Consider the following 72,089-nt stretch of genomic DNA (forward strand, 5'->3'; position numbering starts at 1 on the left):
ATCCTTCTGCTCTATTTTACTTTTTGCATTTCTGCTCATGTTCAATATTTCTCTTCTATGCTGTGGCTGTCTATGACTTTGGTTTTTCGTTTGCATGTTCTCTGTGCACGCTAGTTTCTCCCTGGTCTGCTGCTGTGTGTTTGCTTGCTCTGTGAAGCTTCTCATGCTCCGTATGTGCATGTCCAACATTTTTGCCATTCTTTTTAATGCTTTTTTTTTAATTAGATTAAAGGAGGGAAACGAAAATTTAATTTTAAAATATATATATATATATATATTTAAATGGAGAATAAAAAGATTTAAGGAGAGAAATTTAAAATATTTGAGTCTCAAAAAATTGATTCCTAATAACTTTGAATGGTTGGGATAATTTGGGAGAGATTTTATTTAAGCAAGATTTTTTAGTTTTTTTAAATTATTTTTTTGAAAATATAATCCTAAAAAAAGGATTAAATTTTATTTTGTATTTTTATATTTTTTGATTATTTATTATTAAATTTAAAAAATATCCGAACAAAATGCGGTGTTCACAATTATGATTAATCATATTGATTTCCTTAAATTTTTTTTTTTCGCAAGCATATATACTTAATCTTACTGAAATTCAATTCCCACTTTACATAATATCTAAAACAAACATACATCATATATAAATATACAAAATAATAATTTATTTCACAAAGACATGACCATATAAATAAGAAAGTTAATAATTTATTTCACAAAGACATGACCATATAAATAAGAAAGTAAATAGACAAACTTATTTGATTATCTCAACCTTTTATCACTAAAAAGGTTACCTATGAAAACTAATACCCTTCACTAACTTTTCCAATTGCTCAAAGAGTAATTGAACAATAATAATCTACAAGATTAAGCACTACAAGCCAATTACACAATTATAACAGTCAAGACAAATGGGCAAAAAAAAAAATAGTAGTCATTTTGTTTATATAATATCCACCTCATTATAATTTTATTAACTCAATAGAATTAACAAAGTGATGTACACATCAACATATCTAACTCTATCTAAGGACTAACATTATAGACAGATGAAACTCAAAGAATTTGGAGCAATGGAAAAAAAAGTACAGGGACTCTTATCAAAATATACTAACAATTATATTGTTCCTATCATTAACAATTTAATATTTAGCTCAAACAAAAGAAAGGTTAAGTGCTTTGCGTGTATATATATAGATATATTTGTAACATTCCAAAACCTAGTTATTGAATTAATAAAGAAATTTAGAGAAACATGAAAAAAAATCGATAAAAACTAAAATAAAAATATATAAAGGTCAACGTACAAATAATTTACAATCAATTTATGATATGTACGGCTTAATGTAAAATGAAGAAAAGTTGAGAATGTGAAATCAAATTCATATTTTCTAAAATAAGATCCAATATATCACAAACATTTTATTGCAACTATTTAAACATTCATCATTTTAACTTGCATAACACATGATTTTAAAATATCACAAAAATAATTTTGTCCATCCATATCACCTATCAACTACTCATAATAAATTGGGTAAAAGCAAATTGACCCTAACTTGTAAATCCAAGAGCATTTAGAATTTTAAATTTATTTTTTGTGCATTATTTCCCTTCTACTTTTTAAAATAATACAATATGACCCTTACTATTAATAAAAATTAACTTTGACTGTTAAATATTAAAAAAAGACTTTAAGAATTATAAAAAATGATTGAAAAATTACAATAACAGACCAAAAATAATAGACTAACTCAAAAAATTAAGGACAAAGAAAAAACTTATTGGTCATTTTTAATAATTTTTGAAGCTATTTTTATTAATGATCGAAATTAACTTTTATTAATAATAAAGAAAAGAGCTAGATTGCACTATTTTTAAAAGTTAAAAAATAATATTACACCAAAAATAAATTTAAGATCTCAAATGCTTGTAAACCTATAGTTTAAAAACCATTTTAATATTTTACCCTAGTCAATTTTCATATGAAATTAAACAAATTTCCATTCTCTTAATTCCAATGTGATACAAATGTATTTTTCCCCTCAAGTGTCACACACAAGAAGTGTAATCGCTATATATATATATATATATATATGTATATATATATATATATATATGTATGTATAATATCATGATAAATGTTTAAAATTCATACAACTAATATTTTCCATATTTTCAAATTCGAAAATAAATTGGCACACCGTATTGATATCATAATATGTCTAATAATTGCTTTCTGATCTATTTGATTCCATACCGCTCAAGATTTTCTTCAATATCTCTCTTCTTTTTTTTTTCTTTTTTTTTTTTTTTGACATCAAAGCCGCTTTGGCATTTCAATAAAATTAATACCCATTTGCTCGAATGTCTTTTACCATTTTGTAGCCATTGCTTATGATTTTAAAAACCATGAAAAAATAAATCCGAGAACTAGTATTCAAGACTATTATTTTTAAGTGACATGATTTTTATAAACAATTAGTCTTCAAGACTAAAGTAAATATTTTTTAATACCACCATTTTTTTTGTACCATGAACCTTCCAAGACTATAGTATTTGCAGCTACAATTTGTTTTTTCCAAAATATTCATTGGAATGACAAAGTGGTCGTTAAATAAAAACCGTTACAAAGAGTGACGTAGCTCACTAACATCTAATCACAAGATCAAGAGTATTATGACTACCAACGATTCAATAACAGGAATTTAAAATGTCAATAAATATCAAATTGATTATCGCTAACATATAAGAATAAAACTTGTACTTTTAAATGGTAAAATATAAAATATAACAATGGCACAAAGTAAAAACAAAATAAAGTAAATTCTTATTGCTCAACATGAATCTCCACCAATTAGCCCTGAATAGGTAAAATTGATACCTTCTTTGAAATTGCAGGGTCATCATTCCATCTAAATAAATTTGCAAAATTTTATTACTCTATTTGGAGAAACCATTTATATGCCATGAACAAAAATCAACAAGCATCAATAAAAAAAATTTCTGAATTTATGCCATAAACTAATTTGATAGAGTGTTGTGCTAATAACATGTTATAAAAGCAAAAGAAAATATGAATATAATAGAAGCAAGAAAGGTATGTAGAGATAGAAAATGGGAGAGAATTCACATTCATGCAGATTTTGATGTACATCCAAATCCCTTAGTGCTAAACCTTTATTTATAGGCTACCAATGCTACACCAAAAAGTAACAATTTCATAAATAGAAGAATGATTCTATGTTACGGTACAACATGAAATCATTGGAAGTTATAAGAATAAATATTAAAAAAAGCATCCATTTAAGAGCTATAATATATAATAACTTTAATCATGAGATAGAATTCTAAGAAGTTATGGAATCATGGATATCTACTCATCATATTATTTATAACAATCTAGTCATGGTTGCCTTCTAACACTTAAAATAAGGAGAATCCAAGTCCCAAAATAGGAAATTAATAATAGTTAAATCTCCAATAAAATTTTGTAGAAAATAAGTTTCAAATATCAATTTGAATAATTGCCAATTCAAGAATTTCAATAATAAATAAAATATTTAAATTACAAACGTAACTCTAATTTTGTAATTGAGATTCTTATTTGCAGTTTTTGAATTAATATTTACAACTCACATTTCAAAATATTTTGTCAAACATAATTATCATTAATTTTTTCGGAACTTTACTATCATTTTTCCTTTAAAATAATGTCCTTTTGGCTTTTATTTCTAATCTATGCAAGTTTAACTTTGAATAAATTATACTATTTATGAATCATTTAACAAAGCAAATTATTCATAAGTTACATATAACTTTGTATAAATTAAACATAGGTTACCCTCGATTGGCCAATTTATAGAAAGAATGCTCACTCTTGCAAGAAGTAGACCTCATATGACTGTTCAATATATATATATATATTGCAATATCTCCATGTCTGACTGTTCTATATATATATATATATATTTGCAATATCTCCATGTACTAAATATAACATCAGATGCTAAATCAATTGGTGAGAGAGGACCACACAATTAAAGCGCACTTTCACCAAATTCTATGTCAACCAATAAAATCCATGCAACCAAAATGATAACTATACTGTATTATTTTTCAAATATTGTAAGGCAACATTGACTCAATCAACACAAGAAAAGAAAATTAAATTGAAAAAGGAAAAAAATATGAACTTCAATTTTTAATATTTATATTAAATCATAAATAAATAGGAATGAATAAATTAACAGGTATTCATTGGCCCCCAAAAAATGTAAAAGGAAATGGTGAAATTAATGTTATAGAAAATATCATTTCTCAAACCAAATTGTTCATACGGAAAAGCCATTTTTAAGCCAAAATTCAAAATCCAACTAAATATAGCACGCAGCTCCATTCGGAAAGGAATAAACAAAAGAAATTACCAAATAAAAATATCCTCTTTAATGGTTTGTGCATCATAAGACTAATGGTATGGATACTTTGATCTGTAACTCACAATTTAAATTTTGATGTTTTTCTTTTCTTAGTTGGTAAACACCTCTATGTTATATGCCCTGAATGCAATCTTACTCTGATACCCAACTAAAAAAGCAACAAAATGTTTAAAAATTTTAGCGATATACCAGATATAAGATAACTTATCATTTAATTAATAATAATATGATAGCTTCATGATCTCTAGAAAGATTACTTTTTTTCCCCCTCTTGCGTAACATGTAAAATCATTTTGGACTTGATAAAGTTTGAGAGTCATTTATAACCATCATATTAAAGAAAGTTCCATGGCGTAGATTAACATGATTACAACGATTGCACACCTCCTACATAGATACTCGATAACCAAAGTTTAAGTCTGTGATCCCAAAAAATCTTAAGAGAAAGAACTTCATCTTTAACCAAACCATGAAAATCCTACCAAGTTCGATAACATTCATATGCAAGAGAGTAGAAACATCATGCAAAGTTTGACTAAAACAAGTCAACATAACTTTGTCACATGACATGCCATTATATAGAATGTTAGATATGAGAAATAGAATGTTTGCAATAATATTACAAACATAACGTAATGAACACTATGTACCTCTTGTTTTTCTTTTTGTGATACTTTTCTTAACTATTATATTTGCTTTTTAGAATTTTGCATGACAGAGATATCTAGAGATATCTAACATCTTAAAAGGTATGCTATTCATATTAGTAAAAAATGTTTGCCTACTTATTAGTACAAACATAGATTTTGGTTATTTATTATCGCTATGGTTTCAAATTGATCATTCTCAATTAATTTTAGTGAGTAAAATAATACAATTACTAATCATTTCAGTTTTTATTTCTAATCTATGTAGTAGGATTGGAAGACATGCTACTAAACTCGCATAATCGAATAGTTAGTCTATGGTTAATGGATTGATGTCTTACTTTAGTCCCCAAATCATTTATAATTTGTAAGTAATATAAAATCTCTAATAAATTAGACGGTTGATAACCATTTAACAAACCAGAGTTATAACAATAGATCCTATTTTTCGCATTAGCATACACAGGCTGCTCACAAGTCATAAAAGTATAGAAATAAAAAAAATATTACATGTCAATGAAATGAAGTAATTTTGTTCAAAATAAAATTTAAAAGTCACAGCTCATACTTTAATTGAATAGAAATGATTAAGGGGAAAAAAAAATGAATCATCGCATCTATAGTAAAATAGTGCTAGAAAATGTAATTTTATATATTAAAAATAACTATGCTCGATCTGTCAACTTAAAGAATGAACATTGATTCCTTCCTAACTCTTGATAGATCAATAATTCTCCATTCGAAACTATAAGATAATTTGATATAAGATTACACATACCAATAAAAGTTTAATAATGACACTCTACAAATTTTTTTTTTTAAACAAAAATAGAAACATTCAAAAATGCCTTCATTTAATATACCATTAAATCTACACTCCAAAATGCCTCCATTTACACTACAATAATTTCAATTCTCTCTTCACTTAAATGATAATACTGGAAAAGCATCATTGATAAAATCTTATTTTTAACAAATTGTCTTTTATTTTGGACATAATACCTTTAAATTTGTCTTATAATTTAAGGAGATTTATTTTTCCCTTAATATTTCCGTGTGCCAAAATAGCATTGGGACGATAACACAATTAAGGGCACGTTTAGCAAATTCCGTGTCAACCAATAAAAGCCCATGCAATTACAAAATAAATAAATAAGCCCAGGCAACTAAAATGATATACAAGCAAGCCAATCAACTGCATTATCTTTTAAATATTGAACGGCGACATTAACTAAATCAAAATAAGAAAAGAAAATTAAATTAAAATTTATGCAACATGAAAATGGCCAAAAAGCGTGTTGAAATTTTTATTATTTATATTAAATCAATCGCAAATGAGTAACTTAAAATGTGTTGATTGTCCAAAACTCCTAAAAAAAAATAGTAAAAGGAAAAAGCGAAATTAATAATATAGAAAACATCATTTCTCAAACCAAATCATTCATAAGAAATTAAGTGGGACCCACGGCTTCATTTATAAAGGAATAAATTATACAAATAAAAATTTCCCTTTTAAGGGTTTGTGCATTAGAAGACTAATGGGTACTTTGGTCAATAACTGACAATTCAAAAGCCCATCGATTATTAATCAAGTTAAGAATTAAACTGATTATTCTATAAACACTATTGTCTATTTAATAAATCCGTGAATATGCATTCTTGGAACCACAAGATCAACTCAAAAGATAAAATTTAAAAGTAATACCAAAAAACAATGAGGAACGGATAAGAGAAACATACCGGCAGGCACAATCCAACGCAGCAAATATGGTTTCCTATTGGAGCTATCCCTGCAACCACAGGAATTAAAAGAGGGAACCAAAATAAATAAACGTTCACATAAAATTCTAACGCTCCTGGAAGAGAGAAATAGCACTTGCTCCTTTTCACACGAGACTTATTTCAACTATTTTCTCTTCCACAGCTACTTAATAATTAATATTAATAATGCTCATGTCAATCGGCTTCCACACCCCCCGGGGGGGGGGGGGGGTTTTAAAATCTTACTATCGTTAGAGAAAGAGGGATAAATAGACAAAGACAACATTTCAACCGAATAATAATGACTTCATAGCATATTCAAGTATACGCGATCATTAAGTAAAAATATGCACCACAAACCAATAAGTTAAAACATGATACAGTAAACTGCCACAAAGCATAGTTACTAAAGGGTAATCAATTCCACCAAGGACCTTCATGGTAGATCTCATCATCATATAGCGATATGGAAAATAACCTCATTTTCCGTATCCAGAATCTTCGATGAGCTTTCCCACTATTATCAATTCATAAGATACTCATATTTTAAGGCATAGTTTTTTCCACATAAAAAATAAATTGCTGGCTTAAATAGTAATAATCTCACTAATAGTAAAACCAGCCATAGATTGATCAGTCAGCTCACCGTAAGTTCAATCATACATTGAATGTATCAATGTTCAAAAGCGGTTGATATCCATGCCTGATAAATTACAGTACATTTTTTAAAGAATGTCATTACTATAAGAGGCCTATGGAAATATGAAAATGTTACTCAGTTCCCCTTAATACATCAGAAATAAGGATGTAACGAGTGCGGGGACATTTAGTACTTGTGCAGTAATTTTCAGTAACACGCACTGAGATTTTCCAAAAAATGTTTCTCTTATTAATAAATCATTTGTTTATTTAAACCAATCGAAGTCTATCCTCATCTATCATATGTTAAAAAGAAACAATTATTTACAGCTTCTAAAGGGGAGAAACTCATCTGCCAAAAAACTCTACAAGAATCCCATAGGTTAGTTATTTCATCTTCCAACGAATAGGCAACCCAAAATGATTCTGGATGAACAGTCTCACGTCATTCAGCCCTTCTTTAGTCATGCTGACCAATATCCTGAAACAAAACGAATGCTGAAATCAACACCCAGAAAATACGCATTTAATGACTTGTCTCTATTCAATTTCTGTCGTCATCAACAATATATGCCTAGACGCTAGAAAAATCTATTCAAACTTTTTTATTGAATTTTAAGAAAATGGATATGAATAACTTTGTTATTGTCCCTCAACCCAAAATCATTCATCAATTCTATGGATCTTTTCCTCAAGTATATTATTCCTCCATTCCAATATTCAATGAAATTTTGTATACTACTTCCGGTCATATATACAAGTCACCTTTTAGAAAGAATTTATAATCGTTTTTATAAGTCACTCTGCATAAGAAAGTGAATCAATAATTACTTTCTTTTAATTTTATCCTTTCACAATTTCCAATGAGTAGAGAGTAAAAAGTTATAAGAGGGAGTGTTTTTAAAGATGATATATTTAATAAAGATAAATTAGACAATTTCTTTTTCAGACAACAGTAATTTGACTACTACTCATTGGCTTTAGTAAGGTAGTTAAAAGTGACTCACAAATAGGACTGAAAGAAACTTTTTTTTTTTTAACTTGTAGTTGACATAATTATTGCAATATTTAAAAAATTACTTAACACGCCCAAAACATACATTTAATGATTTGTCTTTATTCAATTTCAATCATCATTATAAACAAAATTCTTAGCATAAAAAGCTCTTGCAGTATTAAAAAGATTGGACCGGCTCATTGACCATGATACAGGGCCATTTAGACCATTTAGAGCATAAGACCAGTAAATGGAAAAAACAACTAAATTGACAAAAACTAATAAAATTGGTCAAAAAAAGAATTCTAGGCTCTCTACGCAGGCCAACAAGCAAGAAATACTGCCTTTCCCTTTATATGTATATGCTCAACTCTCTCATTATTCACCAACGTGGAACTTCGATGTATGCATCACTTCCCTTCAAGCAGCATTCAAGGGGAACATGTTCCGTAAAATTTTATATACTCATTAGAGGCCATTATAGAAAGTTGAATCAAGCTTCATTTAATTATTGTTCTTTTGAATTTCGAATTATTTTTGAGAGATTTTTTCAGATATTTAGTTATTTAGATTTTATTTAGATGATTTCCTAGATATAGATATTAGATTATTTAGATATAGACATTAGGAGATTTCATTCAGATATTTTAGGATTTCATTTAGATGATTATCCAGATGTTCAGTTATCTAGATGTTATTCAGATATTTTGGATTGTCTTTAACATTATAAATATGGTTAGCTGTTGCATGAATAAGATAGACTTTTGAACCCTTTGGAAATTTCCCTAAGTTTGGCAATTAAGAAAAGTGGAGTGAGATTCATGTTCAATATTATCTTCACAGAATTACTCTTCCTATTTTCTTCAACTAGTTCTGAGTGCCCAACAATTTGGCATCAAAGCCTGGTTACAATGGTGATCACACATACTAGACATGAAACCACAAATCCCCTTGCCACCTCATTCAACAACCCTCCACCAAACACTAAACCCCCAAAAACCAAAACCCACTCACATCAGATCCTTTAGCCTTCATTGCTCCAAAACATAAAATGTTTGACGTGTTTAAGGAAAAAATAGAGGCACTTGAGGCCTCTGCAACTCACAAGGGCAAAAAACAAAGGAGGACATTGGGAAGAAGACAGTGAAGAAGAAACAAAGGTCCACTACAGAAGGGGCATACTGAATCCTCCATATTCAATGGAGGTGACCCCCGTGGGTGCATTTTTAAGGCTGAAAAACACTTTCGATATTATGAAACACCGGAAGAATTGAAGGTTGATGTTGCTTCCATGTCTTTAGAAGAAGATGCTTTGGACTTGTTTTCATGGATAAATTCAGAGTGTAGCTTGCTTTATTGGGACGAGTTAGTCCAAGCACTACAAGAGAATTATGGCCTGACCAAATACCAGAATCCGGATAGACTTATGTGGCATCCAACAGACTAGCATGGTAAAAGAATATTGCCACGAATTAGACAAAAGATCTGCACGGGTGAAGAATTGGCTTGAACACTGCCTGTTGGGAGAATTCTTGAATGGCTTGCACAAAGAAATAAGAGCAGATGTGCACGTTCACAAACCCAAAAGCATGTACCTTGCAACTTACCATGCATTCACCTGCAGCAGCGTTCTCCTCAAGCGCAGACTCCCCAAAACATGTACCCTGCGAACACATACAAACCACCAAATTCAGCGACGCTTTCTTTGTTCCCATACCAATGAGTTGGACATCGACCAGACCCACCCCCATGGATGTCGAGCATCAAAGGAGGAGAGACAAAGGACTTTGTGACCAATGTGGCGAGACATTCAGACCTGGACATTGTTGTAAGGGCTACTTTTCACTATTAGAAATTATAGAGGAAGGCAAGGAGGTTGTTCCTCCCACCATGGACGACGTAGCAAAGAAAGAAGAATATGAGAATGCCGAAATATCTCTTGAAGAGTCTATTTCCCTCATTCCAACTTGATTTTTCAAGGGAGGGGTGATGATAAGAGGCCATTACAGAAAGTTGAATTAAGTTTCATTTAATTATTGTTATTTTCAATTTTGAATTATTTTTGAGAGATTTTATTCGGCTATTTAGTTATTTATATTTTATGTAGATGATTTCCTAGATATAGATATTAGATTATCTAGATATAGACATTAGGAAATTTCATTCAGATATGTAGGATTTCATTTAGATGATTATCCAGATATTTAGTTATCTAGATTTTATTCAGTTACTTTGGATTGTCTTTAACATTATAAATATGCTTAGCAATTCAAAAGCTAGCATATCATGAACAAAATAAACTTTTGAACCCTTTGAAATTTCCCTAAGTTTGGCTATTAAGAGAAGTGTAGAGTGAGATTCTTGCTCTATATTATCTTAATAGAATTACTCTTCTTATTTTCTTCTATCAGTTCTAAGCGCCTGACATACTCACAACACTTAAAAAATATAAAATTAACTAGCCTAATAATGAAATATGAACTGGTGTCCGTAAAGCCAGCATTTCTTTTTCCCAATCTTATCTATTATCCAATCTGCAGTTCACTGGCGGGTTTAACCAAAGGACAACCAGCAATCAGATAGGAAATGAGGCATCTTATAGACTCCTAGAACAAAACAGAAATCAACTTCAACTTCAACATAAATATATTGTGCTCAAACCTTTATCATAATTTTCCCTATTGGTGAGAATTTTGAAAAATTATGAGTAATTTAAACTTCATTTGAGCTTTTGTCAAAATTCCATAAACTAAATATTTACACACTTCAGTTCAGTTTTAAATGTACTGGCTAAGATAATCTCCACTAACCTAATTCACAAAATACATGTTGGATTATTTTAGATGGAAAATTCGGACTATGGATTATTGATTATAGAACACAATGGTGTCGTCGATCACATCTAGTGGGATAGGCTTGTTATTGTTGTTGGAAGTTTCATTACAGCTGTGTTCTCAGTAATTGTAGATGGAGGACATGAATCTTAGGGTTTCAAGGTGAGAATGAGTTACACAGGGATCGTTATCACTTATTTTGACCATTTTAATGGTTAATGTGATAAGTATGATGTTAAACAAGGTATTTGACATGGGCCAAACTTGAGATTTGACGTTATGAGAAAGAATAATTGAGCAAAGATTGAGAAACAAGACCCATTTTAGACAGCCAATTTCAATGCATGCTAAGATGGGCTACAATAGAGGCTACTCATCTTCTATGGACATCAAAGGAAAAGTACCAAAGTTTTTTTAAAAACAAAACAAAACAAAACAAAAAGACTCACATGATTTTCATTGAACTAGAAAAAACTTGTGATCATTTACATTGAGAGGTGTTGTGGAACCATGCTGCATATATCCAGGACATGCATAAGGGGGCAACAAGTATGAGAACTCACCAGCAAAATAAATGACTTTCTCGTAAGGATAGGCCAATATCAATGATCTTTGAGTTCTTGTTTGAACAAATTTTGGATGCTCTGACTGATCACATACAAAATCCCTAAATGCATGCTCATTTCAAACAATAAACTCAAGACAAGATGTTAATTCTAAACTTAAGATTTGGAAATGGACATTGGAACTAAAGAGTTTTTTCACTGCAAATTTAGTAGGAAGCAAGTTAGAAATGATTTGGATGTAAAAATAAAAGATCAGTCTATACCACAAGAGTCCAAGTTTAGATGTTTGGAATCAATATTACAAGCTGATAATGAAATAGATGGAGATGTCGTGGATTCAAGTTGGGTGGTTGGAGTGTAAAGAAAAAGATTAGGAGTAGTTTCTAATCGAAAATATCCACTAAGTTTAGTGAAAAGTTTTACTGAACTACTATAACACTGTGATACACTATATGGTCGCAAATGTTGGGTGTTGAAAGGATAGCCCAAAAGGGGTAACTAATGGGTGTCTAAGTAGTACAAGGACCCTGCCACAAAAGTTAGCTATGGACATGAGAGAATCAACTCACTTAAATACTCTATTGAGCATCCAAAACTACTCAACTGGGGACTTAATATCTCATACTATCAAGTCTCTATCAATTAGCCTCCCATGGAAAGCTGACATCAAGACAACTACACAACATAGCAATTAACCTTTTGTCAGTCAAAACCCTCGCAGTTAGCCCTCTCCACAATCCGCTCTATTTTTAGCCTAATACCCTAAATCCTTAATTAGCTAATCTTAACTGTTGGATACCCCTTAACTAACCTTTGTTTATTTACTAAGTAATGATACTCCTTCCCCTAAAAGGCCCTTGTCCCCAAGGGTCAAGTACACTGAACACTGCACCAGTTAAGACCCCATAAGCACCTTCATTAGACTCTTTTCTCTCTCTATCCTCCTTGTTTCCCCTTCTTTCTCCCTCTTCCCTGCTTTTCTATACAACAGTAACAAATCAAAATGTTAAGATGGATGCATAACTGCAGAAGAAAAGACAAGATTCATAGTAATTGAATATACGGAAAAGTTGGGGTGGCATATATCAATAAGAAAATAGCTGAAAATTGTTTAGGATGATTTATACAAAGGAAGCTTTGCTAGATGCACTGGTGAGAAGAGTTGAGTAAACGGCCTTTAAGTCCTCTGAAATGATGTAAAAAGAAACCAAGAATGAAGATCTCATGGTAAATGATATATTTAAACAGTTAGCTGCTGATACAGATCAATGGCGTTATTGCATCCATGCTGCTAGGAAGTGTTTGTTTGCCATTTATAGTTTCCTTGTGATAGGCTTTGGCTGGTAGATGATAAGCTTTGCATTACTTTTCCTTCAGGTTTTTAAGCCCGCTTCTGATCTAAGGACTTGTCCAACATTTGATCCTGTAATTCAAAATATATTTTAAGCTATTGGAGTTCGCTTTTATTTCTAGGAAGCCACAATACACTTATTTGAAGTTTTATTTCCAATATTCGCTTTTGGCCTTTTACTAATCTCCCCGACTAAACTGCTAGTGCGATTTGAATTACTTTTTTAAGCAAGAGAACATATTCAATCAAAGAACGTACAGCAGGGATTTGAATTACTTTCATCAGGGGCAAGAATTGACAAAAGGACCACCTTGTAGGAAAAGATATCAAAAGAAAAAGAGATGTACCCATATTGGGTATTGTCTATAAGATGATATGTTCATGGGAGAATATGTCAAGAAGGCTGCTCATGGGAAGACCGGTCAAAGAATTTGGGGAGACGTTTTACATGCTTTATTTGTATCTCTATCGAGTTTGCAGTCAAACTACTAGTTGCTATAAAATTCTGGGGTCAAGGTGTAGTATTCCAAGGGTCCTATTCTAGCCAGGTATCTCAAGTGTCTCAATCTGAAAATATTTTCATTTTTAATTTGGGATTTTATTTGTACTGGCTGAACCAAGTATATCTTCACCTGGAGAATTTACCTCTCCTTGTGTGTCTAAGGCTCGTCACTAATCATACTTTCTCCTTACCCTCAATTTTAAACCTATGAAACATTCTCCTCACCCAAAAAAAAAAAAAAGGAAAAAACCGCATGCACCACAGACAACAGGAAGTGGAAATATACAAGATATGATTGCAAAGTACAAGAACACTCACAACTCATCCAATGCAATCCATGGTGAAACGGATGTTCAAAAAGAATGTCTGGATCTTGGAGAGTACTACACCCAATATCATCCTGTAGAGAAGCAAATTCCATTAAGATTGCAATAACAAAGGACATCAAATATCTTTCAATCAAAGCAGAAGACATTCCTTCTGATCAACTGTAGCCACCAGACATTCAAAATCAAGGTATTTTCACCACAAGTAAAATGAATTCCAAAAAATGTATTCCCAATGTTCATCACTAATTTAATCATCAATGTTAAATATTAAATTCCCATCATTGAACAACAACCCACATGAGCAAACGCGTTGAGGTATGGTTAGGAAAGGAAGGGCCAGGAAGCTGACCTGGTGGTTGGCTACTAATAGTGTTCGAAAATTTATTGCTTTTATTTCAGTAGATTTTATTTTGACCATCCACCTGCTTATTGTGTTCAGGTAGGGGATGAGGAGAGGTTAGGGTCTCATCATTATGTATCAACTGTTTAATCTTGCTGATTCATGTATCTTCCTTTCGTTCAAAATATATATATATATATATATTATTGCTCAAAAATAGGACTTTGCCTAGATCTCTTTTGCCCCTCAAAGTGGTCATACTATATTTTGTGAAATCTTCAGGGTAGGTAATATTCCTTTTCGTCATGCTTTTCCAACTTTGCATCATCTTTCCTCACTGCATGGCTTTCGGATTACATGATTTAGGACTTTGCCCTTTTCCTTTTTGTTTTTTTTTTTTGTTTTTCTTTTTTTTTTGGGGGGGGAGATGTGGGGGAGATGGTATTTCAACTGCTGTTTTCCCTTGTATGGCCTATTTGATTCCCTCGTTTTTCCTTTCCACAGGGAAGCACTTTTACTGGGAATTTTTAATTGGGAAATCTAAAATACCCCTTGAAAGGAAACCTTCTACATGGAAGGAAAGCAGTATTCAATAGAATAAATACTAGTGACAAGCTGCAAATTTGAACACCATGTAGGACGCTTGCCCCAAATATTTAAGACAGATTCTGAAACAACTTTGCAGTCCTACATTGCAGCATGGCTACTTTGTAATAGAATAACAATTTGATTTTGCACAAAAAGTTTGGATAATTTTATATTGATTCAGTATAATTGTTTGGGAAGTATAGACAGCAAAGTTCTGTTCATGCTTGTTTTAAGAGAATCTTTATATCCAACCAGGGGGGAAAAAAGGAAGAATCTCTTTGACAAATATAAATTGGGATCGGGAGCGTTGTCATTTTCTTAAGCATGTTTTCCTCTTTTACTTTATTCTTTCCCATTTTTACTTTTTATTTTCCTTTTAGAGAGTTGTCCAATCCTCCTCTCAACTCTTCAAACAACAACAAAAATAACAAGCCTTTATCCCACAAGGCGGAGCTAGCTACATGAATTGCAAGACGCCATTGTACTCTATCATTTACCAAGGTTTTAAAAATATTTTTAATTAAAAGATCGCGTTCAACAACTCCCAAAAGTGTTCTCTTAAGCCTTCGTCTACCCTTTTTAACAGGGTTCAAAGTTATATGTTCCACCTTTCTCACTGGTGCCTCCCAAAGTCTTCTTTGTACATGCTCAACCCATCTCAAACGATTTTCTACCATTTCTTTGTTAATAGGTGCTACCCTCACTTTTTCACGTGCGTGCTCATTTCGAATTTTATCTTTACGTGTATGTCCGCACATCCATCATAACATTCTCATCTCTACTACTCCAGCTTTATGCTCTTGTTATCCCGTTAGAGCCTAACATTCACTACCATATAATATAGCCGGTCTAATAGCAGTACGATAAAAATTTTCTTTAAGTTTCTTAAGCACCTTACGATCGTAAATAACTCATTTAGCTTTTTTTCAATTAAACCACCCAGCTTGAATCCTATGTGAAATATCCCCACTGATTTTGCCATTATTTTAAATAATAACTCCCAAATATCTAAACTTTTCCACTTGAGGTATAATTTGATATTTCAATTTCACTTCCAAATTACTATCAACTAATCTCTTACCAAATTTACAATATAGATATTCCTTCTTACTCTTACTCAGACGAAAACCTTTCAACTCTAATAATGTCTTCCTCCGTAACTCAAGTTTACAATTAATCTCTTATCTCATCTCTGCTATAAAAACTATATCATCCGCAAAGAGCATACATTTGAGAATTTCTCCTTGAATATGTTCCATCAAAACATTTAGGACCAAATTAAATAAATAAGAACTCAAAGATGATCTCTGATGTAGTCCAATCTTTATAGGAAAATCCTTTGTTTAACCACTAGACGTTCGTATACTAGTTTTTACCCCCTCATACATATCTTGTGTAACTTTAATATAAGCAATCCGGCCTCCCTTTTTCAAGGCTTTCTAAAGCACTTCTTTTGGTATACGGTCATAAACTTTTTCCAAATCAATAAAAACCATATGTAAATTTTTATATTTATAACGATACTTTTTCATTAATTCCCTTAGTAGATAAATCGCCTCTGTAGTCGATTTACCTGATATAAAACCAAACTAATTCTCAAAAATACTTATCTCCAATCTCAATCTATACCCAATTACTTTCTCCCACACAATTTCATTGTGTGGCTCATGAGTGTAATTCTTCTATAGTTAGTATAATTCTAAATATCTCCTTTATTTTGATAAATAGGAATTAATATACTTCTCCAGTTGTCAAACATTTTCTTGGACCATAAAATCACATTAAATAACTTAATTAACCATCTCACCCCTTCTTCACCTAAACATTTTCACACTTCAATCGATATACAATCAACTCTGTTGGCTCTACCATTTGTCATTTTTTTAAGAGCTTCCTTTACCTCCTTATCACGTATTATTCAATAGAATGACAAATTTTTTTCTCCTTCACGAGTTACTAAATCCTCCAAGTTATTAGACGAGCCCTCTCCATCATTGAAAAGATTGAAAAAGTAAGTGTCCCATCTATTTCTTAATTTCGTCAACAACAACAACAACAACAAGCCTTTATCCCACTAGGTGAGATCGGCTACATGGATTACAAAACGCCATTATGCTATATCATTTATCAAGCTTTTAGGAATATTATTAATTAAAAGATCGCGTTCAACAACTTCCAAGAGTGTTCTCTTAGGCCTTCCTCTACCCCTCTTAATCGAACTCAAAGTTATATGTTCCACTCTTCTTACTGGTGCCTCCCTTGGTCTTCTTTGTACATGCCCAAACCATCTCAACCGATTTTCTACCATTTTTTCCTCAATAGGTGCTACCCTCACTTTTTCACGTACGTGCTCATTTCGAATTTTATCTTTACGTGTATGTCCGCACATCCATCGTAACATTCTCATCTCTGCTACTCCAACCTTATGCTCTTGCTATCCCGTTAGAGCCCAGCATTCACATTTTTAAATTTCGTCATCTGTAACTAAAATTCTTCTCTCTTCATCCTTTATACATCTTACCTGTTCTAGATCTCTTGATTTTCTTTCCTTACTCTTAGCAATCTTATAAATGTTTCGTTCTCCTTTCTTTGTCTCAAGACACTTATAAAATTCTTCAAAACCTTTAGAACGAGCTTCACTCACAGCTCTTTTAATTTCCTTCTTAACAATACAGTATCTTTCCCAATTTTTCTCATTGTTACACAAATGTATGGCTTTAAAACAGTTCTTATGTTTAATTTTGCCCTGTGCACTATTATTCCACCACCAAGACTCCATATCTCTCGGACCAAAACCTTTTGATTCTCCCAAAACTACTTTTGCAACCTCCCTTATCTTTTTAGCCATATCTTCCCACAAGATGTTAGCACTTCCTTGAGATTCCCAAATTCTTTTGTCCAAAAGATTCCGCTTGAAAATATAGGCTTCTTTTATTGCCACCACCTAATCCTTGGTGCTACTACTTGTCGACATTTTTGAGTTTTACTCATAATACACACATCAAGGACAAGGACCCTGTATTGTGTCATTACAGCATCCCCAGGAATCACCTTGCAATTTTTACAAAGTCTTCTATCCGTGTTCCTAACCAAAATAAAATCAATCTGTGACCTTGAGGCTCCACTTTTGTAAGTAATGAGATGCTCATCTCTCTTCGTGAAACAAATGTTGGCAATTTTAAAATCATACACCAACAAGAAATCAAGAAGAGTTTATCCTTCATTGTTTACCTCTCCAAAACCAAAACCACCATGCACCCTCAAATACTAACCAGCCTCCCTCTCGACATGCCCATTAAAGTCTCCTCCTATATAAAAATTTTCACTCTATGATATGTGTTGAATCAACCCTCCAAGTCCTCCCAAAATAATTCCTTACGACTAGCTTCTGTCCCTACTTGAGGCGCATAAGCACTAACAATATTAACAATCTCATATCCAACTATCATTTTTAAGGAAATAATTATGTCTCTAATTCTGCTAACTTCTACAACGTTCTTCTTTCACTCCTTATTAATAATGATGCCTACTCCATTGCGTGTGCTTACTTTTCCTGCATGCCAAAATTTGAAACCTTGAATATCCTTAGCTTCTTGAAAATAAACTGAGCAAAACTAAATATCGTTCATTCAGTGGGTGTGTCGATTACATATATATAGAGGAGATGCCACAATACCAACCGAGAAATAAGGGATTTACAATGAGAATAAAATAAAAAACTTCCCTAATATATCTGATCCTATAATCATATAATAACTAAGAGAATAACTATCAGATATTTACATTAAATATAGTATATAGTTCCACACTCCTTCTCAAGTTGGGCCATAGATGTTAATCATGTCCAACTTGTCAATAAAATAATCAAACTTACCTCTACTCAAGCCTTCAGTAAGAACATCAGCTGTTTGCTCCCTTGATGATATGTATCTCATCTGGATGATGCCAGTATCAATCTTCTCTATGATAAGATGTCTATCTATCTCAACATGCTTGGTCCTATCATATTGGACTGAGTTGTGTGAGATGCTGATTGCTGCCATAATGTTTGAGTACAAAGTGATAGGCAAGTTATCATTCTTTTATAGTTCCTCAATCACCCTTTTTAGCCATATACCTTCACAAATTCCTGAAGCAATGGCTTGAAATTCTGCCTCTGCACTATTACAGGCCACTACACTTTGCTTCTTGCTTCTCCAAGTAACCAAGTTTCTTCAAACGAAAGTGCAATATCCAGATGTAGATTTTCTATCCTCTTGATCACCTGCCCAATCTGCATCTGTAAAGATTTCTACACCTCGCTTTTCAGATTTCTTAAACTATAAACCCTTTCCAGGAGTACATCTCAAATATCTAAGAATCCTATAGACCTCATTCAAGTGTTTCTGCTTGGGGTCGTGTGAATGTTGACTCACCATGCTAACTGCAAAGGCAATATCTAACCTAGTATGTGACAAATAAATCAATTTACCCACCATAAGCTGATACTTGCCTATATCAACAAACTTGCCAAGTCCTCTTCATTGCTTATCTTGTCAACTCGGATGGGTGTATCACTGGGTCTACATCCAAGCATGCCAGTCTCGTTTAAGAGATCTAGCACATATTTTCTTTGAGATAGATATTCCCTTCTTGGATCTTGCTACCTCCATAACTAGGAAATACTCCAATTCTTCAAGATCTTTTATCTGAAATTCTTGAACTAGCGCCTTTTTAAGGTTCTCAATCTCCTCAATATCATTGCCTGTAAAGACCATATCATCCACATAAACCAACAAAACAATAATTTTAGTGTGTCTGTGTTTAAAAAACATCGTGTGATCGCTTTGACCTTGTTTGAACCTTGCTTTTTTAGTACCTATGTGAGTCTCTCAAACCATGCTCTTGGAGACTGCTTTAGTCCATACAAGGACTTCTTCAATTTGCAAACTTGATTTGGTTTATTTCCTAGGAACCCTGGTCACAACTTCATATACACTTCCTCTTTCAACTCACCATTTAGGAAGGTGTTTTTTACATCTAATTGATGTAATGGCCAATCAAAGTTGGCTGCTAGTGATAGAATTATTATAGTAGTGTTGAATTTGGCTACAGGTGTGAATGTCTTCGTGTAGTCTATACCATACACTTGGGAGAACCCTTGAGCAACAAGTCTTCCTTTATGTTTGTTTAGACTACCATCAGCATTGTATTTAGGTGTAAAGACCCACTTACATCCAACTGCTTTCTTTACTGGAGGTAATTCTACCACGTCCCAAGTATCGTTGTTTGTCAATGCCTCCATTTCCTCCATTACAGCTTGTCTCCATTTAAGGCCATGGCCTCTTCTATATTCTTTGGTATTGTACCACTATCCAAATGGGCAGTAAATCCAGAAAATTTAGCAGACAATGCTTGATAAGGCACAAACCTCTCGATAGGATGCGTAGTGCAGGCTCTCGGCTTCTTCCTCATGGATATAGGTAGGTCAATATCATCACCACCTGATTCTTCGAGACTTCCTCCATTAACTTCTTTTGCACCTACATTTGGTTCTGACTCTTGATCAATGCTTGAGATATGGGTCTGTTTACCTGTCTTGTTTTTCCGTGTATAGGTCTATGCAAATCTGGTGTCTCCCCCTGTCATGGACGTCTCTTGGGGACTAGGATTTGGTACATCACTTTGAGTAGTGGTATTGGTGTCTTCAATTCCTAGGTCTAAACCAAGATTAGAGAGTTCAAGGGACAAATGATGCGGTATAGCTACAGGGTTACGTGTTTCAGGTGTTTCACTAGTGTTCTCACACACGTCAATCTGCAATTCATTCCAACTCTCCCCCTGGATTGGAGATTGTGAGTAGAAGGATTCTATTTCGTGAAAGGTGACATCACAGGAGGTAAAGATACGTTTGGTAGTAGGATCAAAGCACTTGTACCCCTTTTTAGTTGTAGAATAACCTAGGAAAATGCATCAGACAGCTTTGGGGTCAAGTTTGTTTCTGTGATGAAGATGAACATAGGTAGTACACCAAAATACTCGTAATGGTAAAGTATTTTCCAGGTAGGGTAGATTGTAAGTTTGGTGTAAAACTTCAAAAGGAGTTTTATATGACAAGGTGCGGTTGGCAAGGCGATTAATAAGGAAAGTTGCAATGAGCACAGCATCATCCTAGTGATATTTAGGAAAATGGCTACCAAATAGAAGTGCACAGGCTGTTTCAAGGATGTGCCTGTTTTTCCTTTCAACAATACTATTTTGTTGAGGACTGTATGGACAAGTGCTTTCGTGAACAATTCCATTGGAAAGTAAAAAAGTGGAGAGATGTTTGTTGAAATATTATGTGCCATTGTCAGTATGGATGTTTGAATAGACATGTGAAATTAATTTTTGATCATATGATAGAAATCAATGAACACTTGTAAAACATCAGATTTGTCCTTTAGAAGGAACACCCAAGTAACACAAGAATGGTCGTCAATAAAAGTGATAAACCACTTTGAGTGAGTCCTATTAGGAACCCGAGAGGGGCCCCATAGATCACTATGAATGATTATAAAAGGTTTTGATGCAACATATGGCTGATTAAGAAAAGAGGCACAATGATGTTTTGCTTTTTCACAAGAATCACAATAGAACTGAAAACAGTCACTTTTATTGCAAATTGACGGAAACATTTTTGACATATAATTGAAATTAGGGTGACCAAGACGTTTGTGCCACAACTCCAATTCACTAGTCCTAAGGAGAGACACTTTATTGCATGACCTAACATTACTGACTTCATTTCCATCCAGGTAATAAAGACCATCAACGTCTTTAGCACTGCCAATCGTCACCCCCATCTGTAGATCCTAGAAAAGACAATAAGTAGAAAAGAAATCAACATGACACTTCTCATTCTTTGCCAATTTACTCACTGAGAGTAAGCTACACTTTAAATTAGGAACATGAAGAACATGATGTAAGGTCAGAGTAGACAAAAGTTGTACACTTCCTATACCAGAAATAACTAACTCTGATGCATCTACAATCTTGACTGTAAAGTTCTTTTGACAAGATACATAGATCATAAATAGTTTAATATTATCAGTCATATGATCCGAAGCGCCTAAGTCTACTATCCAACAGTCTCCAGTCCATACTCGTTTAATAGTAGCTAAGGCTTTAGAAAAATTACCTCTTCATACCACAGTAGCAACAGGCTACTTGCTATTAGTTTGTAGGGCTAACAGCATGTCAAGAATCTTACTTAGTTGATCATTTGAGGGCTGTGAATTATCATCTCCCATAGAGCTTTCAGCAACATATCCACGGCTTCTTCCCTTTCTTGGCTTCCAGTCGGGAGGTTTACCATAGAAATCCCAGCATTTGTCCTTTATGTGGCCGACTTTCTTACAGTGTTCACACATGGGACGTCCTTTATTGTTTCTAGTATCATTGGACTTGGCAGCAAGAGTAGATGATTCAAAAGTACCAGTTTGAGAATGGGTTCATCTTTTAACATTACCTTTCTTCGTGAGTACTCCCTCCGGGTCATTGCAAAAGCCATGCAAACTCAGAATTCTGCCACGAACGTCATCTAGGTCTAAATTAAGTCCAACTAGCAACTCATAAAGGCGTTCTTTCTCAAGTCGTTTTCAAAACCAAGCAGCATCCTCAGAACTGGTCCATTCCTCAGCAGTAATCAGATCAAGTTCTTGTCATAAAGCAGTTTTTTCAAGGTAATATTCACTCGGGTCACGATTACCTTGTTTCACGAGCCACAGTTTGGATTTAATCTCAAATACTTGAGAAGCATTCTCACCATCTGAGTAGGCCTCCTTCACAGCATCCTATATCTCAAGAGCAGTTGGGAGAAATAAAAAAACTCTTCTTCACAGCCAGCATCATTGAGTTTACCAACCATGAACACACCATTGAATTTTCAGTCTTCCAAACTCTGAAAGCCTTGACACTCGTTGCCTCTAGACATTGGGTTTTGCCGGAAACGTATTCCCATTTACCACGACCCTCTATTGCGAGTCACACAGTCTGAGCCCACTCTCGTTAGTTGACGCTAGTGAGCTTCTCTAAGATGAGAGAGACGAGCAAGCTCTCTTGGCCAGTCACAAAGTGTGCGACTTGACACGAGCTAGCACTGGATGAACCCTCCAAGCCAGTCGACTTTGCATTTCAGTGAGTTTCAGGCTGAGAGTTTGACTCCATGTCCGTCTCTGATGATTCAGTTGCTCTTTCTTCTTCATGCTTTGATACCATGAAGATAAACTGAGCAAAACTGAATCTCGTTCATTTGGTGGGTGTGTCAATTGCATATATACAGAGGAGATGCCATGATGCCAGCCGAGAAATAAGGGATTTACAGTGAGAATAAAATAAAAAACTTTCCTAATATATCTAATCCTATAATCATATAATAACTAAGAGAATAACTATCAAATATTTACATTAAATATAGTATATTTCCACACTTCTCCACGCCATGTTGTTTCTTATAGGTATAGGATATTGATTTTCCTTTGAATCATAACCCCTATAACCTCTACAAATTTACAATTCAATGCCCCAACATTCCAAGTAACAAATCTAATCTTGCTCTCATAGACTAACTTCTTTAGCCGCTCACGTCCAAAATGACGCAGTAGTCCTTGCTCATTTAACACCACATCCGAGTGCCGATGCAACAACTTTAACTCACTTATCACTGCACTCGAGCCATACAGCGCGTTACTTACGGGCAACGACCTAACATTAACATTATAACATCTATTGTCCATGTTCATGATAGATCCAATAAAGTTTTACATTGGCTGTTGATAACCTAACACAACCCTCTCATAACTCTTCCTTTCTGAAAAATGCTTATCTGCTGTAATTTTATAAAAATTAAAAGTTAAAAATATTAGTGCAGTAAAGGAAGAGGAACAGATTCAAACAACCATTAACCATCCTCAAATATGTTAGGAAGAATAATTATAACCACCAACGAAAAGGCCAAAACTTGCGCAAATTAAAGCAAAAGATGAGTAAGTATTAGAATAAGATACACTAAAACTTAGATTATGCATGGCATGCAGAAAGGCACAACAAAGTAGTAAAAAACATCACCCTCAATTGTGTAACCAACCACAATTGTCCAGGACAGGAGCACATACCTATGGCCAAAGCCTTGCCAATTCCAAAATAAGAAAGGTGAACCTGTGAAAACGACTTACAAATACATTAAACAATCAAAAATGAAGTCATCAAACAATCAAAGGAACATTCAGTGATAATTGCATACCTAAATTGAAGATCAAATCACTCTAATTCAGTGATCCACGACACCTGCATGATAAGCACATAAAAAATTGAGTACATGTACATTTAGCTGGTACATGTTAAAGGATGTTGAAACCTAACAACATAAAATACAATGGTTTAGTCATAGGATTAGAGAGATATGAAGTCTCACAATCTTACTTTTTGGAGCCACAGTTGCATGGAATCTTATTCTCCTCCAAAGGAAATTTGTAGTTGTATGTAATTTCTTCACCAGCAGCTATATGACGTTTTGCATATATGAAAATCTTCTTTTGACCCTCAACAGATATGACCTTGGTATAGCAATTAGGCTGCCAAAAATTCAAAGGGAGACATAAATGGCAATAAAAAGCAGCACGATGCACACAAGCAGACACTCAAATACTTCTTTGAGAAACAAAATGATGATAAAAAGCAGCATGCTACTTGTTTCCACATTTTGCATGAAGACACCACATTCAGTTTAAAAGATAATAATCACAAGTACCTCACAAGAGTGGTTTATAAATCTTGCAATCCCACCTCTTTTCGTAGCATCAACCTGCACACAATCAAGCAGAAGAAGAAGCATCATATGATATCAATAGTTGTTGCTCAATTAAAAGCTACAGAGATTAATGGCAAAAAAAAATAATTGAGAAAAGCTCTGGAGATTCACAAATAAAAGATATTTGCAACTAATCTAACACACAAAAACTGGGAAATCCAGTTCTCAAGAACAAGAGGTGATAGAGATGACCCCTCAAACTACACTAACCAGTGACTGTTGGCACCTATTTTAGCTATCACGCCTGCAATCCCATTTTTATCAATACCAAGTTCACCTAATTATGTAAATTAAGTACTAGCTGTTAAATGTGCCAATCATCTCTCAGGCCCGAAGTTGTATGCCCCAATTTCTAGTCAGAAGCATGTACTTCCCTATCTTCAACTCTGCACTCAAATAAGCATTGATTATTAGACCCGTGTGATTCTAATCAAATAATCTTGAACTTCAAAAACTCAACATGGTCCTTACGGTCTAAGTTTGACTTAACCTTGACCCTTCATTCCAGCATAAAAACAATTAAAATAGATCAATACCAATATGGCAAGACAGAATATCAGATTTACTTAACACAATGAATACCATTATATGTTAAAAATTATCTTAGAGAAATAAGATGAAGAGAACTCGCAAAAATAAATAGGCAAAACTATACAATACTAACCACATAACCATCATCAAGTCTAAACAGATAACTGCTGCCAATTCCCATCTTTTCATACTGACGCTCACGTATATCAGATATCTGGGAGAAGAAAAATTAAATATTAATTAATCGGTCCAACAGAATAGCAATTATAAGAGAAAAAATAAATTGAGGAAATCAGTAGCATTTTCTATATGCATTGAGGAAGGATCTCTTCAATTACAATAAACAGCTCCAGAGTTTTACGTCCATAAAAAACTTGAGTCCTTATTTTTTCAGAAAAGAGACTGGTAGATAAAATAAAAAAGCTTGTACAAAAATGTTGCACTAAATATAAGCTCCTCTCAATATCAGAGAGCCAATTCATTCTAAGTTTATTATTGTAATACAAAAATAAAAAATACTAGCAACATTTATATAGAGCCCTTCCTAAACTGATCATGTAAACACATTATTGTTATGAGATTTCAATCCAAAATCACTTTGGAAAAACAGATTAACATGATAAAGCTTTGATGCGTGCATTTTTAGCATTAATTCTGAAGTACTTGTATTTCAATAATCAAGAATGAGTTAAGACAGTAACAAAAAACTTGTAAGGTGTAACACTTCATATGGAATATTACTTAAACTGATTCTGTTCATACATAATTTTTTGAAATTTTAATCCAAAATCATGTAAAAACAATTCAGTTGATATAGCTTTGATGTGCACTAATAAATACTCATGCATTCAATACTTGATGAACTAGGACTGCAACAAAGGAAAATAAAAACTAGTAACACTATATATATAATATTCTTTTAACTCACTCTGCTCATGCATATTTTTTCCTGAGATTTTAGTACAAAATCACTTTACAAAAACATTAAAATCATAGTACTTTGATGATGACATTTTAGTGGTAATATTAAATATCTGTGTTTCATACCCGAGGACGGATTAGTTCTCCAATATATTCAATCACGAAGTCCTCTGCCTCAATTGACTCCAAGGCAATAATACCCCAGTCATGTATTTTACTTCTTTGAAAACATAAACGCTTTTTCCTTGCCTGAAAATTGACAAGCAACCATCATATTTGAAGCATTCACATACCTAGATAAAAATTTACAAGAAAACATTAACAATTCTTTAATCACCTTCAATTGAGTGGCTTTCAGAAGATCAGCACCTTCTGCAGCTGCAAGAAGGTTACGCATTTTCACTCTATTTGTTCGTGCAGAAAGACCCTTACAATTTGACCAATGAGTTGGGTTACTATCAGATGGTATACAGTTCTTTTGAACAAACAGTGTTCCCCTAACACATGCTCTATCAGTAGAACTGGCATTTACAGACCAGTTATGCCATTCCCACCCATTAATAGAAGTCCTAGCACATCCATGAGATCTAGGACATAAATTCAATGACTTGGATCTGGCAGACTTCGTCTTTGACATGGTGTGTCCACCAACTCCAGCCTTTGAACCATCATAAGCAATTTTCAAAGCCTTTGAAGGACGTGAGGATGGCACATCATTCACTAGATACTTCCTTTTTGGTTTTGATACTTTATTGGTTGCTGCAAAAGAAAGCACATATAAAATAAATATAGCCTGAACTAATTTAAAAAAAAATGACACTAGTCAGATTATTTCAAACAAACAGGAAGGTAATAAGCATACATGAATCCAACAACACAAGGGCATGACTATTCATAGAAAAGATACCATTAAGAGTTTCCTTGGAGCAGTGACGAGCGAACTTTCCATGAATAGCACTATCACGACCATTGCTGTTATCAACTACCTTTTTCTTGCCAACACTATTTTCAACAACAGCTAAAATCTTTTCCCCATTACTTTTCTCACCACCGCTGACATCATCTAGATAGAAGAGGGGAAACCCAAGATGTTATTCATTAAAAATGATTTACCAAAACAAAAGGGTCAACAACTACAAAGCGACAAAGTGGCATACCTTGAACTGCCTGTGAATGCTTCAATAATTTTTTACTAGTTGCATTATTTACGGATGACTTCTTACTCTGCAAGTTTCTTTCAGCACCAACAGCCTGCTTATCCTTCTTCCCTTTTACCAGCTTAGTCTGTGCAGTTTTATCAGGAGATATTCCAACTTTAGCAGACTCATTCAAATCCCCAGAAAAACGTTTCTTCTGCTTATCCACTTGTTTTTTGACAGGCACAGCTATGTGTGAAGAAGAACCTAGCTCTTTCTGTGGCAGCTTCTTGCGATGATATGTATATTTCCCAACCATCTGAGAATCTTCTGATGAAGAAGATTTGGGTATTTTCTTCATTCTTCCCAGAGTTGGATTGTTCAAATATTCCTCAAACAAATTCAGTACTTTCCCTTCCTGGAGAATAAAAAATAAACAGAAAAAAAAGATGTACTGAGATTACAAGACATCGAAATAAAAAAAGAGGCAGAGAGGGGTAGAAAACAAGGTAAGCATCAATACTTAAGTTCCTGAGAATATTAAATGACCCAATGCTCACCATGTGACCATTACGCTGGCTGACTTTCTTAGTAGTGCAGAATGATGCGACAAGTTGATTGGCTACAGCATCAAGAAACAAAGATTTCCACTCTTCAAGAACCTCAGAATGCAACTTCTGTCGGCATAGGGCTGTCGCAACATATTTTGTTATCTCAGGAACACTTTCAACTAATCTTGAAGGTCGATACTTATGATTGTATTGTGGGACTATTGTTTTTGAACTCTTTTCACATCCTGGAGGTGATATGTCACCAATCTCCTTTTCATTTACCACATCATCTACATTTGCATGCAACTCCTGAAATGCATTTGAGAATAAAGTAGACAAATGGTTTCCAGATATAGAATCTTGAAGACAATCTCCTTCATTCGTAGTAACCTTATTGTCAGATAAAATCCCCTCTTCAGATGTTTTGTCACAAGATATCTCTGGAAAAATGCCATCACTGAGAGCATCCTATGACATTGAAAGGGACTCTTCAACAAAACAACAAAATTTAAACAGAAAGCATAAGATTCACACTTCTAATATAAGTTACCTCGCCCAAGTTGTCCTCTTCAGGACAAATAAATAATCTTTTCACTTCCTTGTCAACAAAACTTTTAATGTATTCAGTTAAAGATGCCTCCAATGATGAGTGAAGCTCATTCTCCACACTTTCAAGAATGCATATCAAATCTATATGATCACGGTCAGAGCATGACACTCTTCCATTTTCTGAAATGTTACCATCTTTCAAGAGAACAGAAGACAAAGACAACGATTGACTAAGATAGTCTCTTTCAATTGCCTCCACTCCAGAATGAGGATGCTGAACACCATCATGTTGAGAGGAACCCAGCCTGGGAAGCAACTGTAAATGATTGTTAAGATAACGACAGATACAACTAAAGCCAAAACTTCAAGTATGAACGCTACTTACAGCTTCTCCTGATTTGATCATTCCACCATAATCTTTACATCCATTAATTGATGGTTGAGGCTTATGACAAATAGACCAAAGTTTTCTCTTTCTCCAGTTATGTATGTACTCTGCCATGGAGTCATAAACTACAGCATTCCACATGACTTGCATGCAATAATCACAAAGCACTTTACGAACAACTGAATATGACCACCAAAAGTTTTCAATGCTTCCAACCGATTTAGTGCTTGTTGGAGACATTCTGGAAACTTCACAAGAAGACTGATCGTCAAGCAGTTGGGAAGATGCTGGCTCACTTGTAAGATCAGTACGTTCTCTGATCTCCACAGAAGCCTCAGTCTGTTGAAAAGAAGACACAACTTATTAAACTACTACACTGTTGAAAAACTTCTACATTATCAATTATAAAGCAAAAAGGCATCACCATTCTGCAGCCTAACAAGCTAGTCTCAGAAAGCTGATCAACTAATTCCCGCTTGTGTCTCCGAGATTTCTTTTCACTAACGAATTCTGCAATGGTGCTACTAATAATCTCATCCAACACTACTCTGCGGGCAGTTCTCATGACTCCCGAATGCAGTTGAGAAGAAATGTCCTCAGATATTTCATAGATGAAGCCTCTGGTATCACTATAAGCCATTTCACTTTTGGAATCTGATCTACAGATGTTTTCAAACTTTCCTGTTTTCCATGCATTTATAGCAGGCAAAAGGACAAAGGGGCTACACTTATTTTCATTATGATGAATCTGTAAATTAACATAATTCACAAGCAACAGTTAGGTATAAGGATACTATTATCAAGCAATGGTAAGCTAAGGATATAAAGTGATATTCATCAATATTTTGTTAAAATGAAGTAGCGAATTATTAGAAGGGTTACTTTGGTTTATGCTTCTTTTAGTATTGCAACAAGATGCTAGTAAACAGACAATACAAAAAAAGTGAAAAGAAGAGAGAACAATTGCACTTGCATAGAAACCACCAAATAGAGAATAAATTCTATACTGGTCCTTTTAAAGCTAGATGTCACATAAAGACTGGAGGTTTAATTAAAACTCACAAGGTACCACAAAAACACCTGCCAAAAAGTTAGGCACTCGATAATCTTGAATAAAGCAAATCTATATAAAGATTACAAAAAGAATTTTATGTTCTAAAATATAGGGACCAATATTTTAGATTACTAAAATTATAAAGACTGAATTACATTGAATTAAAATTTAAAGGCTGGGTTGCAACCAAATCAAAACTAAAATGAGTCAAAATTCAAAGATAGAGTTACAATTAAGTCAAAACTATAAGGACTAACTGATTAATTTTCCCAATATATAATTCATACATGTTTCAGAGTCAGGCATTCACCTTAAACCTTGACAACCCAGGAACTACATCTTTTGCCAGCATCTAGATTATGCCCTAAAAAATATGTTGGTTAAAGTGGAGTCCTTAAATTTTTTTAAGAAAAATACTAAAAAGTAATGCTTTAAATTAATGACAAGAAGTTATCGAGTTATTTCTCCACTGGTAAGAAATCCTAATCAGGTTCCTGACAGTCTCTTCGGCCATTGGAGGATAACTAACAGGAAACAATATTCCAGCTCTCAATCAAAAAGTGGATCAAATTAAGAACCCAAACTTTTATGCCTTTAAAAAACAAGCAACAACTTATTTCCAATCTTTGGCCAACATCCAGATATTTAAAAGGTAACAAGATTAAAAAGAAAAAAAGAAATTTCATTGCACCAAAGGGATAGCTATAAATGGTTAATGGCATAGGATAAACTAGATCTCATCAGCAGCAGGACTGCAGAGTAAATATCACTTTCCAGAACCACAATTTATCTTACCACTGATGAATCTTGGAGATGTCCATAATGATGCAAGGAAATTAATTCCAAAATGGAACGTGGTCCATGCTTCTTTCCCTTTTCATCATCATAAAGCCAACAGCATTCTTCATATAACTAGAATAAGATGTGAAAAGCACACCAGTCAACTAGGCAAATAGATATGGCAAGATGACTTACATAATGACACTGGATAGCTTAACATTAAGCAAATAATACACTACCCTCGGACAATACATTATGCAATTGAGTACCTTTGAGTTCAATGTCAAGAATTCCTTACTGGTGTAGTTGACATGTGACTGGGAAACAGACCGTGAATCAAAGTTGACAGCTACAGGAGGAGCATGCTCAGAGGACCCTTGTCTGAATGATGTTATATCCTTACCAGAAGATGTGGAGCAACCTGTAGGCATGGTTATGATTGAGCTACTCATGCTCAGGTATATGAACCCTGTGGAAACATGGTCAGGAAACTGCTTGAAGTAATTCAATGGTACAGGATTCATTAATGTGCCATTAACCACAGGATACACAGGAAGCTCAACTGGCAAGAATCCAGTAGTTAATCCTTCATATAATTGCTCCTGAATATAGGGACCACACATTTGCCCATTTTCATTGACATACATCCATCCACTAACAAAAGCAGGCTGCATATAGCCAGGAGGATGACTCTGAACCTGGAACGAAATATTCCTTGTCGTAAAACATACAGGAATATCAACACTCTTAACATTTGACTGGCAGCTCATATCCAATCCAGAATCTGAATCAGCCCTATCATCAAGATTGGAATAAGAGGGAATATCACCAGTATCCCTACAAAAGAGGACAAAAGTAAAAGTTGCAAGGAACACAAAAAGGACAAGTTAAAACAACTTTGACATTCAAAAATTACGATAGATTTAAATTCAGTCATTGTTTTGTTTATACAACAACTTAGCAACAAAGGTATGCAAAAAAAGGTAAGATATCCTTTCTAAGCAGAGGATAAAAGAAAAATAAAGATGACAAGCAGCTCCCACAAACAAAACATTTCCTCTAAGAACCCTAAAAGGCTATTTGGTTCAAGGAGACAAGAGGGGAAAGAAAAAAATTTAGTAGAAAGGAGCAAAAGGGAGGAGAGGGATTTCAATATTACATTATTTGGTTCAAAATGTTCGGGTTGCCTATATTCAAGTTATACAAGACATGTATGAGGGGGCAACAACTAGTATAAAAATGTCTGGTGGCAAAACAAAAGACTTTCCTATAAAGATTAGACTGCATTAGGGATCATCTTTGAGTGCTTACTTGTTTGATCTAGTCTTAGATGTTTTAACTGAGCAAATTCAAGAGAAAATCCCTAAATGCATGCTTTTCGAGGATGATATAGTTCTTATTACGGAGACAAAAGAAGAGATTAATTGTAAGCATGAGTTATGGAGGAGGACATCAGAGTCAAAAGGTTTTCGCCTAAGTAGGAGTCAAATAGAATATCTACATTGTAATTTTAATAAAAGGTCAATGAGTAGTAATTTAGAAGTGAAATTAGATGATTAGATCACACCTCAAGTGAAAAAATTTAGATATTTGGGAGTGATTATTCAACATAATGGAAAAATTGATGGATATATTACACATAGGATACAAGTCGAGTGGTTTAATTGAAAAAAAGCTAAAGGAGTTATCTACGATTGTAAGAAACCTAATAAACTTAAAAGGAAGTTTTATTGAACTACTATAAGACCAGCAATATAATATGATAGTGAATGTAGGGTTTTAACGAAACATTAAGAGCATAAAGTTGGAGTAGTAGAGATGAGAATGTTGAGATGGATGTACAGATATACACGTAAAAACAAGATTCGAAATGAGCGTGCACAGGAAAAAGTAGACATCCCACCTATTAAAGAAAAAATAGTAGAAAATCATTTAAGGTGGTTTGGACATGTACAAAGAGGATCAAAGGAGCCACCTGTGAGGAAAGTAGAACAAAAAACTTTGAGTCCTGTCAAGAAAGGTAGAAGAAGGCCAAAGAGAACACTTTTAAAAATTATTGATCTAGACCTCTTAATTAATAATATTTCTAAAAGCTTAATAAGTGCTAAAGCACAATTGCGTCATATAATCTATGTAGTCAACCCCACCTAGTGGGATAAGGCTTGTTGTTGTTATTGTTGTTGGCTCGGGAGGGGAGGGGAGGGTTAATAATTAGACATGGACAAGCATGCCCTTATATTATTAAAATTGTTTTTCCTAGTTTATATGAATATTTAATAAAATATATTTATGAATTTCAAATATATATACACCCATGGAAGTAGAATCAGAGCTAAGTTATTATTCAGTTTTTTAAGAAAATCATAGTTGGTAAAAATAAATAAGAGTTAATCCTCATACATAAATGTATAAATAATTATAACTGTAACTAGAACCTGTAACAATTAATTAATTATAATATATATATATATAAATTTAAATTCCATAAACATATAAATAATTATAATATATATAGATTGCTGCCACTCACATGCAAAGGAGGGATAAGAGTGGGGAAAAAAAAGGGATATGGAGATCAGCCTATAAATAAAAGGGAGGAGCAGCAGGAAAAATCAGGAAAGAAAAACATGGGTGATGGTGAAGTAGAGTTAACAGTTCGACCCGCACTGGCATAAAGGATGGCATTGGTGACAGAACAGTGACAGCAGCTGGCACAGGCTCACCACAGGTGAGGCAGCCTCTTGATCAACAGAATGAGGGATTTAGGTTTTACTTGATAGAGGGCATTTTTGGATTATTAAAACGTAGCAAGGGTACATTGGTCACTAGATAACTAAAATATACCCCTTTCCTCCAAATCCCCCCAATGTTGGGGGAGGGTGACTTCCCCTCCACTTTTCCAAGTCAAACAAGGGGAGGGGAGCAAAATCCCTCCCTTCCCATACCCTCCCCACCAACCAAACAAGATGTGAAGTAATCAGCTATCAGAATAATTTGCAATCAACAAATTTACCCACAAAAAATTTGTCTACATTTATAGCTGCACTGCAAGATGTTCTAAAGGGCTTTAAAATATCTAAGGAATTGGTCTTAATAATATTAAAGCTCTAGAAAATGGACCAAGAAAAGTCAAGCTTGTTTGTGCTCAGGCAGAGATAAGTCAATATGCTGACAATCAGAAAAATGTGTCTCTGTTTGAGGCTGAACTGTGGTAAGTTCTAAAAGACTTGAAACTTTCTGAGTTTGGGCCTTAATAATTAGGTTGTCAAAAGTGACCATCTTACTGGGGTTTTAGTGCATGTTTGGTTTCATGCTGGAAATTGCCAAAACCATGTTTTGGCGGAAGCAATCCAAGGACATTTTGATGGGTTTCAACATGAAACCAAACAAACCCTTAGACTCAACAGGTAAGGGGAAAGAAAATGCCCAATACTCCAGATTTTTCAAAGGCAATTCAAGCCATAGAAAATGGACGAAGAAATGTTTAGCACATGCTTCAATAATGATAAAATAAACATTCTGATTGACTTGGTAATTATTACAGCCTTAGTTGTGAACTGGGTACCTCAAGATTTGGCTTTGGCCCGTTGGTTTCTGTGAAGGGGGAAGAAGACAGGAAGAGAAGTTTTCAAGCTTGGAAGATGAAGAAATAAGCAATTTATGTTAAAAACTGTAAAAATTAGGACCTTTCTACTTCCAGATGTGAAGGCAATGGCACATCACTGAAACGTCCTGCAAATGCATGTGGATGTAGGTCTTGATATCCAAATTCCAACACTCTCAGCCTCTTCTTGGAGAAAGAAAAGGGGCCTTCTTCATGCATAAAGGCTGCAGAGAAGACCATGAACCATCCCAATGGATCGCTATCTGACAACTGGGTCAATAAAATACATGTGAACAAATTAAGATACACCAATCACCAATGAATTTAATAGTTCAAATTGGGCACAAAAAAAGGGGAATTTATTTGTACCAAATGCTGTTATCAATTCTTTAATCAGAGAGTTTTTTCCTTATATTTTGTAGCCAATTATCAATTGCTCATAAGTTTCTGATTGGCCTCTTTCATGGAATTGAGGGCAACAACAATTACGCAAACATCGTCGGAAAAAAATCCAGCAAACAGTTATCATATTTTGTTCGACTCTTTATTCCCAACAACAACACCAAGAACAACAAACAGCCTTATCCCATTAGGTGAGCCCGGTTTCATGAACAAAACAATGCTATTGTGCTTTATCAACAATCAAATCTTAAGATATGACTCTTTCTTCCTAAGAATTTTATTCGTAGGTTGTGATTAACTGTAAAATAAAAGAGGTTTTCTTTTTTCCCTTGAGAAAAGTTTCAATAATTAATTGCATGTAATTGGCCATTGGCCTTACGCCAACTGAAACGGACAAATATAAGACACAACACATACAGCGTGATGGCTGGTGCACAACAGGAGATAGGTGGATGTTATGCAATATAATAATAGACAAAAGACAAATGCATTGCCTGCTATTCACTTAAACTTAGCAGAATGAAGAACTCTAGATGACTAAATGTTTTTAAGGAGGAGTGTTGACTGCTGAGATATTCAAGCGTTACAAAGAATACAGTTGAGGCTTCAGATCAAATGAAAGAGATGAAATCGGGAAAATTAACAGGATATGCAGGTTTATGACGACTTAAAATGAGAGACATTAAAATTGATTAAGTTTGCCACATATGGCAGGCAGCAAATCGGCTAAACATTAAAGAAATTTAATGTGTATGATTAATGATTCAAAAATTTACACATTAAGAAGAATCAGGGTGATTATAACTTACTACAAGAATTCTACGAATATTGTATGCAATTGCTCACTAGCCCAAATGATGACATCACTACCGAGACATACCACTTTCCCAATCAACAATTTAAAGATAATATGACGTCAGCACCCAAATATTACTGTTTAACTCTTCAAATTTTTCATTGTAGCTTTATAGACTGTATATTGTGTAACTGACTCAACAAATTTTAAATATTACAACCTGTTACAAGAATAGAGAAGAATGCATTAAATATACATATATGTAAATATATATATATATATATGTGCTTGGCTATAAAATAGATAAAAATATATTATTGTAATCTACCTATCTATCTCAAAAATCCTTAATGTATTCTCCCTCTATTTAAAAATGTAAGGTATTTTTAACCCAATCTCGCCCCTAATAAAGTAATTACTTGTCTTCAAACTACCTCCATCTTTCCATATTTACCCTTATTTAATAAGATGTTTTACTTTAAAATAAATATAAAGTAATTTATTTATTATAGGCACTTTTGAAAAAAGTATAATAATTACACTTTGAAACACTAAATATGCTTTGCATATTTTAACACACAACCCCTCAAAAAATGCCTCACATTTTTTGTCGGAGGGAGCAGTTATGATAACAAAAACTTATTATCTGCATGCTAGGGATATTATTTAAAATTTTATAGTGCCATTGAGAAAGATATCATTAACAATTCATTTGTTATATTAAAAATTTGTCAAGATTTATTACAGGGCATGAATTTGTTATAAAGGTCCTTAGGCTCTCCAACCTCCCGTGCTAGTGATTTGGGGTATATCTCCACCAAAAGTTGTGATCAGTGGTGTTGAAACTTGACCTAGTTTCTTGACAGCCAAAAAAGGGCTATCCTAGAGAGCTAGAGAGCAAGATGACTGTGTAAGCCACCAAGACCTCGAATGCCACCTAGGAGCATTATGGTTGGCAAGTAAGTCATCCAAGGTAAAGGTGCCAGCTCTGTTAGGATCCATTACAAGGCATATATGGTTTGAGTCCCACATCAAAAACGCAGAATTCTGTCGTGGGATTCATGTAAACCTTGAGTTGTCCGACCTGAAAACCTTGTGAGCCAGTCCAGGGTACAGCTTTCCAAAAGTTCTTATTTATATCATTCGGAGTCACATCGACTTGCCTCTTTATAAAACATAGGCGGACCTATATTATGCCCTAACTGAAATCATTGAAATATGCATGGTTGATATAATACCCTTTTAAATTTTGATCCACATATTTTGACGAAGATTATTAGTAAGCCAATTGATTCAGGCAACTCCTCCATGCCACTGAAGAATGACAAATTAAACTCGAGCTTCTAAATTGCTAGACACAACTTGAGCCATGTCATTGATCATGCATCACATACATCATGAGAATTTTCTTAATAAGGGACAATATGAAGAGATTAATAAGTATAATGCGAATAAACAATCAATCCAACATTGCACAACAAAACAATCCAAAGCATACAAGTCCCCAGTAATCAAAATGATGAGGGCAGAAGGATAACAGCCGATCACAAACAATTGAAGCAACTACTACAAATCAAAGTTAAAGAAACAAAAATCAAACTCAATCTTTATTCAAAAGCGTCAATATTCAAACGATTACACGACCAGATTCAAACCCAAATTAAAATGAAAAATTAAAACAAATCAAGAAACCAAAACGGTAAGATGGCGTCCGATACAGGATTGACAACCACGCAGGGAACAGATGACGCGAGGAACAAATTCAAAACTAGATACATAGCCAGATTGAACAAATCAATCTCACCGGTGGGAGTAGACAAAGCCCTAGGGTTCGAACCTTCTTCAATACTGGCCGGAGAACAACCACGTAATGCTGACAGTTGTGGACGGCACCCGACGGCGACCAAGGGTGGAATGCTTGTTCGTCGACGAAGAAAAATGAATCCGCTTGACGAGATTGTCTTTTGTTGGGCTGTAGTCACGGCAAGAATATTATTTCAAATCAATAACGATACATAATTATAAGTATTTTTTAATTTTTAATAAAAAGATCAAATATATTTAAAAAGATGAAAAAATAACAATTCACATCTCTCCGAGCTTAGATCTGGATGAGAGAAATTAAATGTAACAGTAACAAATAAAATAAAAGCAAAATAAAAAATTAAAAAATCTATATCAAATATTAGAGCTTGCAAAAGCTTTTAATTATAAAAAATTATATAAAGAAGGCAAGATTAAAAAAAAAAAAAGAAGTGATATATTGCTTTGATAAAATTAGAAGGTCTTGAATATGTTAAAGTTGATTGTTGCCAAAAGGAAAGATTGCATCTCTTTCTTTTATATTTTTTACAGCCAAATCTTCTATTCTTCGTGGTTAATAAGAGAATGAGATGAAGGTAGTTATCAACTTCATTTCTTGAATGAAGGCAATGAAACAGCACTGAAGTATAATAGTGTGTGTGTAATATAATAATATTATTATTATTAAAATATGAAGTATAAAATAGAATTACACATCATACAAGTCTTCTAAAAATAATATTATATAAAAAATTACAAAAAATATTGGTGTAAGTATAGTATGTCAATTCTTAGCTTTCTCAACAAACAAAAGGAGAATGGGCCTCCCTACTTAATGATGTGGCCTCACAAGCATTATAGGCAACCTTAGATGTGGAGTTATCCTCTCAAAAGTAAAAAGATTTAACAGTTAATAATATTAAAAGACATGATTTTAGAAAAAGTAAAAATATTAAAAACTATTATCCAAGACCAATACTCTCGAATTTACAGTTTGAAAAAAGGTATACTATGACAACCTCTCATTATGATGGAACATCCATATATGAGTAGAACATAGATTGTAACATCCCAATTTAAATTTTAATAGTTAATTTTGGTTAATAAAAATTTTGAAAAATATTTAGAGGTAAGTAAATTAGTAGAAAATAATTATTAAATCTAACTTAGGATATAATTCTAAATTAAAATTTTTTTTAAAAAAATTATTAATTAATTAATTAAAAATATTATTAAATTATTATTATTATAAAAAAAAGAGAAAAGGTGTGAATAAAAAAAGGGAAGAAGAAGAAGAAGAACGAGTTTGCTTTCGGTGCCGCGTGCTGCAATCATTACGTATATATAATAATAAAAAAAAGGGAGAGAGAGGAAAGAAGAAATAATAAAAAAAAATATGGGCCCTACTGAATTTTTATAAAAACTCACCCGTTTCCTTTCGTTTCTTCAATTCTTTTCCTGTGCGCGAGCTGAGGCGGAGAGAACGCCAGTCGTCGGTGCGAAATATCTAAATTTTTAAGGTAAGAGTTTTTAATAGGATATTTAGGGTGTGATTTTAAGCTTTTCAAGGCTAAGTAAATGTTCTAAAAATTTTTCTTAGTCATCCTTCTTATTTGGTTTCTGAGTTTGTAGTGGTAGAAAATTTAAGATCTGAAAGAGGGATGAATTTATGTTGAATAAATATGGTTTTTGAGGTTGTCAGTAGTATAATAAATGTTCTAGAGTATAAATTTGTTGATGATCTTTGAATTTGTGGCTTATGGATCAAATTCTAAACTAGATCTGAAAATATATGTTGATTTATTGAGGTTTAGATGATTATTTGGGATGAGAAATGAATTATTATAGTTATAGGATTATGATTCTAAGCTAGAGACTTAATTTTTAATTTTTGGGTATTTTAGGTACGAATTTATGAAATAAAAAGAAAATTTTGATAATAGAAATTAGTTTAGAAGTTGATTTTTAGATTATTAATATTTATTGATAATTAAAAGAGGAATTAAAAAATTTTACTTAATAGTGTTAACTCTAGATTTGTATTAAGATTGAGATTAGGAATTATGTTATATTTTTAATTCTATTATTAGAATTATTTTATTAGTTTCAAAAATTGAAACTAATATTTATAAATAATATGTTATTTGTAGATTGTATTAATAATATTTGTAGATTGTATTATAAATAATTCTATTTATAAATAATATTTATAATTGTGCAATATTATTATGAATTTGTTTAATTATTGTAAGAGGTGTTGGGAGACTTGCTATTATTGTTGTATTTATGTGCCACGTGGTACGCCCCTATTGGAATTCAATAGGTGGCTTGTAAGGGCTCGGGCTAATCTACCTTTGGCCGGGTAATTTAGCACTGAGTGAGGGCTATGGCTCGAGGTTAATGGAGGGATATAAGGATGGTTGTTTGTGTGTATTGTAATATTTCTTATATTTGTTGGAATTATATTATTTTTAATTCTCACTTAGTAAGCACACACTTAACTGTTTGTATACACTATCATAAATTAGCTTTGGTTACTGGGACTTTTGAGTCTCATTATATGGTTAACAATTTTCAGGAGAAGAGCCACGAGTGACACGTGGAGGAGTCTCAGAGGCTTAGTGATATAGATCCACTGTCTCTTTTGGGTATTTAATTTATGATTTATAATGTGTTATATTTCCAATATTAGGGCTTTTTGTTTATTGTCAATTATATAAATATATAAATGCAATCATGCCTTTCAAACTATTTCTATTTTTGGTACAATTTGGATGACTATAATTTTAATATTTGGTTTACTTTGGATTGGTTAAAATGGCATGATTATAAGGCCAAATAACTGGCTTGTGTTGAAAATTGACTAAATTACTTATATTACTTGTTGGGAGTATAAGGATGGATAAATGTGATTTAATTTACTTGTTGGGAGTGTAAGGATGGACAAATGTGATTTAGCCTAATGGCATGTGGGAGGTAAAAATTTATCTGAAATGTTATAGTGTGTGAGTTGAAGCCAATTATAAAATATTTTATATTGAAATTATTGATATAAAAATGTGTTGGGTAGCTGTAACCCAACTATGGTTGAGTTAAATTATTTTTAAAAAAAATTTGGTGTGTTACATAGATGGCTTTAGCAAATATGAAATAATGAATTTAGCCCAAGAAATAACCATAGTAGTAGTTGCCTACAAAATAAATAATTTATAGGATAATAACATATTTGATATGTTAATCCAAGGATTTACAAGAAGTTTGAAATGATGGTGGAAAAATATTCTCACTGAATCTGAAAGACTTCAAGTAAAAACTTGGCATTCTGTTAAAAAAGAAGATAATGGTACGGAAATGAGATATTTAGATAATATTATATAGTTAATGTATGTTATAATAAAACATTTCGTAGAACCTATAGGAATGCAGAAAAAGATATTTATAAGGATTGATGAATTTGCGATATCCTACACTTGCAGATTTTAGATGGTATAAAGATGATTTTATTTCAAAACTTTTTGAAAGACAAAATGCTAATTCAGACATATGGAAAGAAAAATTTATTTTAGGATTACCTAAGTTATTTGCTGAAAGAGTTAAAAATGAAATTAGACAAATACAAGGTGCAGGAACGATTGTTTATAATGCTGTAACCTATGGAGAAATAATTAATATGATAAATATTGCAGGATTAAAACTGTGTAATGAGATAAAAATGCCAAAGAAAATATACAAAGACACAAAAGAAGGAAAACTGGAATTAGAAAACTTTTGTGAGCAACATGAATCTGAGAAAACCAAGCTCCATCCAGAAAGAATAAAAAGAAAAACTTTATGCAAACACCTTACTGAAAATATAGAAAAAATAAAGCATATTTTTCCAAATATAAAAAAACCTTTAAGAAAGATAAGTCTTTTCAAAAAGAAAAAAATAAAAAAGAAATAGTTTATTATAAATGTGGTAGATTTGGCCATTATGCTTCTAAATGTAAAGTAGAAAAGAAAATTAGAGAATTACATATTAATGAAGAGAATGAACAAAATTTGTTAATAATAATGATAGAAAGTGATTCTAAATTTGAAGAAGAATAGCCTTCAGGAGAAGAAGTAGAAAGAATATTAAATATTAAAGATGTAAAAAGTAATAATGAGTTATTATCTTCAAAAGAATTTGAAGAAGATTGTATAAGAAAAAAAATTTATAATTGTACAGAAAAACTTAGAGTCAACACCTTAGATAGAGAAAATTTAAAGTTTTTTTTGTAGAAATAATAAATAAAATTCAAGATGAATAGATTAAGAAACAATACTTACTTAAAATTAAAGAAATTTAAGATAAAGAAGAAAAACCTCAACCTTCTACAAAACCAAAAAGTATTAAAGATATATTAAAAAGTTTTGAACCCAAACATAGTAAACCAATAGGAATAAAAAAATTACAATGAGAAATAAAACAAATAAAATAAGAAATTAAAGAATTAAGAAATAACGACATCAAAGAGATATAGAAATATTACAAATTAGAGCTTTGATAGAAATTAATAAAATAGACAAAGAAATAGAAATTAAAGATGACAAAGATATTAGTGAGATACCAACAGAAACAGATTAGCATAGATATATTAATGTAGTCTCACAATTAACCTATAGAAAATGATATTGTCAAGTTAATTTAATTATAAACCAAGAGTTTTTCAGAATTATAATAGTTCTGATAGGCTTAGGAGCATATTTGAATTATATATAAAAAGGATCAATTCCAACAAAGTATTATGAAAAGACATAATGAAAAAAAGGACCAACTAATAATTCTAAATTAGATATACAGTATAAATTGACAAAAGCTAATATCTGTAACCAAGGAATATGTTTTAAAAATATATTTATGTTGGTTAAAGCTTTAAGCAAACCTGCAATTTTAAGCACACCTTTTTTAAAATAGATATTACCCTTTAAAGCAGTTATGAAGGGATAATAACAAGTAGCTTGTAAGAAAATAATTTTTGAATGGGTTAAACCCTAGATAATTAAAGAAATAAAAATTTTAAAACAAGAGTCAATATTTAGCGTAAATTATATACATAGGAAAAGAAAACAAATAAATTTTCTTAGCAAGGAAATTCATTATAAAAGAATATAAGAACAAATAGAAAGTTCACAAATTAAAGAAAGAATAAATAATTTAAATGATAAATTCGAAAAAGATATTTGTTCTAAACATCCAAATACTTTTTGAAATAGAAAAAAAGCATATACTTGAACTTCCTTATAAAGAAAGTTTTAGTGAAAAACAAATCCCAACTAAAGCTAGACCAACACAAATGAATCAACAATTGCTAAAATACTGCAAGATAGAAATCCAACAATTACTTGAAATGAAATTAATAAGACCCAGTAAATTTCCTTGGGGTTGTTCAGCTTTTTATGTGCAGAATTCTACAAAAATAGAAAGAGGAGCTCCAAGATTAGTTACGAATTATAAGCCATAAATATAGTTTTAAGATGGATTAGATACCCTATTCCTAATGAAAAAGAAATATAAAGGTTATCTAATGCCTCAATATTTTCTAAGTTTGATATGAAATCTAGATACTATTAGATCTAGATTGTAGAAAAAAAATATAGATATAAAACTACATTCATAGTACCTTTTGGTCATTATGAATGGAATGTATGCCAATTGGACTAAAGAATGCATTGTCAGAATTTCAACAGATAATAAATGATATATTTAACCCTCATAGCAAATTCATCATAGTTTATATTGATGATGTTTTAGTGTTCTCTAATTCTATTGAAGAACATTTTAAACATTCAAATCAATTTTATGAAATTATTAAAGTGAATGGTCTTGCAGTTTCAGCAAAAAAGTGAAACTATTTGAATTTTAAGTAAGATTTTTAGGTATGGAAATATATCAAGGAAATATTAGCCAACTAGTCGATTGATTGAGTTGCAGACAAATTTCCTGATAAGATCACAGACAAAAATTAGCTATATAGATTTTTAGGATGTCTCCATTATGTTATTGATTTCTTTCCAAAGTTAAGAATAAAGATTGCTTTACTTTTCAAAAGACTATAGAATAACCGACCATAATGGTCGAATAAGATGACAAACATAGTGAAAGCAATTAAGTCACAAGTCAAAAGCCTACCCTGTCTAGGAATAGCTAACCCAACAGCCTTTAAGATAGTAGAGACAAATGCATCGGAAATAGGATACGAAGGAATCCTAAAATAGTTAAAAAGAGAAAAAGAGAAAATAGTGAAATTCCATTCAGGAGTATGGTCAAAAGCTCAATAGTAATATTCCACTATCAAAAAAGAAATTTTGTCTATTCTTTTGTGTGTTATTCCAAGATGATTTAATAAATAATTTTTTTATTAGAGTACATTGTAAACAGCAAAAAATGTTTTCCAAAAAAGTGTTAAAAATCTTGTGCCAAAATAGATTTTTGCTAGATGGCAAGCTATTTTATCTTATTTTAATTTTAGTATACAATTTATAAAAGGAAAAGAAAATTTTTTTACTATATTTTCTAACAAGAGAAGTTTTACAGAGAAAAAGTAAAGATTTTCAAAATGAGTAAGAAAAATCAAGGAAAAGGTATAGCCGTCCAACTAGATATACCAAAAAAGCCAAATAGACTAATAACTATAGAAGATTATGTATCAGACAGATCTTTAAATACCCAAACATATGAACAAGTCATTACATCAAAAGCTACAAAAGCCGCCACCTCTAATTAGCCAGTATATAGTGTTAGAAATTATGCCTTATGGCCAATCATCGTACTATAAACACTGTCATTTAATAAATTTTTTTTGTTATCATATTAATTGCATGTTCACTATGATAATTGTATTCTTGAACAAACTATAGTGATTGTCCTAAAATCATCTATGAGGGATCATAGATGAAGCAAAGACTAGTATGACTTTGATTAATTATAGAGATATAAATCAAAGTCGTAGGCACTTGAAGCATATTAGGTGTTAGACCAACCCACTATGAGAAAGCTGCACGGTATAAGTCATAAGCTTATCTCATATGTAATCATGTCACTAAGCCTTTTGACTTGAGATTATTATAGATTCCTACATGATGACCATGATACTTTAACTTAGTCAAAAGTGACCTTTAACTGGGTGATCATAAAGGCTATGATTGAATTTAGTAATATCACTACCATAAAAAGGCAGTTTTACTAACCTAATTCACATCACATTTTTAAAATAGGACTTAATAAGAATACAATCCACATCACCCAAACAAGAAGAGGATGTGGATTGATTTTTTTTAATTTTTAAGAATCCACATCCCACAAAGAGGAAGGGGATATGGAATTTGGTGTTTTTCAGCCCCGTGCCTGCTTCATTTTTCAAAACCCACTCTCTATGTCTCTTAGCTTTCTTTATCTCTGTCTCTCGTCTCTTAGCTCCCTCCCTCGATCTTTATCTCTATTCTATCTCTACGTCTCTCCTAGCTTCCTCCCTGTCTTTATCTCTCATCTCTTGTCTTTGTCTTCATCTCTCATAGCTCACTGTCTCATTTTTTGTCAAAACTCATGTCCTCTCTTAGTTACTTTATGTCAACGAAGCCCCAGCCACTCACGACCAAGCACCTCTATGCTGGTGAGACCTGTCCCTTGTTCCTTCCCATAGCCCCTCTCCTTTTCTCTTCTCTAATGAACCATGCTAGCTCCAGGCACTGTTTCTTTCTTTCTTTCTTTTTTATTTGAAGTTATCTCCACACGTAACTTTGCCTCTATATTTTGCCCAATTTATTTTCTTTGATTTATTTCCAATTTATTTTCCCACATTATGTCTTTTTTTTACTCTCCACTTAAGTGTTTTGTTTGCTCTAATTTAATTAGATAGTTTAATAAAAATTTAAATAATACTGCACCTGAGAATTTTTAATAATGGTTATTTCTTCCTTGCATGTGCAACTCTCATTGAGGTTCTTCGGTTGACCTCTTCGATGCCATCTTCTTTGCTATCTCTCACTCTAGAGAAGCAGATTTCCTTTCTATGACCTATGGCAATATATTTTTATCAAATTTTATCTAATTGAATTATAGATTTATAAAATATATATATATATATATATATAATATTTTAGATTATATTTAATTATAGAATTATAGGTCCTCTTTGCATTAAACCTTCCACCCAAAATAAATAAAATAATACTTTAGTTTTTATTTATATAGTGAATATATAATATTAGGAAAAAAAGAAATTTATGCATTGAATTTAGTTTGAGAATTAGTTTAGGTAGGACATATTTGTTTAATTGCTTGCTGCATCTATTGGTCTATAATTGTTATAATTTTAAGATGTTCAATTTTTTGGGGATATTGTTTATTTTTTTATTTAGAAATTGAACTTGGATAAGCTTAAAGTTTGATATTTTCTAACTTTAATAGGTAAATATTTATTTAATTGTTTGTTGGTGCTATTGATTTTTGATTATTGTAATTTTAGGATGTTCAATCTTTAAGGGGAGATTTTGTTAATTTTTTTTAGAAATGAGTCTAACTGAAGCAAAAGTAAGGTAATAAATTATTAATTTGATAGACTTTGTGATGATTTCTTAAGTAAAAATAGAATGGATCATAGTTGGATGAATGCTAGTAGAATGACTAAGGAGTATGAAAATGGTGTGGGTCAGTTTCTTGAATTTGCTAGAAAAAATTTTCCTAGAAAAAATAAAAAGTATTGTTGTCCTTGTATCAACTATATGAATAAGATTAAATTGGATGTTGATGAAATAAAAGAGCATTTAATTTGTGATGGAATGAATTTGAGGTACACAAGATGGATATGGCATGGGAAAACAGGAACAACTTCTATGTCCTAAAATGAGCAAATTGTTAATGATTGAGATGATAAAATAGAGGATATGATTTGTGATGTTGAGATGACATTATTTACACAGTCACATATATAGAACAACTTGCATAGTGATGTAGAGAAGCTCTTACACCTAGGGTGTATTAAGTTTACACTTTTGATAGCTGTGTTGGGATTGGTTAACTTAAAGTCAAAAAGTGGGTGGATTGATTCGAGCTTCACAGAGTTGCTTGAATTCTTGAGTTAAATGCTTCCAACCTATAATTTGCTTCTAAAACATATGTATGAGGTAAATAAAATCTTGTGTCTAATGGGTATGGATTATAAGAGGATACATGCTTGTCTTTATGACTACATACTATATAGAAATGAGTATGAAGGGCCACACAAGTATTTGAAATGTAGGACTTTAGGGTATAAAGTGAAGAAGGATGATGATGTTGGTCATGATAATGAGATCATAACTAAAAGGCCTCCTATGAAGGTGATGTGGTATCTTCCAGTAATACTACAGTTTTGACATTTGTGTATGTTCTTCAATGCTATATGTAACAAAGTCATAGATCTTGACAAGTTAGATGAATTAAAAAATGGGGGTTATATTATTTTATGCCAATTATAAATGTACTTTGCTCTAGCATTTTTTGACATCATGGTGCATTTAATAATTCAATTGGTTAAGGAAGTAAGACTTTATAGTCCTATTTATCTAAGATAGGTGCACCCATTCGAGTGATACATGAAAATCTTAAAAAGGTATTCACCCATACAGGCCTAAAGCATTAATTGTTGAACGATATGTGTGGAAAAGGCAGTTGAATTTTGAACTACATATCTAAAAGGACTGAAGGTTATTAGAGTCCCTTAAGCTTAGCATAAGGGGACAAGACTTGCTAGTAAGGGAACATGGGGGGGTCAGAGTGCAATGTATGTCTCATGAAGAAGTCTTGCAAGCACATCTGTACATCTTGAATAATGTAACATCCTAGATTTTTGAATTAGGAATTTTCAGTGCTTCTAAGAGTAAATTGGTCAATTTAGATAAATTTTTGATTAATGAGATTTATAGGAGACTAATATAGTTTTTAGGTCCTTGGACAGTCTTAGAAGAGGGTTAAGGCGATGTTTGAGCAGGCCATGGCACGGAAGGGAGTTTAAAATTTTAGTGGGACTTTTTGTGCCGTGTGCTGCGGTGGGCATGTCAATAGCCGCGACGCATGTGTAAAATCTACACTTATCAGACAAGAAAAATAGATTGAAAATAAAAGAAAGAAATAGAGATAACAAGAGAGCGACAGAGAGGACTTATAGTCTGCTAGGGCACAATCCCTAAACCACATTGGGAGCATTTGGAGCTTGAATCATCATTAGGTAAGTTCCACATTCCCTCTCCTTCATCTTTATGCAAAAATTTCTGACTTTTAGGGCAATGGGGGCTTTAATTTCAGTTTCTTTAGGTTTAGACCGAACCCAATAGTTTATTTAAGGTCTTAGAGAGTTAAATCAAGCCTCTAACCCTAGGTTTATGAGTTTTATACTAATTAAGAATTTTTTGGCTAGGGTTTAGATGAACTCTAAACATAATCTAAAAATTTTAAGACAATGTAGGGAATTGAATGATGAATTTAGTGTGTTAGAATATTTAATAGAATAGTTAAAGTATTTTGAAATGGTCGATGTGGTTAAATAAGGAATTTGGGTGTTATAGGTATTTAGAAGTAGAGAATTTAAGATTTATTTGTAATTGATGATTGTCACTTGATTATGTAGATTGAGTGTTGCTCAAGTCTTATTGTGCGTATAGAACGTGTAGAGCTAGTGTTGAGCCACAGTAACCCTTTTGTGTGACAAAGGGATGAGGTAACGGAATGATTTACATTATTTGATTATATTGCTTAACTGTTGGTGAGTAGATATGTTAAATTTATTATTTAGGATTTGATAGCCTTGCATATTATGAAATGTGGTTTTATGCATGAAAAAAAACTATTTGCGAATGATGAGAATGGTGAAAGCTTTATACGGACTAATTGAGAAAATTTGAAGTGTATATGTGTTATATATAATAAGTGTGAGCAAGATCATGTTAGGGGATGGGAGTTCACCCGTAGGAAAGAGTAGTAGAAGTCCATAGGGCATGTATCTCCTTAATGTCTAGTGAGGCATAATGTTGGAGATTTTCTCCTTAGTATCCATACAGGATACAGTGTTAGAGAGTAACGCTCCTCCATTCATGGGTCCATTTGAGATCCTCAGAAAAGTTAGGCCAGTTGCCTACCAAATTGCCCTGCCACCATAATTATCTAGGATTCATGATGTTTTTCATGCTTCTCAACTGAAGAAATGTCAACCTAATCCATCTCATGTGATTGAACTCGAAGAGGTAGAGCTGTAAGAGAATATGACTTATCGAGCAGAGCCAGAACGAATAGTAGATATTAAAGATAAGCAATTGTGGAACAAGACTATTCAACAAGTTAAGGTGGTGTGGAAAGGAATGGCTCCTAGTGATGCTACCCGGGAGACAGAGGACAAAATGAAGCAGCAATATCCTTATCTGTTTCCCTAGGTATGTGTTATGGTTGTTCTTGAATTTTAAACCCACACTATAATCTACAACAACAAGTACTATATGTTAATTTTCAATTAACACAAGCACTATTAACTACCAATAACCTCCCAATTCTCCTACTTCTCACTCAAATTCTCAACAAATAGGCTTGTTAAGATTCGAATTTGTTCACACCATCCCTTTAAGTCTCTTTCTAACTCTATCACAACATAAAACTTAATATCTCAACTTATCACACTTCAACACCCTATGATCAAGTTAAGGTTTGATCCAAAATTCACCAAACAAGAAAGTAGCTTCCTATTATCACATATCCAAGATCAATAAACCTAAATTAAACCTTTAAAGTCAACAGAAACCTTTAAAACATGGACTCATGACTTAATCCAATCAGACCAAATTCTTACTCTTCCAAATCCCATGGAAAATGAGATGAAAAGGTAGAGAAGAAGGGTAGGAAACTTACCCAAGAGTTTGGAGACTCAAATTATCTTCAAAATCCTTCCAAATTGATGCCCTAGCAGTGCCTAAAGTTGCCTCCTTCGTGCTCTAGGTTTTCCACCCCAAAATCTATCAATTTTTGATCATTTTCGAAATTTTAAGTTGCCTGCTATGCCGTGTGCCGCAGCACACACCACGCAAGCCACGGCTCATAACGCAATGAGCAACAAGTTGATTTTGCTCCCCCTGATGCCTCCCGACTTGATCTGACTTTCATCTTATCTCAATTTAGAGCCAAATATGACTCAAAAATCCAATTAGCCACCCAAAAACATAATTAAATAAATTAATTATATTTTTAACTAATTTATCCCTTAATCAATCAACTTTTTGAGATTTGAAGTTTTAGGATGTTATAGTTCTCCTCTCCTTTAAAAGAATTTTTCCCCCAAAATTCAAGAACAACCACAACACATACCTAAGGAAACAAATAAAGATATTGCTGCTTCCTTTTGTCCTTTATCTCCCAGGTAGCATCATCAGGAGCCATTCCTTTCCACACCACCTTAACTAGTCGAATAGTCTTGTTTCACAATTGCTTATCTTTAACATCTACTATTCGTTTTGGTTCTGCTCGATAAGTCATATTCTCTTGCAGCTCTACCTCTTCGAGTTCAATCACATGAGATGGATTAGGTTGATATTTCTTCAGTTGAGAAGCATGAAAAACATCATGAATCCTAGATAATTATGGTGGCAAGGCAATTTGGTAGGCAACTAGCCCAATTTTCCTGAGGATCTCAAATAGACCCATGAATGGAGGAGATAATTTCTTTAGAGAAGTTGGCAAAGATCTACATTCGGGAAGTTGTGCGATTGCATGGGGTGGCAAAGGACATTATCTCTGATCGTGACCCAAGGTTCACCTTGAATTTTTGGAAAGCGTTGCAGAGAGTAATGGGTACTGAATTAAAATTTAGTACAGCATATCATCCACAGACTGATAGATAGACAAAAAGGACTATACAAACTCTAAAGAACATGTTGAGAGCTTGTGCCTTAGAACTGAGAGGCAACTGGGATAGCCATCTTCCTTTGGCTGAGTTTGCCTACAATAATAGTTTTCACTCTAGTATAGGGATGGCTCCCTATGAGGCACTATATGGAAGAAAATGTCGATCTCCTCTTTGTTAGGTTGAACTAAGTGAAAGAAGCATTATGGGTCTTGATATTGTGGATCAAATGACGTAAAAGATTCAAATGATAAGGCAGAAACTTCTAACGGCTCAAAGTAGGCAGAAGAGTTATACGGATAAATGGCAAAGGCCATTGGAGTTTGTGGTTGGTGACCATATTTTTCTAAGAGTTTCACCTGTGACGGGAATCGGGAGGTCAATTAGAGCAAAGAAATTATCTCCTCGATTCATGGGTCCATTTGAGATCCTCAGAAAAGTTAGGTCAGTTGCCTACCAAATCGCCTTGCCACCACAATTATCTGGGATTCATGATGTTTTTCATGTTTCTCAACTGGAGAAATATCAACCTGATCTATCTCATGTGATTGAACCTGAAGAGGTAGAGCTATAAGAGAATATGACTTATTGAGCAAAGCCAGAATGAATAGTAGATGTTAAAGATAAGCAATTGCGGAACAAGACTATTCAACTAATTAAGGTGGTGTGAAAAGGAATGGCTCCTGGTGATGCTACCCGGGAGACAGAGGACAAAATGAAGCAGCAATATCCTTATCTGTTTCCCTAGGTATGTTTTGTGGTTGTTCTTGAATTTTAAACCCACACCATAATCTGTATTATTTTTGAAGTAACTAGATAATTTGTATTATTTATTACCTTGTATAAGTTATTCTGAAGTTGCTTTTCTATGAATTGTTGAGTATATATGTATAAATTCTTTAAAGGTTAACTATTTTAAAAAATGAGTGGAGTATTGCTTTGTAAAATTTTATATTTTTGAAGTAAATGGTAAGATTTTGTTATATTTGTTTAGAAAGTTGTTTATGCATGGTCGAGTAGAGATATGTAGTGAAATGTGGCATATTAGAGGGTGGGAGGTCAGCCTAGTAGAGATAGTGAAGATTAAGTCCATATGGCATTACTAGCACCTCGGGACGTCAGGTGTAGCACTTATTCTCCTTAGTGCCCGAAAATGGGTGTGGTGTTGGAGTCTTACTCTTCTTAGTATCCAACAGGGTGCGGAGTTGGAGATTATGCTCCTTAGCATCTGTAAGATGTGGTGTTGGAGTAACGATACCCCAATTACTTGTAATAGGGGGAAGCAGTAGTTTAGAAGTGGTTTAGAACACCTTGTCCGGGTAGTCCTACCATGGATGGTGAGCTTGGGGACCATACATGTAGTTTGGTCCTATGAAATAGCCTACTAGTTCAGTTGGGAGTACTGGAGGACCGGATGGTTAGGGATCATGCATGCAATTTGTGGTGATCTTATATGATGTAATTATGTTACTTATTTTAATGCTTATTTATAACTTGGCTTGTTAATCAATAATGTAGATTATCTTAATTACTGAGATTTTTATCTCACCCCATGGTTAATATTTTTCAAGTGCTACCAGTGAGACTGAGCCAGGGAGGAAATCGGGCAGGGGCTAGCATATCTGCTACACTCTTTGTAAAGCCCAATTTTAATTTGAGTGGTGTACATAAACTTGTTATATGATATTATATGTTGCTAACTAGGAATGCATATCATTTTGATTGGTTGCACTTGTTTCATACTATGTTGTTGTGTATTTTAGCCCAATATTGTATATGATGTGAATATGTAGAAATTTTTGTGATGATAGGCTAAAATACTAATACAAGTGCAAGAAATGTTTTATCGATGTGGTGATAATATAGTTGTAATATATTATGTGGCAATAGAAGCCAAATAGTGCATGTAGTGTTGATTATGTGTTTTGGCCATATTGGGTGAAATGGCCATTGAGTGAAAAAATTTTGTGTTTGGTATGTTTTTATGTATTTGATTGGTCACTCAAGTTTATTTTGGTCTATTGGACTTGGTTCAAGCCTCACAATGAGTTAATGGTATTAGTTATGAGTTTTGGATACTTGGATGGTTGAAAATTTATTTAAAAATTGACTTTTACATTCGAGTGTCTAAAATTCTCAAACGGTGTCAGATCGTAACGAAACTTATACCATTAGTTAGCTTATTGAATAAGCTTCGCGTGGGTGCTTGAATCACTCCAATCGAACATCGGATGTGAAAATGGCACGCGTTCAAACTTCGTCCAGAAAAGCTGTTATGATAGCATTGCTGTCATGGACACGTAAGCCGTGGTGCATTTCGCGCAAGCTGCGGTGCACGGTACAGCAAGAAAATTTGGCATTCTGTGCTACGAGTCACAGCGCATGGACTAAAACACTCAAAAATGACATTTTTGGCCCTGTTTGAAGTGTTTTACTTCCCAAAACATTTTCATGCTTCCAATACCTTTATAAATCATTAAGTTTGAGCTCAAACTATCAATTTAAAGGGTTTTTATGGAATCCCAATTATTCCAAAATTATTAGTTTTAACCCTTATATGAATAATATGAACTTAGGAGCAATTCTTACTCCTGATTATGATTGTTTGTTGTGATTGTGTTGTAAATTTTTGTAATGTCAAGGTGGACATTACATATAGAGTATGGATATTATATTTTCCGTTATATATATGAGATTATTCAGTCTAAAACTAATGAAAATTTACACTTGGTAAGTTACATTATTATTTATTTTAATAATACTAGTCTTGTAAGGCTTTAGAATTTGGATATCTAATGAATATCTGATGAAAATTTATAGTTTTTTGATAATGAGTACCCTTATACTAGTGAAGATATAAGTAACATTTGAAACAATTTAGTAGGTTATCTTTTTCAAGAGCTATTTACATAGTGATTTCATAATTTGTCCATTAAGTTAGAATTTTAGCAAAAACAATGGAAAGTTAAAAAGATATAAACACTAATATGTTTAAGTAGTTTGTTAGAATTTCACTATAAATACTGACACTTGAATAGGTGACAATAGTTTTATTGTTTCATTGGTATGCTTAATTTGGTATATTCTATTGTGATGGTGCAAAAATAGCCATAAATGAGTTGCTATTTGCTAGACTTTTGTCATATGAATTGGCTATTTCTGTGGCATATTTTAGCCGATTCTATTTTGGTTGTAAAGCAAATGAAAATTGTATATTAAAAAAAATTATAAAAACCACATCACAAATATTATAAGAGAGACGTAATATATAACAAACTACGTCACCCATATTAAAAAAGGGACGTGGTTTCTCTATCAACCACATCTAACTCCTATCGAGGGGGATGTGGTTTGTCTGAAAACCACATCTCCATTTAGACAAACCACATCTCCATTTAGCAAAATGGGGACATGGATTTTGTAGAAACCACGTCCCCTTTTATTAAAGGGAACAGGGTTTATGGTTTTTCACATCATAGATATTTGTGACGTGGATAAACTATTATTTAAGTTGCCCAATATGATGTTTCCTCTAATTGTGACGCGGAAAGGCCTAAAAATGTGACATGAAAAGTCTATTTTGTAGTAGTGTATTCATGTAGAAAAATATGAGTGGTTAAGATAGAATTGTCCATCACATTAATTGAGAGATATTACTAAGCCCCTCAATGAGTAAGACTGAGAAAATATATGGCCATACTATAGTGAAAATGGTTTTTCCATTGTTATAGTCAGTCTACTCAGAGATTGAAAAACTAATAGTCAAGTAAAGGAAAATGACAATTCCATGTCTCACACTTGATCGAAATATCGTGTGACAAAAGGGACGTGCACCGGTTATATGATAGGTTACATAGGATTTTCAATCCCCATATGAATTGGATAGTTGTAATGTCTTGCTAAAGGTCACTTGTGACTTGTGGGCTAGTAGTGTAATTAATCTATTGTCAATTTCATATGGGCTTACAGGATTTCACACAAGATAGCCCAACTCGAGCTAAAATGTTCAAGTTTATTGAATTTAGAATGTATCTAGATTCAATAAATGTAATGTTTTATTTAGGGTGAATAAATTACATATATATATATATATTTGAATATATATTTGAATATTTATTTGATAAATATATATATATATATATATAAATATGAAATATAAAATTCAAAATATAAGCCAGTGAAAATTATTGGAGAGCAGTTTTATATCACATCAATAATAAAGAAGAAGAAGTAATAACTAGATATGTAAGTAAGAAATTTAATGAATGTCAAACTAGATATTACTCTAATTGGCAAGAATTTTTAAGCAGTACAAAAATTTAAATTATTTATTGTTAATACTAGATTCATTATAAGAACTAATAATATTTAAGTAAAACACTAGTTGAATATAGGAATAAAAACAACTCAATTATGTAATAAGATGCTCATTAAATGGCAATCAGATATTTCTTATTATGATTATGAAATTGAATATATCAAAGGTAAAAATAATTCTAATTTTCTTAGCTTATATTTTATATATTTTTTAATAATATTTTTCTTCTAGATATTTTCTAAATTTTATTTTTAATTTCCTTTTCTTTCTTTTTTCATATTTTTCTGGTTTACATAAATGATATCCTTTTATTAATTCTTCACATCTTAAAACTGTTTTATTAGTTTTATGATATTTCATATTTCTCCTAGCATTTCTATATTTATCAGCTATATATTTTCTTAAAAATAATTCTCTTCTTTCCATGGTATCTACTTTGTTTAATACATTTATTGGGCCTTGATTTAAATCATCTATAATTTCATCTCCAAATGATGTTATTTTATAAGTGTTATAGTAATATTCTAATATTGTGTTTGATATTAATTTTGATAATTTTTTGTAAAATAAATCTAAATAGAATTTTTCTTTTTTTAAGTCTCCTAATCTTTCTTTATAGTAATATTTTGTAAATTCAAATATAAAAGCACTTAAATATTCTAGTTTTAAAGAGCATAATTCTATTTCATATAATATTTTTATGGCATCTTTTTGATTACTTATTTCATTTATATCTTGTGTTAATCCTACAAATTCATTTCTTAATATTTTTGATATTTTTCTATTATCATTGCATAATATTCTCTTCTATTACTAATAATTTTTATATGGTTTTTTTAAAATTTTTCTAAATTGTTGAGGTTTACTTCTCTACTTATTTTGTATATTTCTTAAAAATATTGCTTCTATTAACATTGTTGCAGTTTGTATATCTACATTTTTTCCTATTAATGCTATGAATTTTGTTTCTCCCCATTCTTCTATTATTTTACTATTATCTAAGTTACAGTCTAAATCTAACCATATTTTTAAATTTGACATTTATTTATTTTCATATTGTGCTAATGGTATTGGTACAAATTCATTATTCTTTAGTATATCAAAAGTAGCTTTAAGAGGCATATTACTGCAATTTTCTTTATTTGGCTTTATAAAATTAGTTTCATAGTGTGATTCATGTTTATTTGGTTCTAACATTCTTTCATCTCTTAGTTCTTTTGATATTCTACTTGATTCTATATTTCTATTATTATGTAATAGGCTATCTAAATTTGGTGATCTAAAGTCTTGAGGCATTCCATATAGTTGTTCATGAATTACTAATTGTGAATTTATATTTTGCATATTTATAAAAGCTTCATCATAATTATTATTTATTAAATGTTTATATTCTTGTTTTATTTTTTCTAATTCTTCTCTTTCTTCATTTTCTAATAATTTTTCTAATTCCATTTCTAATTCTTCTGATTGACTTAGTTTATCATCTTCTAATTCATCTATTGCTTTAGCCATATTTGTATTTACATTTTGTTGTGATTTTTGTTGTATTTTCTTTCTAGGTTTATAATTATAATTTCCTAACATTATTTCTATAGCTTTATTAGCTTTGTCAAATTTTTCTTCATTTATTTCATTTTCTCCTTTTAATTCTCTTTATATTTCTAATTCTAATTCTTATTTTATTTCTTTTTTTCTTTTTTGCATAATTTATTCCATTTTCTCTATCAAATATTTTTAATTCTAGTTTTTCTATTTGTGCATGTATAAACCATATATTATTGTTCATTATTTCTTGTTCTTTTCTTAATTTTTTTGTTTCTATCCTAGTTTGTTTTATATTTTCATGCATATCTTATTTTCTTATTTTTTCTTTAGTCATATAATTATCTTCAACTGTTCTCATCATATTTACTTGTGACCATTCTTCTTCTATACTATTATGAGGGTTTATTCCTAAAGCTTTCATTATTCTATAAATATTATGTTTTTATTAAACTTTGTTCATTTCTTAATTGTTTTTTTATCATATTTTATTTCTTTTAATTATTCATTACAATCTTTTTTTGGTTTATATACTTTTTGTTCTAAAGGTTTAGCATATTCTTTTAATCTTTACATTTTCTCTAGGATTTTCTTTTTCTAGTATTATTTGTACTTCTTCTGGTAACATTTTTGTTATTTAATTTATATTAAATAATTGTTCTAATCCACTAATATTTTGATTTATATAACATCTTAATTGTTTCACTAGAAACATATTTGTCTAATTTTCTTAATTTATACTATTATCTCCATCTCCTCCTAATATAAATGGTACTAAAATATATGAATTATCTCTATTTTCTTCTACTGGTGAGCAAGAATTTTGTGGTAATTTATAATTTTCTACTTTATACATTTTTGGTTCAATAGTTTTAATTATATTAATTTCTTATTACTTTTTTCTACTGTTTTAAAACAACCAACTATTTAAAACAACTACTATTCAATTATCAAATTAGAATTCAATAATCTTATTAATTCAGACAGCAGGTAAAGAAAGCAAAAGAGCAGATAAGTAAAGCAGGAAAGCAGGCAAGTGAATAATAAACATAAACATTAGGGATTAAGAAGTTCATATTATCTTCCTATTAACATCATCATGACTTATTGCTCTGATACCATAATTGAAATAACTGGCTCTGTGCTACTACTAGTTTTAACTGATACTGATTTGGGTCATAGCAAAACATGAAGGTTCTCAGTCCTCTTTCATACTGAGATTAATAAGCCGAAAGTCTATTAATCTTAGCTATAAATTTTTCACAGAACCACTTCCTTCAGACCAGCATAGCACAACCTTTCTTAATTTCCTACTGGAGGCATAGCCATAGCAATACATAACTAGTAGTTCCCCTTGTAGGATCATTGTGGAAATTAAAACTTTGTTAAGGATCAAATTAATAATCCCCCTTAATCCCCAAAAAGAAAATTACTCAAACATACCTGTTATTCTTCAATACTTGCAAAGTTGAGACATTTGAAACAAATACTTTTATTGATAGTAAGAAGAGATTAGAGAATTATGAGTCTCAGATTACAAGAGAGAGAATTGGAATTCAGAAAGCATACAAGCGTGTCTTGCCTTCTGAGATAACAAGACTTTATATAGAGCTGGTATACCAATCCTATTTACTTGACCATGGTTAATTGATAATAAAAAGTAACCTTAATGATTACAAGAAAACAAACCTTCTTTTGACTAAATAGAAAAGTAAAGGAATAATTATAATTATTACAAAATAACTTTCAACTTCTTTTTGACTTTGTTTTCTACTTTGTTTGCCACCTTACTTTTCTTTAAGAGTCGGTAACTACTTTTGTCTTGTCGGCTATTTTTTTGCCATCTTCTTCTTGTCTTTACTTGTCAACAAAGCTTATCCAAAATATTCATGTTAATAGAAGGGTCTTCATAGTCCTTATCAACTTGTCTTCTTTCTTCACAATACTTGCATTCATGAATTGCATATTCAGATAATACTTGACATATTTTCTTTTTTGTTCCTTCATCATTTTCCATTTAATTATTTCTTAATCTTTCATACCAATTATTAAAGTTCCTAGAGTTCCTGCTATTTCTTCCTACTGAGAATATACATGTAGTAGGTCCAGTGAAATATGTCCACTGAGCTTTATCTACAATTGTTATCCTATTGAGTTCTTAAAAAATAATGTTTACTTCCTGTGCTCTTATAGTGGGGATCTTATATCTGAGGTCTTCATCACTCATAATATCTACTTTTTCTTCTTGGTCATACTCAAAAGGTCTTCTTGTTGTCCCAAATTTAATCAGATTAATTGGAGGATAGAATCTATCTGGAGTTATTTTAGCTATTGTTGAGTAACATCGAATAAAGACTCAGTATTGAGTTACTATTCCAAAATAATATTTTGTAGCATCTTTGATGGAATTTGAAAGTCTGGATATTTCTGACATGTCATTAGATGGATATATTAAATAGATGAGGCCATAACTGAAAAGGCTTTTTATAAGTTCTGGATTAGTGTTTGAATAAACAATGACTTTACTGAAGGAATCATAGGAAACATATTTAATATTGTTGATTCTAGGAAGAAAAAATGGTTGGTCTTATTGATAAGGAGTTTAAAATAATTATATTGTTCTAAGGTTTTAAAGGATGGTGAGGTTACAGGATTTAGACTTCTTCTCCTTGAAGAGGTAGAAGTAGAAGGACTATTTTAAGGTATTTTAGTCACTATTTGGGCTTTGGCTTTTTGGGCTTCTTTTACTATTTCAATGAATGGAATTATTAGATCAGATCTAGTTAGGCTATGAGTCTGGAATTGAGAATCAAATATTTGGGTTGAGACATCAATTACTTATTTTACTTGTCTTTGAGGGGATTGGGATAATGGTTCTTTATATTTTTCTAAGGCCTCTACTTTACTTGTCAAAATATTCATTTTATTTTTTAGATGAGCTACTGTTTCAGATAATGATTGAATACTTGTATTTAATTATCTAGCAATCAGGCTTATATTCATTTCTAGATTATTCACCTTCATAGTTATTTGGTCAAGTGGGGTCATTATTAGTTCTGTTGGTGAACCACCACCACCACCACTTGTCATCATACTTATCTCCTTTCGATTTGGCTCCATCCAGACAAATAATCTGCAACAAGATTTTTTTTACCTTTGATATATTCAATTTCATAATCATAATAAGACATATCTAATTGCCATTTAATGAGCATCTTATTACATAATTGAGTTATTTTTATTCATTTATTCAACCAGTGTTTTAGTTGAGTATTATCAATTCTTATAATGAATCTAGTATTAATAATAAATAATTCACATTTTTGTATTGTTTTTACTATTGCTAAAATTCTTTCCAATTAGAGTGATATCTAGTTTGAGATTCATTAAATTTTTCACTTGCATATCTAGTTATTACTTCTTCTTCTTTATTATTGATGTGATATAAAGCTGCTCCATAATAATTTTCACTAGCATTTGTATATATTATCCACATTACATCATTATTTATTGGAATAATTAATTTGGGTAGATTTTGACATAAAGTTTTTATTTGATTTACTATTTTCTCTTTTTCTTTTTCCCATATCTATATTGTCTTTTCTCCAGCTAATTTACTTACTTTTGCTATTAATTTTGATAAATTTAGAATATAGTTCCTAACCTACTTTTGCTGTTAATTTTGATAAATTTAGAATATAGTTCCTAGCCTGATTTACTAATCCTAAGAATGATTGAAGTTCTTTCTTATTTTTATTTCATCAAATTCTAATATCTTTTTACTAATATGTTCTTATAATTCTATTTCATTATTAGTTATATATTGGCCTAAAAATTATATTCTCTCTTTTCTTAGCTCAGCTTTCTTTGGTGAAATATTTAATCCTTTTTCTTCTATTAATGTTATAAATTCTTCTAAGTGTTTTTCATGTTCTTCTTTATCTTTTGAAAATATTAAAATATCATCTTTATATATATGAAAGCAAAATTTTTTATTGGTAATAATAATTTTGTTATATATTCTTGAAATATATTAGGGCTATTATAAAATTTCATTGGTAATACATTCTATTCATACAATCCTTCAGATGTGCTAAAAGTAATATATTTTTTAATTTCTTCTTCTAATTTAATTTAAAAAAATTCATATTTACAATCAAACTTACTAAATATATTTTTTTCTCTTATTAAATTAAATAACAAGTCTATTTTTGGGATTGAATATCTATTTCTTATTGCTAATTCATTAAATTTTTTTATAATTTATAACTAATCTTGATTTTTTTCTTTTTTTAATCACTATATTTTACTACAATCATTAATGGTGATGAATATTTTAATCTATTTTCTCTTATTAAATCATATTGTTTCATTTAATTTATATGCATTACAAATTCTTTTTTATCACTTTTTGTCTATGGATAAGGTTTACAATTTATTTCTTTACTGTAGTCTCTTAATTCTATTTTTGCTAAAGATTTAGACTTTTTTCAATGAACTAAAGGATTATTACTATAGTTTATAATAATCTTTGTTCAATAGTTTTTATTTCTTTTGCAATATTTAACTTTTTTACTAAATTTATGACTTCATTGTTATATAAAAGTTTTTTATTTGGTAAAAATTGTACTTCATTTTCTTCTATTTTCTTTTAAAATTTTTTAGGGATAATTATATTGAAGTTTCACACAAGGAAATTAATTACTGCAAGGTCCATTGACAACTGAATTAAACTGTATTGACAATACAACTAGTTGTTAATGCAGTTTAGTTCAGTTGTCAATTGACCTTGTAATAATTAATTCCCTTGTGTGGGACCTAACTATAATTCTCCCAATTTTTTTTATCATTCCTACTATATGGTTTAGTTACTCTTACTCCTCAAGCTTGATAATTACAATGTGTTGTTAAGATTATTGCTTTTTCAAACATATGTAAAGGATAACATTGTTCAATGAAATCTATTCCTAATATTATATCATAAGAATTATCATTATATTGATTTAATTTTTTATTTTTAGTTCATATTCTCATATTTGTATCATTATATCTCTTGCTTCTAATTCTATATAATTAGTCTCTTTTCCTACTTCTTGCATTTTTAATATTTTATTTTTCTTTTTTCATAATTCGTCAAGTAATACATTTGCTTTTGCTGTTGATATATTTGCTTCTGTATCTACTAAGGCATAATATTTTTTTGATCTATATTTTTAATAATTAAACTTTATCAATATATAATATAACTTCGTCATATTAACTTTATTTCTTGAATAACTATTATTTGATGATTAATATTTATCATAATTCTCTCTTTTTGTATTTTTTGTGGTTTTACTTGTTCTAAAAAATATTTTCTTAAAATTATTTTACATTGGTCATTATTATTATCTATTATCCAAAATTTTATATTTATGACATTCATATTTTTTATTTTTATTGATGAAATTATTCTATTTCCTTCATTAGTTACTTTTAAGTTATTGTTTGTTAAACTTAATTGTATTGTACTTTTTTCTTTTTTTTAGATCTACTAAAGTCATTACATTTGTCTAATTTAATTCTTGTTTTTCTTTTATTAATATATAATTATTATTTTCTCTTAGTGTTTCAGGTCTTAATGATTCTAAATTTGAAGTTTTAGGTCTTTCACTTTTAGATCTTAATAATAATCTTTCTTGTTCCAATATTCCTCTAATTGTTTTAGGTCTTTCACTTTTAGATCTTAATAATAATCTTTCTTGTTCCAATATTCCTCTAATTGTTCTAGGTCTTTGTTCTAAACTCAAACTTCTCCTAGTAGGATTATTAATGTTTATATTTAATGTTGGTGTACTTATTCTTAATGATCTTTGTCCAATATTATCATTAATTAATAACCTTCTTGTATTATTTTTATTTTCATAATATCCTATTATATTATTTAATTTTAATCTTAATTGTTCAGGTATTATCATCCTAGTTGGATCTAATTTTCTTGTAATATTAGCGTAAAATGTTTATCAATTATTAATTTTCCTTTATTTCTTTTATAAATTTTATGTTCATTTGTAAAAACTAATCTTATCATTGCAGTTATACTTATTATTCTTAATCCTGATAATAATTTTATTCCTCCTAATTTGTGATAAATTAATAATGTTTAATTCATATTTTTATCAGCTCTTGAAATACAAAAATTAGTGTTTATCATAAATTTTAATTTTTGATATATTAAATTTTCAGTTAATATTTCTAAAATACTATCTTCAACACTACTTATTATTCTTCCATTAGTTATTAATAATTATATTGGTATATTTCTTCCTTCTTGAAAATAAGTTTTTACTAATAATTGTACTTCTACAATATATATTTCAATTACTTCATCTTTAAATGATAATTTTTTAATTTCAACATCCATTAAGGATTTATTTATTAAAAGTATTCTTAATACTCCTTCTGTTAAAGTTGATTTTATAGGGTGTTTCTCAAACTATTATTTGAACATTTATTTGATATATATATATATATATATATTTATATGAAATAAAAAATTCATAATTACATATATTTGAATTATATATATTCATTTGTGTGTATATGATATATATATATATATATGCATGTATAAGATGTATAAAATTCATTATGTATATATATATATATGTTCGTGTATGTATATATATAATACAACATGTATATCTGATGTATTGTATTGTATTGTATTAGTTTTAAATTTAATTTTATATAATAGATTAAATTTAATATCTAACATGATATGAGAGAATATCATATCTATTCTATAATTTAAAATTATAAGATAAATTCGAATTAGATATTGCATTTTAGGTTTTATTTATGAGATAAATTTAATCTAAATTTTCATTGGCTCTTTAAGACGAGGCAAAATCCTAATATATATATATATATATATATATTATAGATTGGGGACCTGCTTCATTAGTTTTTAAGAGTTAGAAAAAGTTTTAACGTCAAAATACAGTGAAAGCCACGGTAACACCTTAGAGATAAGTGACATTCGACATTTAAAAAAATGGACGGACGTTTCGAGTGCTAGCACGGCATTTGAGTTGGAGATTTGTTCGTGTGAATATCGATAAAAGGAGCTAATGTATGTTATCAACTCTTGAGATCCAACTTCTTGAAGACAACACGTGAGAAGTTCGAATAAAAGGTAATTCCTCTATTTACCTTGACTTAAATGAGTTCAATCGGTCAGTGATCGTGGTTGGGGATTTATTTTTTTTCTTCCGCTGTGCCCCCTTAATCCAACATATAGTCCATACATTCTAAAAGATAATATGATGACAGTTTGCCCTGTGGAACTTGAATTTAGAATGACTTCTGTTGTTGAGATCATACAAGCAATATTTCCTCCATATCCAGAAGAAGAAATATGGAATTTCATTCCTAATAGTTTGAGAAAAAGGTAGAAAATATTATGAATATATTCTAGTGGCATCCCAATCCATTAGAATTGAGCATAAAGAGAAAGATAAGAATCCGTATAGTTAGAAAAAGGTACTCAAAGTACTTACTTCCACTACTTGAGGATATTAACCTTTTACAGCAAAAAATTTTCTAGCAAATTACAATGACCAAGTTTATAATTATTATGATTATCAAGAAGCTTAGTTCAATATTTTGTATTACAAAAATTATAATCACTCTTAGTTTTTCTAGTTCAACCACAAGTGTCCAAACAATTTTCCAAAATGGTTCTACATTGCAAAGCATTAGCTCATAACCCATGGTACTCTCACAAAGAATAAAATATTAATATTAATATTAATACTTAATATGTGTGTGTATAATATAATAATAATATAAAAATATGAAATATAAAATAGAATTACACATCATACAAGTCTTATAAAAATAATATTATATAAGAAATTACAAAAAATATTATTGTAAATATAGTATGTCATAAATTCTTAGCTTTCTGAACAACAAAATCCTTATAAATGCATCTTAGAATTTTGATTATGGAGGTATACTTTTAAAACACATAGGTTCTTACTTTTGTAATTAATAGTAACAATAGAAATTAAGTTGTTGAGGTAAGAGATGAGTTGCACTAATGGCTGAATGAGATATTGAACTGTATTGTATGACTTTTGTAATCATGCATCGTGATATTATTAAGGCCTAAAGTGAAAATCCTCACCGAAAGTTTTTCTTGAGGTACAATTGATATCCTTAAGTATTTTAGAGCCACAATATTCCCCTTGCTGTAATTAAAATGTAGAAATTATGACCTGACCTATCAAGACTACTGATGTTTAGTGGCCTAACTAAGGAGCAAGGAGGCGTAACCTATAATCATAAGGAGCAAGGAGGCGTGTATGATGTAACCTCTTCCCATATCTACTCGATACAAGAGAAGATTAACAAGATCACCACATCAAACACACCAATTAGTAATCAAATTATTCTATTAGAAAAGCTTTGGCCAAATACTTGTTTTACAAAACTACTAAAGTCATACCACATCAGAGCATCATACAACGAAAAGCAAATAGATACATTCACATCACTCATTGTATGGCATAAGAACTATAAAACTAGGTTGGAAATTGAGCTATGCGTTATGGCATACAATACGTGCGCCACGACATATGGCACAGAGCCACATGCACAACTTTCTGTATCATACGTTGCAGTGTGAGATACCATGTGTCATGGCATGCTTGTCTGAAATTTTTACTGTCATTTTGATAACAAAATGATGATTGGAGTGATTCAAGTGTCTAACAGAGCTTTATCTGATAAGCTAGTTAATGAGATAAGTTTGAACACGATCAAACAGTCCGATCAAAATTTCAACACCCAGGTGCAAAAAGTCACTTTTTTAAAAAATTTTGGGCAGCCAAGTGTTCAAATCGATCCATTTCTCTCATTAGACCACACAAGGCCTTGAACTAAGTCCAAAAGAACCTACTACACCTGATTAACCACAATATATCACATATATTCACATAAATTGAAATTTGATCCCTCAACGGCCAATTTTCACATTTCATTAATTTTCACAATTGTCATATTTTTGGCTCGCTTGGCCTTTCACCACCAAAATTACATTTATCCATATTCATATCATAATCACAACTTGGCTCAAAATTACTCATTTCATCATAATTTCACATATGGACTTAAGATTCACTAACATTTTCAACACATACATACCTAAATCTTAGCCCCTGATTCATTTCACCACATATGTACACAATTGGGCTAAGATTTCACAAAATCACACTCAAAACATGTATGTAATCCCTATAGCAACTTATCTTCATATATATACTTAAGATTTCAGTTCATTACACAATCCTTTGAGTTTACATGGCTTCAACAACTTTAAGCCAGCCCAGACTCTTTTCCCTTACCCTGATTACTACTTTATCCTGTAAAAATATAACCATGAAGGTGAGATAAAAATCTCAGTAATTAAATAACTCACTCCTATTGATTATCACAAGCAACTATATGAAAATAAAACATATATACCATTTTACATAATATATCATATATTCATTTCAAATTCATAATCACATGTATCAATTTCCTTCTTTTACTACTTTTCACCATTTTTCCATACATACAACATATAGCATGATCACTATCAATCAAACCTCCAAATCACCTTGACATAAAACCATAGGCTCGCCTTGGATAAATGTACACTCTTATTGGCCCTGAGCTCACTTTTAGTGGTAGAATCACCCAATTAAAGATATTTTATCTTACTTTCAAACTATGGTTTCCCCCAATATACACAATGGGGTATTATTGACTACAATATCATATCACACAGACACTAAGGAGTCTCAAATCTCTAACACCGCACCTTAATAGGTACTAAGGAGATCTTCTTTAACATCGCACCTCGAAAGGCACTAAGGAGGTATAATTCTCTAACACCGCACCCCGTTGGGCACTAAGGAGAATATGCCATACGGTCTTATCACCACCTCTCTACTCAAGTGAACTCCCACCCCTATGATATTTTCCAAACCATTCATAGGTTCCTCATTCACTACTTTATATACTTTCTCACACATAACATATATATATATATATATATTTACATATCATATGAAATCTCATTTTCAATACTTCTATTCATTCAAAAGCTATTGCATGCAACATTCACAAGATGGCATAAATTATGCTTAGTTGAAAACCATTCCATGCATTACATAACATACTCACATACAGTTACAACAAATAGTCAAACAAAGAAAGATATTCAGTTACTTTAACCCTTCTGTCACTGGAAAGGTTACCATGAATTTCAACCACTACTACAACTTATCACAAGTTTCCTTTCTCTACTCACCTACTCAATATGCCAATCTAAACATATTTAACACAATTTAGTCATTTAGTCCAATTTGACAAAAAGTACATATTTAGTACTTATGGCTATATTTAGCTGTGTATTCTTTTTCATTTATCTATTCTAAATCTATTACTACTCGATTACTACTTTACATCACCTCAACCAATCTCATTTTAGTTAAATCATATTTTCACTCTAAAAACTCTTAGATTTAGAGCCAAATTGAGCCTATAGGTTTAAAATTCTATCATTTAGCTTTACCCAGTTGCAAAGCTTTAATTTAACTCTCAAGAACCTTTTTATTATTATTGGGCAAGAATCAAAAACCTTAAAATTCCACCAATTCAATTTCTCTATAACTCATATTCAGAGAAATTTGGATAAAATGGAATGTAAGGATTATATGTAGTTTACTCCTTAAGTTATCAATCAGAAGCACCTTCTAATGACTTGAAATGGCTTTCCCTAACATATCAGCCCTTCTCCTCTTCTCCTCTCATGAGTTTTTGATTTCTTCCTGCTAAAAATCACCCAAATTTCATGACTTAAGGGGTCATTTTTTGGTCCATGTGCCAAGGTGCATGTAGCACAAGTCACGACATGTGGCATAGTAAAAATAATTCTTACCATGCATACTTGCTTCGATCCGAAACACGATCCTCTCACCTGTATCTATCCATTCAACATCTAAATGAGTCAAATAATCAACTAATCATCTAAATCTCTAATCTCACACTAATTACCATGTTAGCCTCGATTAACAACTAATGACGAGATTAAAAAATTTAGGACGTTACACATGAGGTCCAAGGAGGAGGAGTCCAAGCCAAACCTATTAGAAGAGTGTGCTTAAGGACCTATTACAAGGGATTAAAGGCTCAATGACTAGGGTTAGGGCCAAAGCTATAAAGGAGACTCATAATGGATTGATTCAATATCTTATTAAAGCCAAGCTCATACCCAATGAAGAGGCTCAAGGTGTCATCTTCACCCTTTGGAGCATCCATGGAAATTTGGAGTGCAAGATTGACTCTTTGACTAATCAAGAAAGCATTGATTGCTATATTAGTGTCCTTAGCTTTTAGTTTCCTATTTTCATTTTAGCATATATTCCTCATATCTTTTAGTGATTTCCTTAATTTTAGAATTGCAAACTTAATTTAAGTTGTTATATTTTTTAATTAAAATCTTAAAAGGTATCATCATTTAGGAAAGTTTCTAAATTTCATTTCTATTATAATTTTTCTTATTTTCCTCCATAGGTGGTGCTATCCACCTCCTCTCTTTTAGGGTTAGGGTTAGGGTTTTCATTTAGTTGCTTATATATAGACCTTATATAATTGAATCTTCAAAAATGTCTTAATATAATTTTTGAATTATTCACATATTGTAAGGGATTTTCTTGTGCCTTTTGAGTGCCCAAGGAGATTTAGATTATCAAAGGATTAGTCTTCCTTTATGGGTGCTCATGGAGTTAGAGGTCAAGAGCCAGGTGCCTTTTAGGTTCTAAATCCTAGACCATTAGAGAAAGGGTCAAAAGATAGGTTCCTCTTGAGTCAGTTATCCAAACCTATTATTGTTTATTTCTTATTTTTTATTCTTTTCCTCTTAAATTTCTTTTCTTTCTTCTTTGTTTCTTTAGTCTTCTGCTTCTACTCTATTTGTTTATTTCTTGTTTTTGTAGCATTTGACAACTGTGTAATGATTTATTGGAATCCAAAGGGTATACTTCGGGGTGCAAGTAGGGATTTTCACATCAATTGGCATTAGAGCATAGGTTTTTGTGCTATCAAGTTTGTGTTTCAATTCTATATTTTCCTTCTTTTTTCCCCTTTTGTTCCTCTTTGTGGTGTATTCCTTCCTTTCATTTGTGTTTCTATTTCTTCTCCTCTTGCATTTGTGTTCTTGTGTTGCAAACTAAAAAAAAAGGCTACCTTGCATTTTATTTGAATTTTTGTTTAGGGAGAGGGAGGGAGGGAGAAAGAAGAAGAGGCCGTGAACCCTCAAGCAAAGCAAAAAAAAAATAGTTAGAGAGAGAGAAAGGCGTGACATTAAAAAAACTAAAATAGAAAGGAATATTGCAAAAGAAAAAAGTGGAAAAAGTTGGTAGCTTGTGTAACATCCTGGATTTTAAACTTTAGAGTTTATTACTAACTTAGGGGTGAATTAATAATTTAGTGTGTGATTAAGGTTTTGGATAACGGAATGTTATTTTGACCCTTTGGAATGTTACATGGATAGATTAGAGTAGGAGAATGTTGTCACCAAGTAGAGCGTGTGAGTATAGTGATGAATTTCGTCATTGTGTCATATGCCACAGCTAGTGCTAAGTACGCCACGGTGCATGGCACAGAAAATGCCATACATGGAGATAGAAGGAAAAGGAGGAAAAGAGCATGGGAGAGTCGAGAAAACAGGGAAGCTTTGCTAGGGTAAACATTTTTGGGACCAAGGATGACGTTTTTGACCTATTACTTATCAGGTAAGTTTTATACTACCTTAACCTCTAATTCTACAATATTTCCTCTTAGTTTAAACTATTGAGAAATTGAATTCAGAAGTTTTAAGGGGTTGATTTCTTACCTTATAGTAATAAAAAAGCTCTTTGAAGTTGAATTAGGACTTTACAATTGGTTTGATCGTTAATGGTAAAGCTTTGAAGCTGTAGGCTCAATGAAAGAGAAACTAGGTGAAATTTGGGAATAGGCATGTTAAGGTCTTAAAGATGGTGTGTAGGGTTAGAAAAGTGGAGATGGATTCAAATAGGGAAATTGGTAGCATTAGGTTAGAAAAAGGGTGTGTCTAGAGATATAAATGAATAAATCCATATAATTAGGATGGCACCACAGGACATCAGTGTAGTAAATTACATCATGCTGGCATTTTGGAACATCTGATGCAGCATTATATTAGAACTGTTATCATAGGACATCCGAGTAGTTTGGCAACTCCTTAGTACCTATGACGGTATGGTTAGGAGTTAACGACACCCCTAGCCCTATCGTGTGTATATATTATTGTGTATAACCTTGTGAATGAAATTGCTTGTGTGATTTTGTATCCTAGCCCTATCATGTGTATATATGTGTTTAAAGTGAAAGTGATGATATAGGCTAGGAATTGATTACACATACATATATGGATAGAATGATTGTGTGATGAATGAGAAAGTTTGGCTATTAGTGTGCTTTTAAATGAAATGATTCAGCTATGTGCAAGTGCACATGAAATGGGTAGTTTACTAGCCAAATTTGGATAGATGTGTGATATTATTGATATAATTGGTCAATTAGGTGTTAATTGTCACATTGGACATGGTCAAGACCCTAGAAGTAGCCAATGACTTATAGTTTTAAATTGTGGTGCTCAAGTGAAAGATTTTCACTTAAATTAGTTAAAATGCACTTGGGTATCTAACTTTTAAATGGGATATTGGATTTAAATGAACTAGTATCATTAGTTAGATTTTAAAACAAGTTTTGTGTTGGCACTTGAATCACCCAATTGAACATGGGATGCGAAAACAGTGCACATCCAAAGTTTGTATTAGAACTACTATTTTGATAGTAGAAACTGATGTGTGCATCACGGCGCATGTGTCAACATGCTGCAGCACAAGGCATAGAGCCAAGGTTAGTACCTCTATGCCATATGTTACGGTACATGTGGTACATGTCATGGCATATGGCTCATATTTTGCCCAAATTGTATTGTTTAGAATCAATTTTCTTTGAGGTTGTCATGCACATAATTTGAGTTTTTCCGTTGTGTGTTGCTTTACATCGTAAATATTTAAGAAATGGTTTTCAAATGTTTAAACTAGGATCCCAATCTTTCTTAAAAGATTTTTTATTTGTTAGATTGTGCGTTTGAGTTTCAATGGTAATGTCGGCAAGGGAATTACAGCTTGCAACTCAAGTTGATTTCTTTGTTGATTAATCTAGTTTCCTATTTTTGCTAGATTATTTGAAGAGGTGGTTTCTTAAGTGATAAGACTTTACTACTTTCCTATTCTTATTTGTTTTCTATTTTGTTTCAAGTTTCCTATTTCATTCACTTTTTTATTTTTCATCGCATTCCTATTGTCTTGAGTTTCCCATTTCCATTACTTTCCTATTCCTTCCACTTTCCTATTTCTAACTTTGTTTTCTTTCTTGTGTGTAGGCTTATCCTTTTGATTTCTCTACTCTTCTTGTATGCCGCTGTACCTATTATTACCTAATTTGTCATTTCCTTATTTTCTTTGTTCCTATTCTATTGCTTTCCTTTTCTTTTCACACATTCCCCCTCCTTTATTTTTCCTATTTCATTTATTTATTTTACTTGTCTTTTGATTTTTTGCTTACCTTCTTTAATTGGTTGAATATTTAGGACTTGTCAAGACATTTTAGTTACATCTATTATTGAGTTTGCTAACTTAATTTCATGCTTGATAGGTTGCTACTCCTTGGATTTTTCTTTGATCTAATTAAGAACTTAAGAATGCATCTTTAAGTGGAAAAAGGTGAGAGAGTACACTATAGAAAAAGCTAAATAAAAGCATGAAACATAAGTGACTTGTATTGCTTTAAGTGTAAACACGTGAGAGAGTGGTAAGGAACATTTTATTGTTTTTTATTTATTTTTCACCAACATTGCAGGTACCATTATGGCATAACACCCTAATCTTGGTGAAGTATTAAAATCATTCTAATAGTGGTTGAATGATATAATGCCTTTCTTGACATTACAATGCCAAACTCACATAATACATTATATGGTAATCAAAAGTCCTTACACATTTAAATTACCCACCTATAAATCACAATTAATAAACATATCAAATTCATATCTTTTGAAAATTGAGATCCCAAAAATCTTGGAAAACTAGTCCAACTACTCAAAAACATGTATTTATGCATAGTGAAAGCATTCAAGAATGCATAAATACCATATATTGGAAAACGGATAAAACAAACATTTTTTCTCAAAAAGGCACACGTGTCACGGCATGTGGTGCAAAGCTACCAAGTCTTGCTCTATCATGAGCCATGGCATTCTACCATGCGCCATGGGGCACATGATAGTTTTTTATTGTTTTTATAATTCGCTGATGTGAACTTTTGGCATGTGCCATTTTCACATATGATATTCGATTGAGGTGATTTAAATACCCATGTGAAGCTTATTTCGAAAAATAACTAATGAAACTAGGTTCATTTCAATCTGATACTCCATTTGAAAATTAGACAACAAGATTTAAAATGAGCACTTAGTATCATTTAGGTTCACCCAAGTGTCCTAAATTCAAACTAAATATCATTAACCACTTTTAAGGGTTTGACCACATCTAATGGGATATTTATCACCTGATTGAGCAATCATATCAACAAAATCTCAAGCATACATAAATTTGGCCACTAAGTCATCCTTTCACATAATAGGGAACTTTTTATAACAATCCATACACATCTACACACACTTGGCTAAATTTCCCACAATCAAGTCAAAACACACATTATAGTACTTGTAATAGTATCTTAGACTACTATTTCATTTTTCACACATTTTTCATGCTCTTGAGCTCAGATGCTCACACACATGCACATACTTACAAACACAAATTAAAACAACATATGTATGCATCCTATGATAACTTATAAACTTAGTCA

At 31.8% G+C, this 72,089-nt stretch overlaps 1 protein-coding gene across 10 annotated transcripts; it reads right to left on the reverse strand.

Annotated features, from left to right (window-relative positions):
• Nucleotides 1-7,722: 7,722 nt before the first annotated feature.
• On the reverse strand, nucleotides 7,723-37,515 carry LOC129305778 (histone-lysine N-methyltransferase ATXR7). Of its 10 annotated transcripts, XM_054945854.1 has the most exons (21): nucleotides 37,348-37,515; nucleotides 34,428-34,615; nucleotides 31,011-31,578; nucleotides 30,757-30,873; nucleotides 29,332-29,655; nucleotides 28,905-29,246; nucleotides 28,521-28,835; nucleotides 27,980-28,438; nucleotides 27,441-27,837; nucleotides 27,191-27,346; nucleotides 26,621-27,042; nucleotides 26,410-26,532; nucleotides 25,496-25,576; nucleotides 24,772-24,825; nucleotides 24,444-24,595; nucleotides 24,265-24,308; nucleotides 24,137-24,179; nucleotides 14,064-14,145; nucleotides 11,890-11,974; nucleotides 10,100-10,156; nucleotides 7,723-7,976 (listed from the first exon to the last, which is right to left on the reverse strand). In XM_054945854.1, the coding sequence occupies exons 2-16, from the start codon at nucleotides 34,583-34,585 to the stop codon at nucleotides 24,287-24,289; spliced, it is 3,690 nt and encodes a 1,229-aa protein (XP_054801829.1). In that variant the 5' UTR covers nucleotides 34,586-34,615; nucleotides 37,348-37,515; the 3' UTR covers nucleotides 7,723-7,976; nucleotides 10,100-10,156; nucleotides 11,890-11,974; nucleotides 14,064-14,145; nucleotides 24,137-24,179; nucleotides 24,265-24,286. The 10 variants fall into 10 exon arrangements, with proteins under 10 accessions (XP_054801829.1, XP_054801827.1, XP_054801833.1 ...); XM_054945852.1 differs by lacking the exon at nucleotides 11,890-11,974 and having other exon boundaries at nucleotides 37,381-37,515; XM_054945858.1 differs by lacking the exon at nucleotides 11,890-11,974 and having other exon boundaries at nucleotides 31,011-31,536.
• Nucleotides 37,516-72,089: the final 34,574 nt, after the last annotated feature.

This window comes from Prosopis cineraria, unplaced genomic scaffold (genome assembly GCF_029017545.1).
Source record: "Prosopis cineraria cultivar Desert tree isolate PC_DT_omini unplaced genomic scaffold, ASM2901754v1 PC3, whole genome shotgun sequence".
In the NCBI taxonomy this organism is placed as follows: Eukaryota; Viridiplantae; Streptophyta; class Magnoliopsida; order Fabales; family Fabaceae; genus Prosopis; species Prosopis cineraria.

Bases quoted from the DNA above. Each gene is read 5' to 3' on its own strand.
- LOC129305778 (XM_054945852.1), bottom strand. From the start codon at position 34,585: ATGGTCTTCTCTGCAGCCTTTATGCATGAAGAAGGCCCCTTTTCTTTC. The intron at 28,439-28,520 runs GTAACTTATATT...TCAATGTCATAG, and splicing joins AAGAGGACAACTTGGGCGAG to GATGCTCTCAGTGATGGCAT. The intron at 27,347-27,440 runs GTATGCCACTTT...TCTTCTATCTAG, and splicing joins GCATTCACAGGCAGTTCAAG to ATGATGTCAGCGGTGGTGAG.